General features: G+C 33.4%; 3 protein-coding genes across 4 annotated transcripts; 2 read left to right on the forward strand and 1 right to left on the reverse strand.

The window, feature by feature from the left end:
• Positions 1–23,017: 23,017 nt before the first annotated feature.
• Positions 23,018–24,472, forward strand: LOC111984129 (protein EXORDIUM-like 3). The gene is made up of 2 exons (XM_065772057.1): positions 23,018–23,700; positions 23,817–24,472. The coding sequence occupies exons 1-2, from the start codon at positions 23,042–23,044 to the stop codon at positions 24,250–24,252; spliced, it is 1,095 nt and encodes a 364-aa protein (XP_065628129.1). The 5' UTR covers positions 23,018–23,041; the 3' UTR covers positions 24,253–24,472.
• Positions 24,473–35,114: 10,642 nt separating this feature from the next.
• LOC111984134 (uncharacterized) lies at positions 35,115–41,603 on the forward strand. Its single transcript, XM_024015760.2, has 14 exons — positions 35,115–35,740; positions 36,692–36,825; positions 36,936–37,085; positions 37,202–37,313; positions 37,468–37,768; positions 38,457–38,670; positions 38,855–38,944; positions 39,082–39,337; positions 39,501–39,613; positions 40,347–40,445; positions 40,534–40,581; positions 40,720–40,830; positions 40,953–41,043; positions 41,171–41,603. Exons 1-14 carry the CDS (start codon positions 35,455–35,457, stop codon positions 41,275–41,277), a joined length of 2,112 nt encoding a protein of 703 aa, XP_023871528.2. The 5' UTR covers positions 35,115–35,454; the 3' UTR covers positions 41,278–41,603.
• Positions 41,604–41,974: 371 nt separating this feature from the next.
• On the reverse strand, positions 41,975–54,980 carry LOC111984144 (mitochondrial intermediate peptidase, mitochondrial). Of its 2 annotated transcripts, none has more exons than XM_024015774.2 (17): positions 54,680–54,980; positions 54,496–54,577; positions 53,765–53,817; positions 53,613–53,667; positions 51,510–51,648; positions 51,361–51,406; positions 50,987–51,209; positions 50,657–50,752; positions 48,087–48,206; positions 47,851–47,976; positions 47,512–47,667; positions 46,589–46,705; positions 44,914–45,039; positions 44,734–44,801; positions 43,650–43,785; positions 43,376–43,541; positions 41,975–42,765 (listed from the first exon to the last, which is right to left on the reverse strand). In XM_024015774.2, exons 1-17 carry the CDS (start codon positions 54,883–54,885, stop codon positions 42,515–42,517), a joined length of 2,166 nt encoding a protein of 721 aa, XP_023871542.1. In that variant the 5' UTR covers positions 54,886–54,980; the 3' UTR covers positions 41,975–42,514. The 2 variants fall into 2 exon arrangements, with proteins under 2 accessions (XP_023871542.1, XP_023871541.1); XM_024015773.2 differs by having other exon boundaries at positions 51,361–51,415; positions 54,680–54,979.
• Between the last annotated feature and the right edge of the window lie 17,109 nt (positions 54,981–72,089).

Raw genomic sequence — 72,089 nt, forward strand, 5'->3', positions numbered from 1 at the left:
AAACAGTGAGTTAATCCCACATTGAAAAATGAGTGTGAGTTAAAGAGTTTAAAGTCCGTGTTGTGTATCCAAAAGTTAAGTCATTTTAAATATACACCACTGTTAGTTTCTTTAAGACATTCTCCTCTCACTCTGTGTGTGTGTTAAAATACTCAGTATTTAAAAAAAAAAAAAAAAAGTGTTTCACGGATTTTGATCCACAATTATTCTTCTCTCATCAAAATTGTCAAATCCATTCTTAATTGTTAAAATAAATGTGAATATCAACATTCATGAAAATGGAATGGGCAAAAGGTTAGAGCAAGTTTGGTTTATGAAACAAGAAAGAGATGTATATGATTTTTTAAAGCTAAAGCATTCTCAAAAAGTCTTCCTAGATGATGGTGGTATCTTATGCATTCATTATATGTACTTTATGTAGTAGCGAGTGTTCCACGGAAACTCACATGCAATGAGACACCCGTTGTATATATATATATATATATATATAATAGATGCAAATAATTTTCATCCTGTATGAGACATAATTTTAGTCCTTGGATTTATACCTCACACTTTCTCATATGCATTTTTCGAATATAACAAAATTCTCCTTATATTATTGGAGGTGTCATCTCATGGAGCGGCTATAATAGCTGCTCCTTCACAGTATGTTGGCTTGAGATAAATAATTTTCCATCCTCTTTTTTTTTCTTTCCACATACTCTATCACATGAATCAACCTTGAACTTTTAATGTTTGATAGTTACCCTTTATTATGCGATCAACCTATTCATTGAATTTACCAAAACTGGGGCGGTTGTTTAGTAATAGAAAATCCTTGTAACTCATCACACTTATAAGTCTAAGAATTGTGAATTTGAGTAGTGATAAGGTACATCAGTAATTTTTTGATACAAGATAGAAATTCTACTCTTGCCTAATCTAAGTGTATATATGTGTGAAAACTCCCTCCTGAAAACTTGAACCCCCACCCTTGCCTTCCACACTCCACAAGCACTTATACTTGTGGAATGACCATCGTACCAAGAGTGTGTGGTGATAGGTATATCACTAATTAGGTGGTCTCACATCATAACGCAATGTGAAAGTTTAAGTGACGTGGGAGGCAGTGATCACACTTGTGATTTCAACTATATTTTATTTTAGTTTTTAAGTGAAATAGCAATAATTGGTCATAGGTCAAATAAAACGGTGCCCATCATGCCATCACTTCTCTGAAAATCCTCTCTGATAATATTATTATCTCAAGACATCCCCATTTTCAAAGAGAGAAGCAATGAAAATAGTATACTCTGAAAATATTTATGTAAAAAAAAAAAGGCACTACCATAAGTTGATGAAAAAATTAACATGGTTGTACACTTGTACTACACATGTCTGAACTCCTAGTAAAATTTGGCTAGTAATTTCAAATACTCAATTAAAGTTACACCATTTTATGTACCAACAATTAATGAATTAGGATTAAGGGTGTCTATGGGTCGGGTCGAGTCAGGTTTGTGCCCGACCTAAATTTTTCGGGTGGGTGAATATCAAAACTGAAACCGACCTGTATTAATGGTCGGATCAGTCGGTTCGAGTCCGTCAATTTCGGGTAGGTTGTCAGTCGGTTTCGTGTTTTGAAGCCAGTGCCGATATTTCGCTGCCGGTGCCGATATTTCGCCAGATCGGTCAAGATCTGGCCGATATTTGTCCGGATTCGTTGAATCTAGACTAGATCTCACCAGATCTGGTGGATTTCATGTTGCTCTTCGTCAGAAAATCCAAAATATCGCCGGATCTGGTGGATTGCAGTGGATTTCAAGAAGCTCTTTGTCGAAAAACCTTTGGATCTCGTCGAATTTTGTAGATTTTATGGTCGGGTTAGGTGGCTTGGGTTTTTGGGGAGGAAACCCGCCAGCCGAACCAAAGGGATTAGGTTCTGTGGGTGGCGACTTGCCGGCGATTGTCGAATTGATCGGTTAGGGTGGTGGCCAGTTGGTTTTGGGCAGGCCCGGCAGTTTGAGCTAGTCACCGAGTTGTCTGGACACCCCTAATCAGGATCAACAATTGAAGATATTTGCTGATGCATAATTGTACAAGACGGCAATGAAAACCTCATGTTGTAGTTGTAGCAAATTTTGGAGTGATTGAGAATGTCAGTTGTATTTTAACATACACACGGGAAGAGAGAAGAAAATACTTAGTATTAAAATACTAAATATTAAAAAAAAATACGTAGAATTCTAAAATACTAAATATTAAAAAAAAATACTTAGAATTCTAAAATACTTAGTATTCTCCCCGTGTGTATTAAAATACTTAGTATTCTAAAAAAAAATGTTTCACGGATTTTGATCCACAATTATTCTTCTCCCTTCAAAATTGTAGATCCATTCTTAATTGTTAAAATAAATGTGAATATCAACATTCATGAAAATAGAATTGGCAAAAGGTTAAATCAATTTTGGTTAATGAAACAAGAAATAGATGCATATGATTTTTTAAAGCTTATGTAGTAGCTAGTGAGTGTTCCACGGAAACTCACACGCAATGAGACACCTGCTGTACATATATATATATATATATAATAGATGCAAATAATTTTCATCCTATATGAGACATAATTTTAGTCCTTGGATTTATACCTCACACTTTTTCATATGCATTTTCTCGAATGTAACAAAATTCTCCTTATATTATTGGAGGTGTCATCTCATGGAGCAGCTATAATAGCGGCCCCTTCACAGTATGTTGGCCTGAGATAAATAATTTTTCATCCTCTTTATTTTTCTTTCCAAGTACTTTATCATATGAATCCACCTTGATCTTTTAATGTTTGCTAGTGTTCTAGTTACCCTTTATTATGTGATCAACCTATTCATTGAATTTACCAAAACATGGGAGGTTGTTTAATAATAGAAAGCCCTTATAACCTATCACACTTAGAGCATCCACATCGGTTGATGCAAAATTTTTTGCATTTTGTATATCTAAAACCTACTTTCTCTATTTTATACATTCATTTTGACAAAACACCCACATCAGTTTATCTATTCTACACATTTATTCAATAAAATATTCTTTCTTTTACATTTTTTATTATTTTCTCACTCATGGACTCTCTCTCTCTCTCTCTCTCTCTCTCTCTCTCTCTCTCTCTCAGACCCAACCACCGTCATCATCACCCAGCCACCATCAAGCCGAAACCTAGATCTGTTTACTTGCTTTATGCTTTTTTTGTTTCTCATTCTCATGGTTGATCAGAGCCGAAACCCAGATCAAGCTGAAACCCAGACCCATTCAAGCCGAAACCCAAGGTTGATCAGACCCATTCCTCTGTTGCGACTGCGAAGGTTGATCAGAGCCTCCTCTGGCTCTCGTCGAAGTCGACGCAGACAAAGAGGACGCCATGTTCTCCGTTTACCAGATAGTTGAGAGCTTACAGATATAGAAAAAATGCTTGAAGCAGAGAGTGAATGAGGAGTGAGAGAGAGAAGGAAAAAAGAAGTAGAGACAAGAGAGAGAAAAAATGAGAAAAACAAATACCAACCTAAGAGAAGAGAGAGAAAAAAAAATAATAATAAATGAACGAGCTACAGTAACTGTGTAAATATACACGATTACTATAGCAAGTGTATAAATTTACAAATCTTTGCACACTTTTAGAAGCATTGCTGTGAAGCATTTTGAGGCAAAATGTGTAAAAGTAGTGTCTTTTTCTATTATAAAAAATTTTGCATCCACTAGTGTGGATGCTCTAAGTCTAAAAATTGCGAGTTTGAGTAGTGATAAGGCACATTAGTAATTAGATGGTCTCACATCATAACGCAATGCAAAAGTTTAAGTAATGTGGGAGCAGTGATTACGCCTATAATTTTAGCTATATTTTATTTTAGTTTTTAAGTGAAATGACAATAATTGGTCATAGGTCAAATAAAACGGTACCCATCAGGCCATCACTTCTCTGAAAATCCTCTTTGATAATATTATTATCTCTAGACATCTCCATTTTCAAAGAGAGAGAAGCAATGAAAATAGTATACTCTGAAAATATTTATGTAAAGAAAAAGGCACTACCATAAGTTGATGAGAAAATTAACATAGTTGTACTACTCATGTCTGAACTCCTAGTAAAATTGGCTAGCAGTTTCAGACACCCAATTAAAGTTACACCATTTTATGTACCAACAATTAATGAATCAGGATCTACAATGGAAGATATTTGCTGATGTATAACTGTACAAGACGGCAATGAAAACCTCGTGTTGGAGTTGTAGCAAAATTTTGGAGTGACTGAGAATTTCAAGGTCTAATCAAATGACAAAATCCAAAGCAGATTCCTGATAAACATCATTTATCCAATCACATACATACCAATGAACACAGATCCCTTGTAATAATTCATGAAAAACAACATCATTTGATTGATAAGCTTTTGTTTACTTTAAAAATCATGACTTGTAAGGATTCTTTCGGTTCTTTCTTTCTTAACAGGATTACTGCTGTCTCTTTAGTCATTCATGTCAATAATCACCATTGGTGGATTTGCTTTTGGTTTGATCGTTACATCACAATATAAGCTTTTCCATATCATGTTTTCCTATAAAGAAATTATGTCGTTGAATTTGAGCTAAATAAAATGTTAGCTTTAGTTTTTTAGCAAAATTCTGAAAATACAATACACTGAAGCATTCAATTTTGTCCTCTAACATGGTTATCATTGTACGAGATAGGGTGCGCCATAAATTAGTTATTGATTTCAAGCAACATTTTGGAGAAACAAGAATGCACTAATTCTTTAGTAAAAATTTGACAAGAAGTGGCCTCCATAGACAAAAAGTACCTTGCAATAAAAGTGTACTACAACAAAATTGCCTAATGAGTATTGACTTAACAATCTCCTCCCCTCCCCCCCCCCCCCCCGCCCCCCCCACCCCAACCCAAAAAAAAAAAAAAAAAAAAAAAAAACCTAAACTAAACTAAGAGCTTTATAGTTTAATTAGTTTACATCTTTTTGGGGTTTTAAATTCTAACAAAAGTATTCATGGTTCAAATCTCTCCTCCCTAACTTGCCATTGTGTGTGTGTGTGTGTTTTTTTTTTTTTTTTTCACATAATTTCCTAACTCTTATTACCAGAATTTAGTTATTTATCTAAAATAATGATAGATAAAAATCCATGATCATCAGTGATTTGTGCACTACTTACACACAAAAAAACTAGGTTTTTTTTTTTTTTTTTTTTTGGGGGTAAAACAATTTGGATGGCTCCATTGCTTGGCCATAATTGTCATCTTGAATTTTCACCTACAACTTCTTCAATCCATTCAATTTCTTGTCTCCCCCAGGAAAAAATAAATAAAATCTCTGTTCAATATGGGATGTAAAAAACATGGCCGTTTGTGAAAATTGACTACATACATTCAATGTTCACCTACGATTTTACAAACATTATAACAGATTTCAACTACCATAGTAAATATTATCTATATCTACAGATTGATTCATTTCTTCCCTCTTACATTTCTGCATTATTAGTATTATTCCTTTGCCTACAATAGCACAAGTTTTTTCCTACTTTTTTTTTAATGTACACAAGATTTTTAGTCAGCGACAAGGATTAGGAGTTAAAAGACTTTATTGGATAGTTCCTTCTCGGTAAAATTAAGCATGATATCGCAATCAATCATCTAACAAAATGATCTGCTGAAGATTTTCTGTAACCTAAGCTTGGACAAAATTGAGTAAGAACAAGACCTATATGATAATGATGATTTCTGTGGAGACTAAATGGCACAAATTTCAAGCACCAAAGCCAAGTGTTTTTTTTCTGCATAATATGGTAGTACCAACAAAAACGCCGCTCTGGGTCTAGGAAAAAACATTCATTGACGTTATAATTGTACAAAATTTCAGGCTCAAATAACTCATTCACAAAAGGGTCTTTGTCTATGGACCTATGGTCATGGTGGTGACTAAAATTTCACAACACAAAGCTTATAGTGGTGGGGGCCTTGACCTTGATGCAGCGGTGAGTGATTCCTTTCAAATTTCATTTTCTTCAATCTCTATTTACAAACTTTTGTTGGTCTCTGACACAATGCTGATCGACATATAACCTGTTTTGAACATTGTACTCGTACCATTCTTTCGCATAAAGGTACAATAATGTCTACTACGATCTATGTAAAGGATTCTAAAAATAAAGGTGAAAACTACATAACATATCTCCAATACAAAGCTGAAACCACCTTTACACACCAGTTCTAGCTTCTAAGAACCATAGCTAGAAAATATCTCAAATGCCCTTTATTCAATCCAACACATAGCCCCAAATATAAGGGCGACAGCTTTAGGTGTGTATGGTTTTGTATCTTGAAGCATTTCTTTTGGTGATTTGAATATTTTATTGTCTCAAATAGGGTCAACCACTGTGTCATATAATTTAAACCAAAATACTATTTGGGTCTCAATTTCCATTAGCGAGTTGATGTATGGATCAAATTAACTATTACCAAAATATAAAAACTAAATTAATAGTGATCCAAAAATGTAAGAATCAAAATGGTATATTTGTCTTCTCATTTATGTTTTTGGAAGCGGATTGGTGGAGATGAATCGATGGGCGCACATAATCATGAATTCTATACTGGACAAAGTGTTGTGTCGTGCAATGAAACGTATTAGTTGTGTCACTTTGACAAAGCCACATACATACAAAGTACATATATGTTTATTACAGCTTTATATGCATGCATGAGACATGACCATGTTACACCTTATGTTTTGCACATGGAAATGCAAGCTCATGAGTTAAAAAATTTTCTATAAATTTGAAGAGGGAGACGTATTACTATGATTTAATCATACGTACGATGAAATCATCAGCAATTTGAGAAATTTACTCATTCCTCCCCTGAAACATATACATGATCCCCCTAACTAATATCGGTAAATTATTGTGGGTTTTAGCAACTACATGAGTCACTTGAAATTAGAAATTGATTAAAAATTATTTATTTTTACTATTTTGGAGGACAGCTTGACTGTCCTCCAATTATAGTGCACAATTTTTATTTTTTTTTTTGTAGTATAAATTTATTTAAGGTACAGATATTCAATACTTCAATAATAGGGTCTTTTAAGAAAATAAAATAAAATAAATATAATACTAATAACAGGGTCTTACTCAACCCAATATATGAGATCTAATTTTATGTATGAGAAAATAAATATTTTTGTTTATATACCAAAATAATTTTCAGTTGAAGCATAAACAGATTCACATAATGATTTAATTTAATTTTTTTAACATAAAATATTATCTCTCTCAAATCTCAATAACAAAGAAAGAAAATAATCTATTTTTTTCTGCATTTTTTTTTAATGAGTGAGCTTAGTCCTAAGGAAAGAGTTCTTTTATGCCGCAATAAAATCTCACCACATTTTCTAATAAGCTGAGATGTTAGCTCACCATGAATCAAAATAAAATAAAATATTACACCTAAATTCATGATAACTCAAAACAATATTATTGTGAGAAATTGTGAGATTTTGTTGTGCCCATACTTCCTCTTATAGTTTTCCACCCTACACATTTGATTCCAATCAAATCAATGACATTTACACTTTTCCATCCTACATACAATCTATTCCAATTGAATCAATGACATTTATTTTCATGAGACATAATCTTTAACTAATTGCGTTACCTTTTTAGGTTTAAAATTAAAAGCCAAAAAAGTTCAATACAAGAAAAGAAAATAGCTCTTGATGGGGAAACATCTACTTTTGGTTATGGAATCTATTGTCATTTACGATTGGTTTAGTATAAAGGAAAACAAAGTCCAACATTTAGGATAGGGAACTTTCACAAAAGTCATGCTTCTAAAGTTTCATCTTCAATTCCATCAAAAAAAAAGAAAAAGAAAAAGAAAAAAAGTTTCGTCTTTAAATTCAAATACCCTATGGCAAGGGCATGAAGAAAGAAGTATCACGGACTAAAATTTAGACAAAATCTTCCATTCCAATTAATGTTCAATACAGTATCGTACTTACTCCAATAAAAAAATAAATATACCATTTCAATTACTTTGATTGAGGCATAAGAGCCGGTAATAATACATTTTCGGCCTAAATGTTTGGATCTTTCACACTAAGCAAGAAGAATAGGAAGGAGCTTATAGGCTATAAATATAGGTGTACTCCCAAGTCAAGGACGACAAAATAAATAATATAACCTTCAAGGTAGCAATAGGTACATATAAGTTTAGATAGAAAGACTTTATGGATGTGAAAATCCACCAAAGCAATTGTCAAAGGCAACAATGGAAGAAGTCCCCTTAATTTTTATCCTATATATAATATATCTATACTAATAATGACAAGATTCTCTTGTAACATTATATTTATGTAGTAATCTAAACAAACTGTATATCATATCCATTTTTCCTAAGAGAATGAGCATGTTTAACTAGAAAATAAAGAAACTCAATACTTTTATTTCCTATAAATTAAAAGAAATAATATTTCCTTTAAACCTCTCTCTCTCTCCTGTCGACTGGTTCTATCATTCTCTTGTTAAAAGCTCATTAGCTTCTACTGTATTACAACTTAAAATTTATTTTGTTTTAGACTTTTTTTTTTTTTATATCGTAGATAATATTTCTTTTATTTGTAAATATTTTTTAATATAAGTATCTACATGAACATATGATTCTAGTTATTAAAATCTTTAAAGCAAGAAAAAGTAGAGACAAGAGAGTGAGAGTAATAGAAAAATTAAGTGAATCTCATAAAGATTGGATAAATAAATGAATTTTTCAAGTATTAAAAAAATATTACGTAATTTTATTTAAATATTAAAATAAATGTTTCGCTTAAAGTTGTTGTTTTAGATTTTAAAATGAATCAAGCTGACCCTAAATTTCACAGCCAACAAATTTAATCCTTTGAGAATTAGGACTGGAAATCAATATTTATTTATCTTGATTTCTGCTTTGGCTACTTTCTTGCCTGAGCTTTCTTGAATGTTATCTTGATAATAGCTTTTCTATATGGTACATAAAATTAGAGCTTGATAATGACTTTTCTATGGTACATAAAAATTAGAGAATGTTTAACAATTTTCCTAGAGCAAAAGTCATTGATGATTTAGGTAAGCTTTTGGTTAAGAAGAGGATTTTTGGATTTTTTTATAAAATTGTTCAGTCTTTTCTGTTTGGAAGTCATTATTTGTTTTGTTTTGTTTTAGGTCCCCTGTGGTACGTTTGGCCGTGGTTTTCTTATTGGGGGTAATTCATTGCTTGAAATCCCTGCATGACTGATTTGGTTTTTGGTGAAAAAAAAGTGTTCACTGGTTTTAGTGGGAAAAAAAACAAGTGTTTAAATAAGGTAAAGACTAAAGACCAAAAACTTGATGGAGACATGACAGACAAGGGTGCTTGATTTATGTAATTATTTATTTATTTTGTACTCTCTTTCTCTTCTTGGTGAAAATGTATTATCGATCCAGCCATTTAGTTTAGGTTTAAACAATAAGGCTGTTCTCTATATACAAAAATGAAAATTTTACTATAGCCATTTAGCCTGCTATTGTAGGCAATCAGAAGGGATGATCTTTGTGTTTATTGCTATCTACTAATAGTATTCACCATTCCAAATTTAAGTTTGGCTATTTTAAGGTTCTGTTATTGAATATTATAGAGCAGATTTTGTTAAATTGGTAAAGAATTTGATATGTTTGATGCTTTGTTTTTTATTTTTTTTAATATTTAAATGGGAATTTGTGGGCGCTATGGTATATGAATTATAGATTTTAACCAAGTTTCTCAAATCAAATGATGGTGTGGGATTAAGGCGTTTGTGGTTTTATCGATGAGTAGGTTGCTACAATAGACATCCGTTAAACAACAAGTTTAGGAATATAAAACTTTTTTAATGTATTAAATTCCTATTTTATAGATTTTATTTTTAAGTTAGATCAAAAGTTGCATATTGGAGAACATTTTCAATTCCAAATGCAAAAACAAATTCTTTTAATTTATAATGAATTTTTTTATGCATTGTAAATAGTAATAATTTTACAAGACATTATTTTCCTCGTTTTATAGAATATAACTATTAATATATGTTTTAGCTATATAGTGTTATTTAAAAATTAAATTTTCGTAAAATATCTATTTATATATATATATATATATAAAAGCCAAGACCTCATGTGAGAGAGCATAAGGTACTTCTATCATGTGACGCATTCCTTAAAATTCATTTTATTTAGGCCTTCTCAAAACCTCAACAAAGTTTGCATTTATATCAAATTATTAATTCATTATATGCATATATTAGTTATCTATAATTGTTCATTAATTATTTATGTTAAAGGAATTCATATGATTATTATTTATAAATTCTGTATAAGAATTTTTTTATTTGGAATAATAATAATAATAATAATAGAATATGATATTCTTCCTCATATTTATTTTTTTATTTTTTTATATATTTGTTTTTACAACAATTGACATACAAGCTGTGGAGGAGGATTTGTTCCAAGCCTGCAAGCAGTTTGTCCGCTCTGGGGCCGAAGGACCTGCACGACTTTGATCCATCAAGTGACATGGGCAGTTTTTGAGACTTGTTCCCACATCGAAGAAAGATGCGCCCCACTCATGCCTTATAAGCCTTAGCTGAAGGCAAGAATGTACCACTATTACACATGAGTGAGGCGCATCTAAGGCTTATAAGGCATGAGTGGGCGCATCTTTCTTCGATGTGAGAGCAAGTCTCAAAAACTACTTGTGTCGCTTGAAGAAACAAAGCCGTGCGAGTCCTTTAACCCCAAAGCGAACAAACTGCTTGCGAGCTTGGAACAAATCGTCCCCCACACAAGCCATCTAAAATTAAATATTTGTGAATTCACTAAAATTAATCTTAACCATTTAGATGAAACCAACATTGTTGTCTTTATTCTATGTAATTAAAAATATTACTGATATGATAAATACATTTGTTTTATTATATTAATTATTTTAAGTAATGCATTAATTATTAAGTATATTGAACTCTTGATGTCAATTTTTTATGATTTATATGAGAAACAATTTATTTGAAATATAGCGTTCTTGCTCAAATTTAGTTGCTTTTGCAACAATTGAAATGACATTAAACAATTTTTTTTTAATAAAACACAATCAAGAATGTAAAAAAATAATTGAAATTTTTTTGCATTTTTTTTTTTATTTTATAAAAATGATATTTGCATTCTTGAATAGACATGAAACACGTGTAGCTATATCAATCACTATATTATGCAATTTCAAGTTTGCAAACACATATAGTATGATCAAATCACTACACTACTTTGGTTTTTTTTTTTTTTTTTGGTTATAAAATAGAATACTAAAGATTATAATTTTTTATGAGAATTATTGAATTTTTTATTTTTATTTTTATACATCGATAGTTGGGGGTGGGGCAATTTGAATCTTAGATGTCAAAACACTAAGAGGTGCCAACCAATTGAGTTACAAGGCTCTTAATAACAAATATTGAAGTATTGGAAGAAACTAATAACAAGTGGCACTGCACATTATGTAGTAACTCAGCTAGTTGTTCCAACTATAATTGCTTTTGAAGCATGGCCTTGATTTACACAAAATATGTCCAATGAATCTAGTGAAAAATTCACCTTAACACCTATATTTCTATGTCTATTTGCAATTTGATCTACACAATCATTAAATATTGCATCTATACATAGTATCCCTCAATCTTGGGGTAATACTGCTGAAAAATGAAGAAATAGCATCTTTAAATTTATGTGTTCTACGAATGTGGTAAAAGCTACCATGCAATGAGGTTTCGAGGCTAACAACATTTGAAGATTATCAAGTAAACTATATTAAGAAATTCCTTGATTCTTTTGTGGTAAAACTCTAGAGATAAAATTGTAGCCAATGACAATTGTTTGTTGTTTAACGGAACTTGTTATTTGGAGAAAAAAAAAATGTTAATATAATACATGTTTATCAACGTCAATCCAAAGGATGTTAAAAATGCGGAAATTTCATCTTAAATAATAATAAAAAATGATAAGACTTTGACATGAGTGTTAATTTTTTTAAGAGCGCGAGTGTCAATCTAATTCTTGGAGTTTTAGTTTGAACAATTAACATCCCAAACATTTTTATTGAAGTGTAACAAATTTAATCATGTACTATGTGTATGTGTATATTGTGATAATGAATAATGATATTTTAAAAATTATTAGAGATATGACAAAATTAAGTGTGCATCATGCAAACCATGGGCCAAAGATTTGATTAAAAAGACTGGGTTAAATGCTCAATGCATATCATGAAATTAGATATCTTAGACTTGTACAAAAAGTTTTTTACTAACTTTTACAAAAAGAGAAAATTCTTAAATACACTGAAAGTACGAAAAAATAGTATTTTTTTTTTCATATTTATGGTAGACCCACCGTGAATGTGAGAAAAGGGTGTATCATTCTCCTTACTCTGAGAGAATCTAAAAATTACTTAAAAGAAAGTATCAACATGATGATTAATTTGACACATATATGATTCGCTTATTTGAATGGAAAACATTTTTTTTCCCTGTTTGGTATGGAGGAAAACATATTCTATGGTTAACAAAATAAAATGAGTCCAATGGTAACTTGTCAATTCTCTTTTTCTCTCTACACACCACTGATTGTCAATGAACAACTTCGCCAATCATTGACTTTTTCTTTTCCCATTCTCTTTTGCTCAAGCCAATTACTTCTTCACATAATTTTTTCGGTGTAGATTCCAAACATGGGGCTTGTTTTCCTATTTGATGCTCCCAAAAAGTTATATATATATATATATATATATTAAAATGTTTTCTCAACATGTTTCATTATTAAAAGTTTTATTCATGTAATTGTTTAAAATTATAAAAAATAGTAATGAATTTCATGTTAGTCAAACAATAAACAATGTTTTCTGATTCATTTTTAAGGCAGAAACAAAACACATGAAAACATGTCAGTTTTACGTTTTAAAAAAAAATCAAAAAACATTTCTTAAGAAGAAAAGCAAGAAATAGAACCTTCAAACTAGGTTGAATGAATATTTTCCAATTTATTAAGTGGTGGTTCATAAAACCATTAACATATATAAAATCATATAGTTTATTAAATTATTTAAACAAGTTACATGGTTACAAAGTAAATTATGTGACTAAAAATACACATAAATACTTATTTAACTTGTCACATTTCTAACCAATTTGGAGAGAAATGAGAAATAATATTTATAGATTAATGATTTATATTGAAAATACAAAAAAACTATATTAATATCTAGGCAAAAATGCAAAACTGACCCTCTAACTTTCAACGTTTTTCATTTCAGTCCTCTAACTTTCAATTTTGTCATTTTAGTCCTTTAACTTTTAATTTTTGTCAATTCAGGCTTCCGTTAGAACTCAGTTAAGGCTGCTGTTAAACTCATTGGGAAATGACCGTTTTGCCCTTTTTCTTATTTCGAAAAAAAAAAAAAATAAGATTCTATCTTCTTGTCCAACAAATCAAACACAACAGCCAGTACTTCTTGTACTTCAGACAGACAGAGATAGAGCCGCGATGCACCTGATCAATGCCGTGATCGCGACTCGGATGCTGACTCGGAACCTGGAGTCGGACTTGGCGGGGCTTGGCGGCATACCGTTCGGAATGGCGTGGTGGTTCATCTACGCGGGGATCTCTTGCTTCCTTGTCCTCTTCGCCGGAATCTTTTTTTTTTTTTTTTTAAAACCCCCTTCCCCTGAAATCAAAACTAACATTGAGAGAGGAAGAATCGGTTTCAACAACCCCAGAAGTTTTTGTCGGATCCGATTATTCTGTTCTTCAATTCGTTTTTAATTTTTAAAAAAAAAAAAAAGAAAAACAACCAGAGAGCTCTAACCAAGCTCGAATCTCTCTGTTATCTTCGTGAGACGAAAGCAGTTAATCTGAGGAAGAAGAAACCAAACGCAAAAAAGTGAAGATGAATATATTCAGATTATTTGGTGATATTTGGCCAGCGTCCTCATCTTGCTCCTCAAGATCCACACCATCAAATCTTGTGCTGGTACCACTATTTTTTTAAAATCTATATTATACAGTATCATCTATAAATTGTCTCTGTATTTTTGGATTGCTTGTCTCTCAGTTCTCATTTCTGGGTAATGTTGCAAATGTGTTCTTTGTGCTCTAATGTAATTGAACTTGCAGCACTGAGAGCTAAATTTTTGTTCAAATCTGACCCATTTTGGACCGGATCCGACACAAACTTCTGGGGTTGTTGAAACCGATTCTTCCTCTCTCATTGTTAGGGATTTGAGTCTCAATTTGTCTGTGTTTTGATTTCAGGGGAAGGGGGTTTTCAAAAAAAAAAAGGTTTCAGGTTCTTCCTCTCTCATTGTTTTCTTTTTTTACAGGTTTTTTTTTTTCTTTTTCTTTTAATTCCGAAATTAAAAAAAAAAGGGCAAAACGGTCATTTCTCAATGAGTTTAACAGCAGCCTTAACTGAGTTCTAACGGAAGCCTGGATTGACAAAAATTGAAAGTTAGAGGACTAAAATGACAAAACTGAAAGTTAGAGGACTGAAATGAAAAACGTTGAAAGTTAGAGGGTCAGTTTTGCATTTTTGCCTAATATCTACATTAAATTTTCTTTAAATGTGTAAAAAAAAAAAAAAAATCCCATAAAAATCAAAAGGGAAAGGATGAGCAACCTCATTACAATCCAAAAGAAAACAAAAATAATAATAACAGTGAATAACAAAAGCTTCACCATCCATCAGACAGAAGGACGAAAGCAAAGTCATTTGGACTTGACCAAATCGAGTGGCTGGAGAGTACTGAATACAGGCCCCACCTTTTTACCTAAAATACTACATTTTTTTCTTTCATTATATTCGTGTAATCCACGCTCCTATTACTGAGAGTACAGTAACACTGAAGTCACTCACTCTGAGCATGGAAAACATTGCTGCCTATGATCCCACAAACTCCCCAAAGTTTCCGCAGCTTTGTCTCACCCATCATCAGACACACACATTTACCGAGCGCGTGACGCGCAGACACTCTTACACGCATGTCAGCACACGCACGCGTGTGTTGTCCTCACTCGTGCGCGGTCGTATTCAAAGCCAGTGGGACCCAAACTGAGTTCTCTTTGCTTTGCTTTGCTTTGCTTTGCTTATCTTTTCTTTTTCTTTCTTTCTCACAGTTTTTGTTCGTGCAGAGCTGTGATTGCATGTGGGTCCCACATAATTGTCGTCGTTTTTTAATCTCAGATGTACTATTTTGCTAGTTGCTACTTTGCCACAATGCCACTCTCTCACAGTCTCACTCGTCATAGGGAAGAGAGGCCCGCAATTCACTCCGTGATTAGGAACATCTCTAATCTCTATACCCTAATCCGTAAGCCACTCTTCCCCTTTGTGTCTCCTCTCAAAGAGCTAACTTGGGTCCTCTACTCCTTTTACCTTTGTTTTGAGAAGACAATTCCAATGCATGTGTAGTCTATATTCTCGATGATAATTAATTCAAGTACAATAGTGGTTTAAAGAATCATTTGTTTGTACGGTTGATTTTGAAGATGTGTATTTGGAGAGAGAGAGAGAGAGAAATAATCAGAAGATAGCTCATAGCAGTGTGGTGTCAACCAGTAAGATTATGATGATTTAGTGAGAAATCAAGTTTACTTTATCAAAAGCAAGAAAATGATTTTTTGGCAATTTTTCAACCCATGTCTTGTCTTCTTATTAATTTCCCTTCTTTTTTTTTCTTTTTTTTTTTTTATGGTTGTTTTAGGCGGTTATTGATAGAGAGCCGTTTTTTTGAATTTTTTTATTTTGTTAAATCTTTACTTTGTCAAAAACAAGAAAATTATATTGACAATTCTTCAATGCATGCCTTGTCTTCTTATTAATTTTCCTTTTTATGGTTGTTTTAGGCGGTTATCGATAGAGAATTGGTTCCTTGAATTTCGTTATTTTTTTAAATGATGAGTAATGATTTGTAACTGCTTGTAAATGTTAGAGTTGATTTCAAAGCATAATGGTCGTTTCTTTATTGGCTTCTCTTGCTGAGAGTTGATGCCAATTATTAGGTACAATATTTGATGAGCTAATCTTGTAGAGTCGATGATCTAGAGTAAGCGAAAGAGCTCTACATTAACAGAGTTGATTGAGTAAATGAAATCTAACCAAGTTAAGTGGATGACGTCTTCTCTTTTAAGCTTACCCATGTCAAGAGTCTTGTGACCTAATGATATCATCTAATTTTTCTTATTATAAGAACTTGGATTTGAGTCTAATTAAATAATAATAATAATAATTAGTGGTTTGAAGAGACTAAGCTTTTAGGTTTTTAATGGAAAATAAACTATTATTCATACAAATTTTGTACATAAAATACCCGTTTAGAAATGGTAAGAAATATAAAATTGGAGGGAAAACAACGAGATAATACAAGAAGAGTGATTCAACATGATTTTAAGAGTTAGATATTTTAATGTCATCTAAGAAAGAAAACATTATATGTACAGAATTTAAGTTGAAGGTATGTTTAGAATAAATAAATAAATAAAAATATAGGCAAATCTCTCCCCATCATTTTTGTGAGATCACAATCATTATATTGTACAATCTTTTGCTTTCAATATTGTTTTTTACTTTTTGTAAGTTAATATAATGACTTACCTCTACATCTTCTGTGTTCTTTTCTTCTTGTTTTTCTTTTCTTGCGTGGGGAACCTTATGTATTGTTTTTTATTTTATTTTAAAGCTATCTTCTTTTCTCTCTCAAATAAAAGGTGAAGCCTGTGAAGGGTGCTCCCTGCACCTTGCTTGTGTAAAGTATGACATTATAATGATTGTCTACAAAAAATTAAAACCAAAAGAATACTGGGATTGATTCAAATCATATAGAAGCCCCTCCCCTTGATTATCATTGAATTCAACTTGCTAAACAGTGCTCCCAAAATCTTAAAATCCGCTATATTCACGCACTGCATTGAACTAAACCAAACAACTTCCAATTTAAAAGGATCAGAGTTATCTCTAAAAAAAGATCATAGTTATACTCTAAACCAATAAATGATAAATTGTGGAGTATTGTACCTTTTATTGGGTAAAGTTACCATATGATCCAAAACAAGAAATGGTTTAAAGCTTTTTTTTTTTTTTTTTTTTTTATTGGAAGAGTCCTTTACATCTAACACTAGAGTTGGCCAAATCCTAAATCTTTTTCCTAAAATGAGATTAAATACGATTAGGTTACAATCCATTGATTAATACCTTCTTGAGTTCTAGATAATTTTTACTTTCTTTCCGGGGGAATAAAAGTATAGAACTATTGAAATGCCATGTTGCTTAGTGCTCACGTTTGCTTTCTCATAATTAGCTATGATACAAACAGGATTTAAATCACAAATTTGATAACTCTTCCATCATGATAAACCAGATGCATGCATAAAGCTAAATCTATATTGATTTTAGTTTTGAGTAATGCTATAAACACAAACTATTTTACAAACTGATGATGTGATGAGTGATTACTAGTAAGTAAAAAGATAATGTTAGTAATGGACCCAGATGAGAACCAGTATAAATTTTCATCATCAATAATTTGTAAAAATTTTGTAAATTAATTAATTTGTGACTATAACAGTAATTATTTTATAAATATTTTGTAGTTCAACTAATATCTTCTTATGTTCCAAACAAAAATATTCATAATTCAAACTATTTTTTTCTTACTGTATTTATCAAATTATTATTAAAAAATTTGTCACATAAAGAGACAATGGAATTCCTTTTCTTTCTTTACCCGAAAAAGAAATCATAATTTCAAGAATGCCCTTGTTGTTGTAACTTGTAAGAACTAAGAACTGTCCTACCATTGAGAGAGGTCCCGTTCCTTTCGTTATTTGTAGTTTTGTACCGTACAATAATAATAATAAAGCAAAAGGCGGTAATCCTAAATTGGGGGAAAGACCAATATTGGGATCATGGCCAAATTGTTTGATGTTTCTCATTTTGTTCGTTTTTAATCATTATAAATAAGTACCTTTCCTTTCTTCTGTCACAAAACAGCCTCAAATCTTTAAAAAAGTTAAACTTTGATGGACACTTTTTACCTATGAAACAGTGATACGTACATAAACATGAGAATGAGTATGGGTACAAATATAACATAATAATAAGAATAATTTTTGAAAAATTATAATATGATAATGTTAGTATGACACCGATATCACACGAGTATAATATTTTAAATATAATATCAGTATTATTATTATTATTTTTTTTTACCGATTCATCGATATCTAGGCTGTCAAGGAATGGGGCTCTTCATTCTCAAAAAAATAAGAAGGGATGGGGCTCTGTTTTTGGGTAACATTTTTTCTCATACATTCCCGCTCCAAATTCCAATCCTTACAGTTTTGTCACATGAAATGATGTTAAATAAAAAAACGTTTTTAAGTACTAGGGCACTGTTATTTACTCAATGAAACCAGAAATCTGCACTGGCTGTCATTCTGTTTGAATGGAGTCAGTGTGAGCAGGAAATATTGGGTACTATGTTGGATTGGGCAGGAGAAGAATACAGAAATAATTGAATATTGATTTCACCCAATTTAATGGTATTAACATTTCTACCGACTTCTCATCAAAAAAAAAAAAAAAAAATTCTATCGACTTCTCTGTATCTACCGGTAACTCGGTAAGTCCTGTCATATCGTACAGAGATGAAATCCTTTGGAAGAAAATAATATTTCAAACAAAATATCACACAATTTTTTTTTTCATAACTAATTGCATGATTATTGAGTAGTATGTTACTATTATTGTTTTATTATAATTATAGAAGTAGTATGTTATTATTGGTACATAATAAATATAGAACTGTTTGTCTTAACTTATATTACATTATTTATAATAAGAATATTTGCGCTCTATCATTGTGCACTTTGGGTACGGTGATTATCTCACAAATATAAGTACTAATAAGAGGTGTGGGTGTAAAAGACTTCAAGTTTCAGGAGAAAGTTTCACACACGTATATACAAAATTTAAATCAGAGTAGAATTTTTATCTTATAGAAAAAAATAAAGAATATTTGCACTCTTTTATCTCATTTGGGCTAATCATAACATAAACAATAACTCTATTAATTCACCTAGTTTTACATACTTTTATAATATATTAATGTGTTAAATTGTGATTGGTATGTGACAAAAGTAATTCCCTTGTCAGTAATTAACAGTGTATTATAGTCAAAGACGAGTAAGTAGGGAAAAAAAAAAGAGCTGAGAGAATTTCAAAAACAACAAACAATACTATAGAATTTTTATCTTGTAAATAAATAAATATATATACATATATATTTGTGCTCATTTACATGTACTTCATTTGAGCTCATCATAACATAAACTATAACTCCATTAATGTGTTAAAGTAATTCCCTTGTCTGCAAAGAGAATTTCAAAAACAACTAACAATACTATCTAAATTCTTCAATTTTGCTATAGGCACTCACATTCACACTCTTTTGCATGGCATTGGCACCTCATTTGGGCTCACCATAACACAAACAACAACTCTGTTGATTCATCTAGTTTTATAAACAATTTTATAATATATTTAGGTGTCAAGATATTTACGACCGTTTACCTTAATTCTCGATTGAAATTCCTTCTTTTCGGTTCATAGGCATTGACTGGGGGCCCTCTGAATATTCTTAGGTTTACTTTCATTTATATACGATAAATAATCACATCATCGTAACAATTATAGTTTAGCGGTAGAAGCGAGATTCATCATAAATTCTTCCAAAATTAACTATTTGATCCTCTGATTATTGTAACACAAAAGCCAGAAAAGAAAAGGAATGTGAATTTTAGGATGAAAAAAAATACGTCCCGATGGCTTCGGTTAATATATATTCTTAGGGTATTTATTTATTATTTATTTTGAAAAAGTTTTTGAGAGTGACTGAAAAAATTGTCAAAATAATTAATTACTTTTTAATTTTTTTTAAAAAATTTTAAAATAATTTATTAATATATTACAAAGTACACACGTTAATAAAATCCTATTATAAGTTCTTACCCTACTTTTCTTTTTAGCCTAGTCAAAGTGGGATCTACTTTCATCTACCCCCATTCTTATTTCTGTCCTCCTGTCACTGCAAAGGCGGTGAATCGTGCTCTGATTGTCCTTGTTTTATTAAATTATTGAGGACAAGACGTAGAACAACCATTCATGAGGTCATATTGTATTGTATAGATGAATTTGAACACCAAAATAAATAAATAAACAGAGACTGAAATTCATCAGTGTCGATTATTTGCAATGATTTTTGAAAAGGTAGTTTATACTTTTAAAATTCCATTCTAAAATTTTATCTCATTTTCACAAGATTGACACCCCAATTTAAGAGAATTTCATCATGTACTCTCTATTATCTAAATCAAATGTTAAATGAAATGAATATGGTGATTTTTCATTTCATTTAGTGTGGGTAATTTTGTCATTACACCCTATTCATTTTATCTTTAATTTAAATAATGGGGAACATTGATATAATTCTCTCATTTTATCTTAGCATTAGTGGTAGTAAAAAGTCATATTGCTATTTTTAGCACCACCAATCTTAAAAAGCTAAATAATTTGGTTGTTGAGCTATAATGCACAGCTAAAGATGACTGTGCATTGTAGTTAAAATGGTAATATATATATATATATATTTTATATTAAAATTTATATTATTCTATTGTGTTAATGGTTGTAGTTGTTATTTATTGTAGTAGATATATTATTTTATTATGTTGAATGTTAAAATAAAACCATTAATGTTGAGTGTTTTGTAAAGCGAAATAGTATAATAGATAAAATAGTTTTTTGTGGTGTCTAATTACTAAATTTTTGGCATCACCAATACTAATACTCTAAATGAGGTGCAAATTTAGTGGGGAAAAAGTATAATTTTTCCAATTTCGAAACACAAGCAAATTTTATATACACCAAATGTGTGTTGTTCCCTAAGTATTGCTAATAGCATCTTTCCCAAAATGATGCCCTAATCCAGAACTCCTTAATTAACGCAATGAACATTCTCATAGATTTTTGAAGCCCCCATTCCATTTAACAAAAGCCTCTCAAAAGCTATTCACATGCTTATTGAATTGACCTATAAAAATCATTATTCAATCTCACTGTTTTTTTAATCAATCACCTAAATCAATGTCCTAAGGGCTAAAGCAATTATACAAAGCTCATCTATAGAAGTTAAACAATGTACGATTCTCTTCTCTATGACTCTAAGATAGTGCTCTTATATGTGTGGAAAGGAAGATTTTACGGGTCAAGTTCAATTTCTTAATTCTAAAGAGTTGAGGGGTCAAATGTATTTTATTATCCAAAATAACAAAACAAGGGAAATGTGCCTTTCGTACAGAGCTTGCAAACAAAGTGGTTATTAAATTTTCAATTGGTGCCAAGAAACAACCAACAGCTTATCTTAGCACCAACAGATCTTGACAGATAATGGCTAGCCAGGTGTCAATACTTGGACCCTTGTTTAATCCAGGGTCGGTACACACCACCTCTCTAGCTCAGCGGCTCAGCCTCAGTCTCGGACCACACACTCTACCTCATGGTCCCCTATAGGGAAAATTTTCCTCTTTGGGTTAATTGTATTTTGTCTTTAACTTGTAGTATGGTACAATTATAATGTGCCTTGAACTTCAAAATTACTTTGAGCAATTTTTTTTTTTGTAGCAAAATAAGTTTAGGTGATGGGAGGCTACCCTATACCATCCAAGTAAGCCGTATGCCTCATAAATGATTTACATTGGACTTATAAATCGTCCATCAAAAAGGATTGCTAGAAGCAAAACTCGAACTTAAATTTTTTGAAAGAAGTACTTGAGCCTTACCAACTGAACCAACTCCTATTGGCTATTTTAGTAAGGTTTTCTCTTTTGAATATTGGTATTAAGCATTTTGTATCTACTTTTGGAATTGCCTCAAATTCAACTAAAATTAAATTTTAAAAAAAAAGTGATGAAAATTTATTTTTGGAGTTACATTTAACAAAAATCTGAGCAATATGGGGGGAAACTGTTTATTGCCCATTGTAAGGGGATACATTGATTGGTGTTGAAGATTGACATTCTATGTAAAAATTCAACATTCAGTACGTGGTTCAACTATATACTTACATCCGTGAGCAATTAGGAAATTGACTATATGAAAATTTTAAGTTTACAACATATTTACACTATCAAAAAAGACTCTAGTTTGAGTATAAATTTGCACAAGCCTCTAAACTAGAGATTAATATGAGCTATATCTTTAACAAGTAGTTGAGTAGTTAAGGTGATATTACAATGACAAAATATTTTTTATAACCATTGGGTTTATAAAATTATTATTTATTATCATATGAATCCAACACTAACACAATTTTTTATTTAAAAGTTAAAACCACTAAAACGTTAGTTATTAATACCACTTTTTTTTTTTTTTTTTTGGAAATTGAGTGCCTTTAATTAATGTGAAAAATATTGTAATTCTAAACTTATTAAAATATTACAAAAAAGGTGTGCAATTTATTGATTTTCTAAAATACGTAAGGCATAAAACTAAATCCCCAAATTACCCTTCCCGCCCATTTCCCGCGCTAAGCATGCGAGATAGAAAAACAGAATAATACTACACAGTTAAGATCACATCAGATCGAATGACGACACCCACTATGATGATCATGATAATCCTAACGACGCTCCTTTCTCCTGACCCCACCTCTCTGACTAGTAGGCCCCACTTCCTTCCCCACTTTTAAGAATCCACCTGTCCTCCATTACCCGCAAATCAATGCCCCCAACTTTTTTTAAAATTTCAAAAAACACTAACAAATAAATAAAAAATTATTTTTTGAAAACAAAACCATAAATTCAAATCCCCCACTATATATAAACCTCAGTTCCATTTGCTTCACATTTTGTAGTCTATGTTATATAAAAACTCAAAAACACAAAAAACGCTCACTCTCTCTCTCTCTCTCTCTCTCACTCTTACTAAAATGCGCAAGGGCTGTGTTCCCCTGTATCCGGCGCTCCTCGCCGTCACAGTGCTACTCTTTCTCAACCCTACGATTGCGTGGCGCCCATGGCCCCACAACAAAACCAACGCTCAAGATTCAATCTTCGGAGACTCGAAGAAATTCGAGGGCTCATCGGAGTTTGTCCACTTGAAATACCACATGGGACCTGTCTTAACCGCCAACATAACAGTCCACACAATCTGGTACGGCACGTGGCAGCGAAGCCAGAAGAAGATCATCCGCGAGTTCATCAACTCGATCTCAGCCGTCGATTCTCGACACCCTTCGGTCTCTGGGTGGTGGAGGACCGTACAGATGTACACGGACCAAACCGGCTCGAACATTTCCAAAACGGTGCGTTTGGGGCAGGAGAAGAACGACAGGTTTTACTCGCACGGAAAGTCGCTCACGCGCTTATCCATTCAGAGCGTGATTAAGAGCGCCGTAACGGCCAGGACGAAACCGTTACCGGTTAACGCGAAAAGCGGTTTGTATCTTTTGCTCACATCTGATGATGTGGTGGTTCAGGATTTTTGCGGACAAGTTTGTGGGTTCCACTATTTTACATTCCCGTCAATCGTGGGGTACACGCTCCCGTACGCGTGGGTGGGAAACTCTCAGAAGTTTTGCCCGGGCGTGTGTGCGTACCCGTTCGCCGTACCTGATTATATCCATATTTTACATTCCCGTCAATCGTGGGGTACACGCTCCCGTACGCGTGGGTGGGAAACTCTCAGAAGTTTTGCCCGGGCGTGTGTGCGTACCCGTTCGCCGTACCTGATTATATCCCGGGGCTGAAGCCACTAAAGTCACCGAACGGTGACGTGGGTGTGGATGGCATGGTGAGCGTGATTGGGCATGAGATTGCTGAGCTGGCAACGAACCCTTTGGTGAATGCTTGGTACGCTGGGCAAGACCCGAGCTTCCCAGTAGAGATAGCTGATTTGTGTGAAGGAATATATGGTACCGGTGGTGGTGGGTCTTACACCGGACAACTATTCAACGGTGAGGATGGTGCCACGTTTAACATGAATGGGATCAGACGGCGGTTCTTGGTTCAGTGGGTTTGGAACCACGTGGTTAATTATTGCTCTGGACCAAATGCACTTGATCAGTAATAGTAATAGTAATAGTAATACCACTGGTCCATCACCACTCTCTCTATTTTTCTTGTATTTGGGTTTTTTTTTTTTTGTGTTTTTATTAAATGGGGGTTTGGGTTTTGGCGAGGTTTGTTACTTTTGTTAATGTTTTTGATTTAGTTAAGTTTGTTAATTCTGTAATAAGCATATTGTTATTACTATAAAAATTATTGTATACGATCTTTGTATACAGATAGATGGTGTTCCCGCCTCATTTTTAAGTGAGTTAGGTGATGATGGTGCTGAGCTTAAAAGATATTTTTATCGTTTAGAATTAAATTTTACATTGCATTGTGGGTGGCCCACTTTAGTATAGAAGTTGTGGGGCCCTTGGTTTTTGGTGCTGGAATCGACAAAGACAAAGACGAGAAAGAGGATTTTGTATCCTCTCTCGTGTGGTGATTCATTCTTTTGATTCTTTACTGTTTGGAGTTACATTATGTTCCCTATATGTACTGTGCTGCTCATGATTTTTAGGTTTATAGTACGTTTTTTCTCTTGGTTTGGCTGGCTTATAATGCACGTCACAGAGATACGACACATGATTTTGGTACAATCGACTTGAGCATTAGACGGAAGTTCTGTCCTCTATATATATATATATTGTTTATATTTGTTTTGTTTCTTTCATGATTTAATGTCAATTATTTGCCATCATTTCAATATATGTAACTTGTAGTGAAATTTCATATTTCTCGATTTTGATTTGGATTTGGATTTGACTCCATTTTTCTGTTTTCATTTCAATTAGGGTGCATCCAAATCATTTTGGTGATATATGATTATTTTATACATTTATCTATCGTCTTTTTTAGAATATGCGGATGTCTATGAAATGCATATTTTGCGATAAATGATAAATATCTCAGTTGTATAAGATACTCTCAGTAATGGAGAAAGTAGGTTATGCTAAAACTTTGTATCAATGATATACTCTTTTAAGTACGTGTAAGTTCATGTGTTACTAGCTACGTGTTTATTTGAGACTTGAGAGCATATTTTAATTGATTCATTGGGTAACAAAAATATGTAAAGATTCATAAAATTCTACTAAATGAACCGAGAAAGCTAAATATACAGCTTGAAAAAACAAGTCCCATACATGTTTTGGTGGGAGAGTACTTCCTCTATTTTGTTGTACAATAACCTCAGAAGATCTCTTCATTAAAAAAAAATATCTTCTTGTAAAAAAACTTGTGCCATTTTCACCTAAACCTATGCTGGTTAATATATCTAACAACTCCGGGCAAAACCTTTCCTTTATTGCATATCTAAAATGGGACCCATTTACTCTTCTTTTTGCCATTTTCTAAGCTAGCTTTATTGGGATTTGAGCTGCCAAGGCTTGTGATGCAATCCTTTTCTTTTCTTTTAATTTTGAGGGACAAGTTTGAACACTCATTTTTCAGTTTCCTTTCTTTAAAGGGCACTGGGCACGTTTTGTTACGTAGTAATCACCAAATGCTTAACCCATCAGAGAAGAGTGTAGAGGGCAGCAAGTGGCAGCATTTGATTTCACACATATAAATCAACGAAAGCAAATCAAAGTTAGTATATGCCTGCGTTTGGATAGCACTCAAAGTTGCTGTGCGTTTCCAATTCTGCGTTTCGGAGCTTTTTTTTTTTTTTTTTTTTTTAAATATTAAAAATGGGTCCCACAACACTATTCACACATTTAAAAATTATTTTGCTACAGTGTTTTCAGCAACAATCAGTTTTTAGCAACTTTCAGCAACAATAAGTGCTATCCAAACGGACCCATATGGTTTCACTTTCACACTACTACTGTGACTTAAAGTGCGGTGCTATTATTAGGAGGGTCTCCAGGTAAGGAAAAGACGAAAAGTTGAACTCCATAGATGAAATTTTAGTTTAGAGTATATATTATTGCTACAGTTACTGTTGTTGCCATTGATATGGACAAGCAAGTTGCAGCTACTAGCTAGTATTCTCTTTCATTTTCAGTGCATGCTTATTCATACACATCGTTATCTGAATGAGTAAGCAAAGTAATTTCTAGAAGATTGTATGTTGATATTATTGCATGTGTTGTCATTGAATTTGCTATATAATCCAGAAAAAACGTTTGTCTTAGGGTTAGGGGTTCAAAGAGAGGATTGTGATTTGTGACAGTAACAATTTAATAATTAAGGGAGCTGAATCTTACGCAATCAATTCATCGAAATGAATATTTAATTATTTATGTAGGTAATAAAACAGCCTGATTCATATCAATTCAACCAAAACTAGGGTAAAACACCTAGAGGAGGAGTAGAAGCGTTTTTACTTTATGATTTTTTAAGTATAATTCTTGCAAATCTAACGTCACCTCATACTATATGATTCTTCTAGACTTTTTAGACCCAATCTATCCCGCCATGCCCTGCCCCATTCCCGCCCCGTATTAATAAGAGTTAAATTGTAAATTTTTCATATTCTAAAACCCTACTATTTAAACAAACATATCATCAGCTTATTTTATTCTACCTAATATGATTTTTTGCCTTTTTTATTTTTTTAGCAAGGTTAAAAATAAGGTACCAATTTAAAATTTTCTTTTATCTTTATTATAAATAAATTTATATACAATTATTGATTTTGTATTATGAGATTTTTGTTTTTGTTGTGATATTGTCTTGTTAAATACTTTAATAATAATATTCAATTTTTGCTAAAAATTAGTTTGATTTGATGGGATAAATTTATTTGTAATTTCAAGTATATTTTTATTAACAAAACGAGGTTTTATTAAAAACAATTGTAATAGTTGTGGGCAAATTAACAAGAAGTAGAGTTTTATGAGGTGGGGTAGGGCTTTGCGGGGTCCTAAGGGGTGGGGTTAGGGCAAGAAAAATTTCCCTGTCATGCGGGGTAGGGCGGGAATGAAGTAAGACAAAATTATACAGGGCAGAGGCGAAGACCCCATCCTTCGTACCCACCCCGCCCCGCCCCATTGCCATCCTTAGTTCTTATATTGTCTATTTATAGGCTCATTTTTCATATGCGTGCGTTAGACCCATTTTCTCATATATTACACATACGAATAATTCACCATACTTAACAAATAAATAAACCTATTATCTCATTATCATTGTGAGTGTTAACGTGCAATAGGTTTGTGAGTTTTAGGCTCGTTTTACTTGTTTTGCTTAACACACAGACTTGAATAACATATTTGCTAGTTGCCTCCTGTATAAAAGTACTCTTGTAGATACTCTTATTTGAGAAATATAATACACTTATTCGGTATTTCTAACCATGGGATTCAATTATTATTTTTTTTTAATAAAGAGACTAACTCTTCACTTATGATTCATTAAACTCACTTTGCTTCTCACTTAATCTACCAAATTAATTTATTAAAATTATATTTTAATATTAAAATGTTACAACAAATAGTTATAGGTTTTCATTTTTATTCCTCTTTATTGATAAAAATATAGTTTTAGAAAACAATAATAAAATAGTACAATAACTTTCAATTTATAATCCACACATTTCTAGATTCTAGTACATTCCCAATTTTAATAAGATAAAATTGTCACCCTATTACATCACAAAAACATCAGCAACTCTACTCTATTATTAGATTCCGAGGACTTAACACTTCACCTAACGTTCAAGACTTGATTATCAAAAAACCTAATGTTCAAGACATAAAGTTGCATTTGTCTATTATAATTGTTCTTTGGTAGCATTCTTGTCGACCCAATTTGGGCAACCCCACCAATAAAAGAAAAAAAAAAAAAAAAGACAAATTTTGGATTGAAGACACAAAAATAATCTGAGTTCATCAAAGTCATCGGTAAACGTAGTTTGGGAAAACCAGCTGGCTCTCACTTCTTCAACTAGTGGTATCAAAATCAATCAAATTGCAAAACTGAAAGAAATATATTTGACCTCGAGTGAAACCAATAATCCTAGTCTCCTAGAGTAGGTTGAATTATAAGCTGTAAAGGCAAGTGCACTACGAAAAAAATATGCATTTCATTAATTATAGTATATGTATATAGTAGGACTCATCAATCATCAATGGTTGGCACCGGCGCAAAAAGCATTAGCGGCGCTGGGCTTGGTCTTTGACCTTAAGCTCTGGCGTGCTTAGAAAAAATGTTCACTTTTTTCTATTATTTTAATTATCATTACATTGTTTGTTATTTTATTTTGATTTTTTTTTATAGCATTGAACATACTTGAATTTTTCAGCCAAAAAAAAAACACTTGAATCTTAATAATTAGCTTATTGCATGCGCGTTTCTCAAAAAAAAAAAAAAAAAAAAGCTTATTGCATGCGTACGTATAAATATGTACGTACCTATGCTGTATGTTGTATTAGGAATGAGTTGGTTGGCTGTTTGAATTGACAAATAGACACCTATAAAAGAAGTAACAAAGTGTCAACTGACATTGTGATCGATCCTGCAATGCTGAAGTCATTATTTTTGGACGATTTTAGTGTCGGCTCATTGTTGAAGACTTTACATCTAGTTAAAAGTTTTTTATTTTTTTTATTTTTATTTTTATTTATTTCAAGAGTCCTGTAACTCAATTTAGTAACACCAAATCTTAGTATTTTTTTTTTATTATAAGATAAAAATAAAAAATAAAAAATCTTTTTAGTGGGTAATTATGGAAATTTACTTAAAAAAATTTATTGTTGTGATTAATAGCAAATAACGGAATGTAACTTTAGAACAAAATTAATTCATGGGTTTACTAGTCTTTGAGCTGAGATTTGTATTCTCCCTCTTAGATTGTACTGATCAAGTAGGTAATTTGCTGAACTTATCTTGATTTAACTAAATTGAGTAGATGATTGTGAACTAGGTACCAATCATACCTATATCAAAACTTATCATACAAAACAAATTGAGAAAAGTTAACAGATGACCTAAAAGTATTAGTTTAAAAACTATTTTTAGAAAGTTTTTATGTGGGGAAAAATAAATTTATCAACTCTTTTAACAGTTTTTTTATATTTTCAATGAAAGTTGTGGTATTAATTTTTTTTTTTGTAAATAGTTCATTAACAAAACATCCGTTAATAGAATCTAAAACAAATTAAACACCAAAAAAGAAAGGACTTGGTTTAGGCTCAGTGCATTCAGTGCACTGAATTTCGTCAGATGGTGACATGTGTCCAAACATATATCATTATCTCAATAAGTCCAGTACTTTTAGACTTAAGCCTGACCCAAAAAAAAAAAGGGAATAAGGCATATACGTAATGATTGGTGGAGACTGATTAGCATTAAATGGGGATAAGGACAAGGTGGTAGGAACCATAATTAGAAGAGGGACCTTACTCTAAATTTTATTTAAAGTCTCACACGATTATGGTGAATTGACACTAGCAACATTGAATGGGTTGAGTTTTGAGAAATAGAAGCCAACTGGAATGCAGCGAGCGATGGTGATCCATGGTTGGGTGGTCCTCTACAAAATGACTTTAGAGTGCACCAAAAAAAATATGATGATCTCTAACAAATTCAATCAAATCAAAAAATATCAAGTTCGGGTCAACTTGCTATTTTGATATATATATATATATATATATATGTGTGTGTGTGTGTGTGTGTGTATCAAGATCTTCTTTCTTTGAGTAATTCCGTGACAATGAAGAATTTACATCAATAGATTAAAAAGAACATCATGGCCATCATATTCTTAAACTGAAAGGCTATAATATTCTCACTTCAAGCTAACAATATCCTCTCTATTTCACTTCAAATGAGAATAGTCTACTTTTTGGTGATGATTTTATTTTCTAGATCTAACTGTCTATAAAGTGACATCATTTATAATATTTAATCTGAAGATTCTGAACTATGAAATAGATCTATTTTAATAACGCAATTTGAGTGTCCTAACATTTTTTTAAATAATTATGAGAGTGGATATAACTAACTAAATAAGAATAAGTACAACTATTCTTGGACTTTATTCTGAGTAATTATACTATCAACATTATAGAAATTAATTAGCAACTAGCAACCACTATGAATAAATTCATTCAGTACGTATTGTAGTCATTTTCATATAATATGCAACCTTTTCATCCATGAACTAATAACTTAAATTGTTCAGCTGACTGTCTCCAAATGAAAGAGAACCATTTTGCTCATAAAGGCCAAACTAATCAATTTATGACACATAGAATTGCCTAAGGTGAACCATTCCCTAGAAAAAGACTTTGAGAGAGAGAGAGGGAGAGAGAGGGTGTCATTGACATGTTTGCAAAAGACTCTAATTTTCTTTTGGTATTCCTCTTTGTATCAAGCATGAAAGGCACTCACACAATCTAAAGAAACTAAAGATATAGTTACTTAGAAACTGTGACAAATTTCTACTCCTTATAGAACCTGAAATTATTATTTTAAATTAACAAAATATATCATTTCTGATCTCCAAGATTCTCATTCTGCAGGTACTTGAGCACTCCATAAGCTACTGTTCCAGCAACAAATAAGAAGACTGTTGGAGTGAAGGATGGATACAAATACTTCACAAAGAATTTATCCCACTCTTCTGGCAGGAACCCTGTAAATTCAAATTAGCTAATCAGTTACACAATACAAGAAAAATAAATGATAATATCTAAGATAACCCAAAAAAAGATCAATCACAACTTGGCACACATTTTTTTCCCTTATAAAGTAACCAAAGTTTAAAATGAAAAACAATTTGACACATGACATATTGCAGTTGGTGGAGCATGAAGTGGATATTAAAAATAAGATGAGGATTTATGTTTAGACAAATTGGAATGGAAGGAGTATATTATTAACTTTAATCATATAATTATAAGTCTATAAAAGCGCCTATGTTTCCCTATACAAGAGGTTTGAAGCAACTTAAAAGAATAGTGAGAAGCATTTATAGGTATATGCTTTAAAGAAAGTTAAAATATGTTGTTGGCTGAGTCAATGCTCTCCAGCCTGTGTGACCAGTCCCAACAAACTTGGGTATGCACAAATAAAAATCACCGAAATCTAACAGGCAGTAAAATGCAAAATGGGCACTACGAATTAATTTGAAATCTAACATGAATGTAGAAATTTAACAACAGTAATTGTATGAAACATTTAGAAACAATGAATTCAGCCATTAACCCCAAAAAAATGTCTCATAGACTCCAGAATGGTAGGAGAACTGTAAAAAGCTTATGTAAACTCAGTGACTTTAATGGAAGTATGGCTCAAACTCATTAGTGCAATAGCTAAAAATCAGCTTCCAAACAGGTTAACAGAACTGCTGCACCATTTGCCTCTAATTAAATAAGGAATGGCCTCAGCATATTCAATGTTGAAGTTACTTTGCAAGCCATATTCATTGCTGAAAATTTATTTTGCATCCATGAGACCATAATAAATGCCTTTGTATTGTGGGCTAAATTGAAGTAGTTGATAGTCTTTTCCTGAGTAATTTAATCATTGTAGGCATAGCCACAAGCCCACAAGGATGTTGTGGCAAATTTGAGAGGTGGTAGGAAGGTATTTTACAATTCATCTTCAGAGAGTTTGAGGGTTACAAAACTGTTGGTTTTTGAACTAGACAAATTTAGAGACGAGAAACTTATACTATCTTCAGATAAGATATACATAGCTAGCAATCCTTAAAAACACAATTTTAGATGCTAAGACCATCCAGGTCAAAATTGGGTCCAAAAACTAAAGCAGTACAAGTCCTCTATGGAAAACAAAAAGTTACAGAATATGCAAAAATCAATTAGGTGAAAAACTTAACTGAAAAACCAAAAGATACCTAGGTGAAAATATTTATTAGCAACAACCCTATACATAAATGAAATGCCTTATCCAGATCCACAACAGGTGTGGTAAGGGATCAAACAGCTCAGCAAAAAATTGGAATTTGGAAAAGAAAAGTATTCACCAACCAGATAGCCAGTATCAGTATAACAATAGGATTATAAATGAAACTTGCATTAGATGTTTCAAAGAGGTTTCAGTAAAGTCATAGCTAGACTACACAACTATGGTAGGTAAAACGAATTAGGTAGTGATAGTATATAATTGAATGAAACCAGTCTACATAAAGAAATAAGAAGAGGAACTATTTATGATTGAAAAAAGACCCAAATTGGCTAAGGAAAATGCTAAAACTATTACCAATTTTATTGCAAAACACTTACAAATTGACGTGATAATGAATTTAAGTGTCACTTTAACAACTTAGGGTCCGTTTGGATACCACTTATTTTGCTGAAAACTAAAAATTGAAAATACTATAGTAAAATAATTTTTAAATGTGTGAATGGTACCGTGAGACCTATTTTTAATGAAAGTTTTTGTGAAAAAAGAGGATTGTGGATCTTGCAAACAGTGCACAGGACCCACTGACAGACAACATCCAACGTGAAAATACTATTCTCAATAAATAAAAAAAAGAAAAAAAAGAAGGGAAAACGCAAATGTTGAAACGCTACCTAAAAACGTAATCCAAGCGCTACCTTAATAACTAAATGTATGAATTATTTTTTTATTTTTTCTGATTAACGCCACACCAATTTATAAAGCTTATGCAGTAAAATTTGTAATATTCCTAACGTTACCCATAGGCTAAGCTAGCAAACCCTCAATAATGAACCAATTCAAAATCTCAATCCCCAATCCCAATTTGTTTCATTTTTCCTTTTTTGGCCCAAGTTGGATGATCTGAACTCTTAACTCTTTATAAGTTATAACTAAGTTGAATTCCACCAAATCCTAACTTAATTTCCAGAAATCCCAGCTGAACTACCGCAAGGCATAACAATCAAAAATGCTGCTCATCTTCAAAATAAGTAACCAAAAAAAATGTACAATCCTTGAAAGTCTATGCCACAAGGCCCAAAACCATACAAACAACAAGATACCTATATGGCTATAACACAATTTCAAAGCCTAATTTATAGTACACTACCACTACTAAAAAAATTTCACATTCAACATTAGTGTCAACAATTTTCAATCCTATAACAAATAAAATACATCAAGACCCACAACCATGCAAAAAAAAAAAAAAAAAAAAAAACCCAAAAACCAACACCAACCTCAATGAGACAACCTCTGAACCAACCCCACCAAAGAAAACCAGCTCACCTGGCCTGGGTTTGGTTCTTCTTCATCATCATCATCACCTTCTAGTAAACCAAATTTGAGTGCTAGTGTCACTAGCAACAAGAAGCAGAAGAGTAAAAAAGAGAGATCATCGATAATTAGGCGGTCACCGGTTGAGAAACCAGCTGCTTTTGTTGACCGAGAAGATAAGGCTAAGGCTAAGGAGAACAGTAGGAATGAGAGTGCTTTTCTTCTTACTTGGTTGGGTCTTGGTGGGATCATTCTTGTCGAGGGCATTGCTCTCGCTGCTTCAGGTATGAATTGAATTGTTGAATGCATTAAATTCTTTAGTGGTGGAAGTGTATTCTGAATTGGCCTTTTCAAATTGTGTTATTGGTATCTTTTTTTTTTTTTTTTTTTTTNGTTACCCTCAAAAACAAAATCCTCAATATTAGAGGAAACCCCCAAAAACCCTCCTAAGCGAGCAAAAAGGAATGAAATTGAGGGGCAAGCTACCCTAACCTCAGAGCTACTAAGCATGAAAACCAAAAGACACAACGGCGAACTAAACCCCCATGGAATTTAGAACAAACGAAAGAAAAAAGAAAAAAGAAAAAGATCAGATGCAAAGCCATAACAAGGCGAAGAAGAGTAACACAGGAGAATGGGCGTACCTTAAGGAAGCGATCAGAAGAGGGAGCACCACCACGGCGATTGCTAGTTCGCAGAAAGGTTGCAGAGAGAGGTCACCGGAGAGGATGATCAAAGCAAATGATTGAAGGATTTTTGAAAAATGTGAACAAGAAGAGGTTTTAAACTAAGGCTTTGGAAAACTGAAAAAACCAGCGGGAAGCCCAATAGTCCCACCAAATCAAAGCATTAACTCCACCCACCAGCACGCGCCACGTGTGCCACGATTTGCGAAACGCCGCCGCTTTGCATTTAATGCGTATTGAAATCCCAAACGACACTCGTAAACTGTAAAACTCTTCACATTCTATGATCGTCATTTAAATAACGAACACAGAATCGGGGGGCAACTGACGATGATGACGAGTTCATGTACACACGGACGATCCCATCGATATGGACGAATCCAAACTCTGGCTAGGTGAGTCAATTATATGCTTTACTGACGAAGATATCCAGACCATTCAATGCAGGCAATCAAATCCAAAATGGTTACAAGAACAACTGTACAATCCGTTGAAGGACAGTGATGGCACATTAAACGGCCCCAGACGTTACCAAAAGGAGCATTAAGACCTCCATAACTACCCCAACGGCTAGAGGCCATAAGAATCTATATAAGTCTCCCACATTGCTAAAGACCAGGTACATACACACTCAAATACTAAGAGATCTCTTTCATTCTTTCCAATTACATTGTTCATTTCCTAGAGAGCTTCTTATACTGACTTTGGCATCGGAGGTCTTGTGGCAGGCACCACACCGGTGATCACCTTTGAGAGTACGATCATACAGGCTGAGGATTGCCTTCATCTGACCAACTCTACTGACGAATTCATTCTACTGACGAACTTACACTTCATCAAGCAAAAACCCCCTTATGAGTTTGAATCTTAGATTGGTTAAATTTATCATACAAATTATCTTCAACATTGACCAAAAAAACACTTATATTATGTATTAAGAAATTGATCAGACATTCTTTCAGGGGCTTGGGTTTATTGAATAAATTGAAATGGATAGCCCAAAAAAATGAATGAAATATAAATGATAATTGGCAGCATTTCTGGGCCAGGTGCAAATCAGACATTGAGAGTGATAGAAGAATGAAGAATCGCTCACCGTTGTCGTGGTTCATTTCTTTACTCACACTCACACACACACGCGCACACAAAGTTTCCAAAACAAACACTCTCAGACTCACAGTTCGTCACTCTCTCACATACACACAAATACAAAATCTATTTAAAATCAATTCTCCACCATACACACGAAAACAATTTCATCTCCTTCCTCAAATCTTAAATCCCTCTTTTTTTTTTTATTAGTATTTTTATTTATTTATTTAAATCTCTCTTCTCTCTCCTTTTTCAAATGGACATTCAATTCCACGCTTCCTTTCACTTCTATTTCTTTCCTTTCTCTCTCGATGCCAACACTTCTCAGTCTCACCTCCACTCTCCCGCACTTTCCCTCACTTTCCTTCCTCCCAAACACTCGCCTCATTTCCTCTCCGGCTCCACGACTCGCTCGTCTTTCGCTCCGAGCCAAAATCGCAGAGAGCGACAAGGGAGAACCAAGTAATGGAGTTGCTTCGTCGATCCTGTGGTTCAAGCACGACCTCCGCGTCGACGATCACCCTGGCCTCATCGCCGCCGCCTCCAATTCTCAATCTCTCCTCCCTCTCTACGTCTTCGATCACCGCATTCTCTCCCGTGAGTTTCACTTCACATCCATACATACATACTTACATGTGTGCGTATATATGTGCATATATAAGGAATTGTAATGGAATAGTTAAATTGAACTTAGCTATGGTAGCGATTTGCAATTTTGGAATTTAGATTTGGATAGGAACTAACTGCGTTTGGTTATAGAAACTCATTGATTTTGTATAATATGATTGCAATGTTGTCCAAATTATGTCTAGGAATTGAACTAATGTACAGAAGTGAATGTAGCATGTCAAGGTGAAATTGATTGAAGCATATACCAATGCTTGGCTTTGTATTTATTTCATACTTTTTGCTCAAAAACTTAGATGTGGTTGATTCTGATTAGTTTGTTGAGGATTCATTGCGAGTCACAAAGTTTTGGGACTAAGGCTTTGTTGTTGTTGTTGCTCGGAAACTATACACCAAGATCTATTATATATTGGTTCTTAATATTTAGATCACTTCTCTTAAACATGTAACAAAACTTAATGGCTAATTAGGCCAGAGGAAGTTAATCAATTTACTTGATTAGTAAGTAATAAAAAAGGTCATACCTAATGCACATGGCTCCCACTTTATTGGGACAAGTTCACGGATTCAAACTCATGACCTGCACTTAAAGATATATTGGTCTCGCCGTATCATATATATTTTTCATGCAACAGTCCTTGCTCTCTCTACACTTGGTTTGTATATGAGAGAGAGAGAGAGAGTCAGTTAGTGACTTAGTGAATATAATATGAATGAGAGAAATGGGAAATTAAGCATTCTAGGAGGAGTGAAGAAAAGATAGATATAAGAAAATCCAAAAGAATTTGGGATGCAGGTGCTATGTTAGAATAACAGCTTAATAACTTTTGCAAAGCCTCTGTTCTTCATCATACTATTTGCTTTATTCGAGTGTGGATATGAGTGAAACTTGGCGTGTTGATTATTGCAATTAATGTGCAGGTTTTTCTGATGAAATGCAAGAAATGGTTCTCTTTGCGGTGGAGGGTCTTAGAAAGTCACTGAAGGAACTGGGTTTGGATCTGATGATCAGGTTTGGCAGTGCAGAAAATGTCATTCAAGAACTTGTGAAAGAGGTTGTTACATGTTAGGTTTGCTTATTGTGATATTTAATGATCCCGGCATGAGGAGTACTTCAACCACTCATCGATTGTTTTGTTAAATTCATCGCCGAGGATTCAAACAGGTGAAAGCTACGAATGTATATGCTGAAGAAGAAGTAGAGTATGATGTTCGCGTGATTATGGATGTAGTGAGGGAGACCTTGGAAACGGTGTATTCTGAGGAGAGGAGCGCAAGACTTGTGCTATGGCAGACTCCATTCTATGATATAAAGGTAATTATTATGTTTGACTTCCTCTAATTTTGGCTGGTTATCTGAAATTTCAATATTGTTTTATTAAGTGCTGAATATGTATAGTAATTTGTTCATTCACGATTTGTTTATTATAGACCTTGAAGGATCTTCCTGCATCACATGATGACTTTCAGAAACTTCAATTCTCTATAACTTCACCAGCTCCACCCCCAACATTACCTAGTGCAAAATTGGAACTGGATTGGGGTAAGCTCCTAAGTTGTTAGCATTTATGCATGAACTCATCTTCTCTCACTTTTCCTTCCTCTAAAACCTCAAACTTTAGATGTTGATTTCCCAAGAGTTGCTAAAATGCAATATGACTAATGCTAGGGAATATGATAATTGTGCTATGAATTAGGTCCTCTACCCACTTTTGATGTTTTGAAGGAATTTATGAATCAAAATGGACGCAATCCACAAAAAGGGTGGAATTTAATCAAGGAGATGTCAGCTGAAAGTATATTGCAGAAGAAATTACGGAAGCCTGATAAAAGCAACCGAAATGATTTAAGTGTAAGGCGCACCCCAAGAAAACTAGATAAATCTGCTTTTGTCACACAAAAAGGAAATATTGTAGGAGGTGGGACAGACACCGTTTTAAATGCATTGGCTGCTTACTTGAGATATTTGGAGGGAACAGCTCGAGATGACTGGCAGGAGTAAGTGGTGATTTATTTTGTCTTAGGACTATACAGATGATTGAATATAAATTTGACTGTGTCATTATATATATATATATATATATGGTTAGTATTTGCATGTGAGGTGTTTCTTCGTTAACCTAGGTCTTATTAATTTTGTTGAGTGTTTATACGAGTGAAGGTTCTTCTCTTTGTACTCTTTGAATTACTTTTTTGCTGGAAAAGTGTTTCCAACCAAAAATAAGCATTAGATTTTTCCTTTTCTTTTTTTACCTAGATGTTGGGGGATGCACAACTGTATTAGAGACACTTAGTTTGATGCTTGGGCTTTGAAGGGTTCAGGCATTGTTTTTTGTAATTGAAGTTTGATGCGTAATCAATTTTGACTACTTCCTTGACTATTGAGACCTCCTATTGATTAATTAGTTTCAGCTGGGTAACAAAGGATGTCATGTTTCTATTTTTCCTGGTATGCCTTAGTGAATGATTGGATTTTATTTCATATTCTATGATTTTGAAAGGAAAAAATTTCTTTGATGGATAGAATTAGCAATTTAAAATATCACATGCTATTAAGACTTTGGATGTACATGATAACCACTTTTCCCAAAATTTTAAGCTGATAGTAAAGGGTGATTTCATTACTTAATAATTATTTGAACAGTACATTAAGGGACATGTTCTTTTTGCTTGATTTCTTTTGCAGGGTACATGAACAGGTCCGCAATGCTGAAACTCGGGATGGGGCATCATTTACAGCACTCTTTGGCCCTGCCCTTTGTCTTGGCATCATATCCAGAAGAAGAGTGCATTATGAAGCTATCATGTATGAGAAAGATCGAAATGCTGGATTTCTATCTCCTTTTGGATATTCGGCAGTCACTATTGGTGCAGCAGCTGATGCTGTCTGCTCAATGGAGGTGTTAGTCTTTACAGTATTCTGTATTGGTGATATTTATATTGTAATTTATTTGGTGTAGCTCTATGATATGTACCTTTCAAGAATGTTAGTTATGTGATGAGCTATGGTTTTTCATAGAAAGAACCATCTCAATTTTGTGTTTGTGTGTGGGGGTATTAATTTCATTTATCTATTTGTTGCAGTGGTATTGGCTCATGTGTCTAAAAAGTCTTGCAAGTTATGATGGAAGATATTCAATTCAAATTTGGAGATGGAAGGGCCATCTAATTCAGGTATGCTATTGGAATATGATTTGCACATTTTGGTAATTGGTTTCCTGTGTTATTTTGTTAAAGTGATTTTATGCCTATCAAGATAGGCTGTATATTTATGCAATTTAACCCTCCATTGAAGAATTATTCTTTTCCAGTATACTGTTTTCGGTCATGAAGGTCCTGCCATTCTTCTTGTGCATGGTTTTGGTGCATTTTTGGAACATTACCGTGATAATTTATATGGTATCGCTGAAGGTGGAAACAGAGTTTGGGCCCTTACAATTCTGGGATTTGGCAAATCAGAAAAGCCAAATACTGTGTACACTGAAGTCATGTGGGCTGAATTGCTCAGAGATTTTATTGTTGAAGTTGTTGGTGAACCAGTGCATCTTGTTGGTAACTCAATTGGTGGTATGTCCTAAAGTACATCTGTAACTTGCATAAAACATCTGCTCTAACTCCTCTCTTTCTTTCAAATGCACGGCACACATGCATATACACTGTTATCATGTCTCTTATATGTTTATAATTGCTATCTGTTGGTAATTTAATTGTTACCATCGTCTTTGTCCAGGTTATATCGTTGCTATTGCTGCTTGTCTTTGGCATGCTTTGGTAAAATCCATTGTCCTTATCAATAGTGCTGGCAATGTTATTCCAGGATACACTTTTGTGCCATTCACCAAAGTAAGTCTACATGAAAACTATTTAAGCTCTATACCAAAAAGATTTATATCACAACCTTGTGAGTTATTTCTTTGTTATGCATGATAACAGATAACTGCCAATTTTGCTCCATCTCGCTGTTTGATCAGTATTTTTATGAGTAATATACCGCTCATTCTCTAACAGTAACAGTTCCTATCTGAACTTGCCATGATTTTTTCCTGTGGCAATAAAATATTTAAATGTTGACTAGATGTTTATTGAAACAATTACAAACTAAGAATTCCACTCAATTCAGTTCTTCCGTATGGCTTTCCAAACGTGAAGCATCCCAAACAATGTTGAGACTGGTACTACTTAAAATGAAATATCCTTTCCATCATATTCATGTTTAGGTCCTATTTTTATATATACATGTATGTATTTATAACTGCATGAATATTACTGGATGGATTATGTATGAGTATGCATTATAATGTAAAGGAATATGCAAGATGAGATGGATGGGGGAAATCAGCCTATCATTGAGATACAAATCAAAGGATCATGTATGTCAGTTATAATTATTATTTTGCTAGCCTAAAACTTAGACCAGGTGGAATTCTGCTAAATACTGTATTCTAGGGCTATTTTATTATTTCCAATGTACTTTAAGCCAGCACTTTAACTTCGCTTCACAGAATATTTTCATATTACATTAGTCTGGTTGTAATATTTAAATATTTCATGTATTAGTCATTCAAAATTGTTTCAGGAGAGACAAACTTCAGGGGCTTCATGGTTGGGTGCTCGACTACTTTTGTTCTTCTTGAGGTTGAGACTCAAGGACATAATGAAGAGTTACTATCCAACTGTACGTATGGCTTCTTTTCTGTGCAAACTTTCAAATGTTGCTTCTGTAAGTTCTGTGCCGATTGATTTTACTATGTCTTGCTTTGCAGAAACCAGAACGAGTTGATGATTGGCTAGTTAATGAAATGCTAAGAGCGGTATCCTCTTTAATTAATGGAAAGTTCATATATTTTTATCAATATGTATAACAATCAGTTATAACTTCCTAGTTCCTATAGACTCTGAAGAAAGAAACATGTCTGCTTTAATGAAAGCGTAACCTTAACATAAATTAGTCGTATGATCCTGGTGTGCCAGTGGTTTTGGAAAGTATATTCAGCTTTAATCTCTCAATTCCTTTAAATTTCCTCTTGGAAGGAATTGAGGAGAAGGTTTTAATTATACAGGTAACTCTTGACATGCAGAAAAGAGTAAACAACCTCTCTCTGGGCAGTGTCCGTGAAAATGACTTCTTACTTGTTTATCTAACTTTTTTTCCTCCTTTTTACGTCAATTTTTTTACTACCAGGGGATGAAAGATCCAATCTCTGACTCAAAGTCTAAACTAGCTATGCTTAAAGAGCATTGTGCAGGAGTTGCAATCAAGGAATTGGATGCGGGTAACTAAAAAATTTATCCTGAAAATTTCCCATTTCATTTTTTTCCCGGTCCTCCATGGGCACTGGTAAAATAGTATTGTACATTCCAATTTGATCAAATTTCTTGTTTTTGATGTTGATATCCCAGGCCATTGCCCTCATGATGAGCTGCCAGATGATGTGAATTCTATGATCTGTGAATGGGTAGCATCAGTCCAAAGTAAACTTCCTGCTGAGAGCCTTTCACAGATATAATTAGTGCTTGGCCACTGTCCAAAGGGAAAAAATTTCAGCTTTTGGCCTCATTTCCTATTTGCTCCTTATGTCCTTTGCCATCCATTTTTTTTTTTTTTTTTTTACCTTTCAATTTCATTGAAATTAATCAATCATCCATATTCAGATCATATGAGCCTGGTCAAAGTAAAATAGAAAAGAGAAATTGGTTATTTATAACATAGGTCCAAACATCAGATGACCACCTTTAAGGTAAATGTCCAATTGTATTTGTTCGCAATAACTGCCTATAATGAGTCTCCATAACTCTTAATTTTTAGATTCTCATTGCAAATGATTTTCAACAATCTGCGGTAAGCGGGAAGACCTCTCCCCTTTAGGTGAGCCCTTTCAGAAATGACTTGAGTAAATGCATCGTGTTATGGTATGAGACCAATGAGACCACCAGGACACAATGGAGCTTGCCACGGGATTCATACCATTATGCCATAAACATGATCTATATAAACATGGCATGTTAGCAACTATGTCAGTAAATTAAATATTCCGTAGGAAATACCGAAATAGGAGTAACCGAGTACGGAATAGCAAATTTATTTGCCATCAACAAATATATGATCTTTCTTCTTCTTTTTTTCTTCTTTTTTTTTTTATTTTATATAACTGAAGGTAAAAAGTGGATAATTTTATTTTTACTTTAATTTTAAAATGCTCAAAGTTGATATAAATGCTTGATTTGCTCATAGCTTGTATTTAAATAGAAAAAAGTGTACGCTCAAGTAGTTAGGGTTTGGTTGTTACTGTTGTTTAAATATCACAACACGTATTTTTACAACACTTAAGCAACGTTATTAGAAATTTCTTACCAAAGGAGCCTTTAATTACCCAAAAAAATAAAATATTGTACATACAATCACTAACACAGCGGCCCTTCCGCTTCTAGCCTCAAAAGAATTAAACTTAGACACATTCCTTTTAGACAGAATTAGTCCAAGTCTCCGCACATAGTCAAGCATTTTGCTAGAAAATTGTTTCCCTTGCTCAATTTGATTAGGGATGTCACCATGAAGCAACTCCTGGCGACATCTTTACAGAAATCACCATCACTCCACATCTGAGGAGCGGCTGTTTTGTACCTCCAACCTCTCCCCCTCACAACCCCTTCTTTCCACCTTTTCTTCCTTTTTCATCTGTTTAGTTCATCATCACTGGTTGATTTTTCAATTTTGAAATCCATGCAGTGACAGGGGAGCTGCTCTTAAATATTTTCACCCAGTTTCATCTCCTCACAAAGACTTGTTATGTCAGGAACAATTCCTCCATTGCAATGCCTTAAAATACCTTCTCCTACTAGACCATTCAACAAACTAGCTGGTTCTCTGGCTCCCCCATGCTGTAATAGAATTGTTCTTAGTGCAGTCCCTGTGGTTAAAGATAATGGATCCTCCTGGCACAGCTTCTGCCATATGGTGGCAGCAAAACATTTGGCATACAAGTAGCTATAATAACCTAAAGCACAGTGAAAATTAATCTTATAAGAGGATGAAAGGATTAAAAAAATATATCAAAATGAAATGCAGCAGGATAAGAAGATAGTGGTCTACAGTTTCCATTCCAGAATCTAAAACATGTGCTAGCCTCAAAAGCAGTCCTTTTTTTCCACCAGTCATGATCATTTTACTGGGGAATCCATTTTGAGAGAGAGATATACATATCTTCCATATATTTTTATATGATATAAAAGGATTACTTGCAACAGCAAATTGGAGACTTCTTTATGCAAGTTAACTTTTTATCATTTCCCTAGGAGTAATTGGAAATGGGGTATTATCTGATCCATATTTCCCATAGTTTCATTAGAACTTTCACAGCTCTAGCCAGGTCCAAGCACTCAGATAAGATAGTGCTAACATTTAGCATACAAGAAGCAAGAATCAATTGGAAACAAAAATATGGCTAGTACTTTTCCAGACAATATATATCTCCACTCCACAAATGAAGATAAGTACTACTAGCCAAGAAAACCATTAGTGTGTTCAAGATTATTAAGTGACAACCATATATATCAGATTTTCAATCTCCAATGCAATTCTAGAAGTTTGAACAGTTTCAGACATACCTGCACCATAATTCAGGAGGTGATTGAATCGAGTCTGCCAATGTGTGCCCTCCACATGGTTCCAACTAGTATATTTTCTTTTCAGATCTGCAACAATAGAACTCGTATCTCTTGGAGTAGCTGGCTGTTCCCCAAAAAGTGTCTGGTCAATTAGGGCATAGAAAATCTGACAAAATGCATACAAACAAGCAACAATTTGTCACTGTTTCATTTTTTACAAAGATACATTTGCTTAAAGGAATTGTAGATTTATTTTGGCCTTAGAAATGTAAACCTGACGTTGCAATTCAGTTGCAGCAAACATCTTTCTGGCACCCTGCATTGACTTGACCAATTTCTCAGGAATTATTTCACCAGTTGAATAATGTCTAGCAAATGTCTTCAAGACTCGATAATCCCATGCAAAGTACCTAGACAAATCACCAGAATATGAGGGGCTCACTACTATGAAGGCAATAATACACCTACAGCTTCACTATACTTGATACATGAAAAATTCATAATAGCATTAGGATACAAACATACATATGAATGTATGATGATGGCAACAAGGGTTTGAAGAGGATAAGCAGATGAGGTGTTTAGGTGTTCCTCCAATAGTAAGATTCAAATCAAATATGCCACAGTTTGAATGCAAAAGGCTTAGATTTGTTATATGATGTCAGATGCAAACTGGAGGAAAAAAGGTTATATATATATATATATAATGGGGTGTGCATAAACTTTATTCTCTCCCTTTTCCAATAAGACACTATCTGATACATCCCACCATCAAACTTACAGCATTGATTGTATTATTAATTTGGCATGTAGCTAGGTCACCCTCAAACAGCAACTTCTCTCCCCCCATAAGAAAGGGTGGACGGTAAGGTCATGGGTTCAAAACCCATTGGATGAGTATGTAAACCTAAAAATATAAAATAAAAAAAAAAAATCTTATCCCCCACAAATTATATAAAATTTATGTTCATATATTTCTCACGGACTGGTTAATCCCTTGTCAAGAAAGTAAGTTCTGCAACAATTCAGAAAAAACACACTATTGCATGGTAGCATAACAAGTAGCACCAACTCAAACTATTCAAATACATTGTATTTCATATTGTTAAATTACCGATCATCCCAAAAGCTTAAACTACTTGGATATGATAAATTTAATCATTTAACCACACAATTCTAACACTCACGTGCAAGCCGAAACTACCTTTAATAGGTAAGACCCAACACATGGGATTTTAAATGGGAGGTAGAGTGGAGGGCATAAGGATTGAACTCATGATCTTATGCTCTGATACCATGTTAATTTAAGTAATTTAACATATATATTTATATTTGGGTAATTTCAGCATTCTACTCACTCAAAGAGATTTGAAGGTGTTTCAGCTAAATCAAGAACCACCCTGGTACCAGAAAAATGCTGGTAATCCTACAAGATCAATTGAAAGATGTGTTATAAGGTAAACAATGCTGATATGGTTTGCTTGTAGTAAGGTAATAATAGAATAACACTTATCAAGAAGATAATAATGGTGTAATACCGTTCGTGAGAGCAATGAATGAAGAGCATGTCCAAACTCATGAAAAAGAGTTTCTAGTTCCCAATGGTTAAGCCTCGCAGTTGATGAATTGCGTGAACCAGAAAAATTGCAAACAAGTGCTACAACCTGCAGAATCATCAAAAACCAAAGCTAATCAAGATGTAATAGTATAACTTAAAAGATCACCCAACGAGTTTATATATAAAATTGAAATCATGTATCCCAATCACACACATTACCCTGATAAATAAAAAACCACTGGATGTCAAATAACAAATGCTTTCCAGTTCAAAGGTAACGGATGGAAAGAGGTAATACTTTTTTGATAAGACACTACATCTACCCCCTTACTTTGTACATCACATCAAGTCTAGATCTCATGTACAAGCCACTACATCTATCCCCTAGACTCTGTCCATCTTCCAGAAAATGAATTCCCATATTGTTCACATTAAAGAAACCATTGCCTCATAGATGTTAAGAAATCAAAGGAGACATCATCAATACTGTAACCTACAGTTCCTGTGTTGATAGTAAAACAAACTATATATATAAAATACATATAAAGCATAATTACATTCTTTCATTCTTTTTATAAGTAAATAAAATGCATTTAAAGTGCAAAAAAAGTGGGGTGCAACTCTAGTACATGGGAAGTATGCAAAAAAAGTGCTGTATGAGAAAAAAGCAAATGAAGTAAAAGAAAGACATCTAAAATTCAGCTTATCTATGAATGCGAAAAATCAGCTGAAGAAGGGCAGCCAGCCAGCTTCCATTCATTTAAGAACCATAGGAATAAGATGGTTCAACAAAGAGCACATAAAAATGCAAAAGATTGAACGTATAGTGAATTGAGGGACACGCTCTTCTTTTTCTTTGTTAAACCTCTTACATACATGTACAGCAATTGGTTTGTCAAACATATCTGCAGTACCCACATTCATCAATGATTATTTGATGTGTATCTCAAACATTTCTTGCATCCATGAACATAAACAGAAAATCATCAAACATCATTTTCAAACTCAATTTCGACACACAGGTGCAACATTGAAACCATGATGATCATGATATGTGCCAATAATTAAGGTCTAATTGGTAGGAGGGAGAAACAGAAGGACAAAAAAGAAGGGAAGGAAAATGAAGAGTAGGTAGTCATTTAATTTTGTTTAGTGGAGGGGAACACAAGAGTGAGTGGTAAATTTGGTGGGTGGATTTTGAAATCTCCTTTTATTCTGTTTTAACCCAAAGATAGGTTTAGGCAATAAAAACGTGGAAGTGATGAGGGCATTGTGTTCTAATCAGCTTCACCCTTATTCCCTAAAGTTGCAAGGGTATAACAGCAAAAGACTAGATTTAATTATCTTTGCTTCAATCAAATATCAACCCCTTAAAAAAAACCACCTTGCCTTCTACTGCTCCCTCCTAATTTTTCCCTTCTTCCAAATGGAGACTGACAGACCTCATAATTCATAAACCTCAAATAATTAGGACAGCACCCACATCCATCAAAATTTGCTAAATGTTATATACATATTCATGTAACTTTAATTATTGACAATAGCATATGGGGCAAATACTAGTGAACTGATAATTAAGGATTGATTGTATGTAGACAAAAAACATAACGTGTAATAAACCTTGACTAGAAGAATCATTATCTATTTTCACATACAGGAAGTTGGTACTCTGTTTCAGAAATCCTGCGGCCCCCTTTGATTGCGAAATGAGCAAAACCTGGATATTTCCCCTTCCTTGAATACAAATCAAGGTACAGATACCCCAAGTCACCCTGAAGCATAAGTACAATAACATGATTCCAGAATGAAATACGTGGAAGAATAGGCAAACATATTCAGAAATGCAAGAGTGAAACAGAAAATAATATATATGAAATCATTTTAAGAGAGAGAGAGAGAGAGAGAGAGAGAAGAAGAAGAAGAAGAAGAAGAAGAAGAAGAGGAAGAAGAAGAAATAGCAGTCACATGTGAAGTTTGCATTATGGCCAAGCATTAGTTGGTCTGCCAAATATGCACACCTCTAGTTTTAAGATTAAATTCCTTGACCTCATCAAGGGCCAAGACAATTGAGGACCTTGAGGTCATTATCTCTCTCAATTATGATAGCTGCAGAAACCCAGCTGTGACAGCAATAGTTCCTCTTCTTAAACCTCCCTCCCAAATCTATAATGATTGGCTACATGCCTACACCCTTTCTTCAACCGCTTCCTTGCACATCTTTGCAAAGCCTAAACTTAGCTCATGTAATCAAAGTTATTACAGCTATTTTACTCATAAAATTACATAAAACCATTTTCTCTTTTCTTCCGTTATCATTTCCTTTATTTATTTGCTTACATTCTTTTCTTTTACCATCTTAAAAGTTATAAAAACAAGCAGATGTTGCCTTAAAAGTTAATGAGAAGTGATTTGGGAATTATTTGAAACTTCAACAATTCTCATAAAATATATTGTATTCTACGCAACAGACTCAAGATGCATAGAAATTGTTGTGTACATTTGAAATTGCTCACAAATTACTTAAAAGTTTTTCAAGACAGCAAGAAGAATTTACACTTCCTATCATTCATGTAGATACCTCTTCAGGATGATGAAGAGACAGTTTAAGCACATCTTCATGCCATGATTCACCTGGTGCCAGGGGAATGCTATGAAATGTTGCACCAAACAATGACTCCACCATCACTTTCAAACCCTCTATACATTGTGGCAAAGGAAAATATGAAGCTACAACCTGCAAATTTGAAAGAATCAAGAATAGAATGTTTCAATAAAAAAAGAATAGTGATTCTCTGGTCAAGATCAAGGATACGAAAAAACAAACTTAACATTGAAAGTTTCCAATTACCATAGAAGCAGCAAAAAGGAACCCTGCCCATTATATGATATGAAAAACAAACAGGAGTGCAAGACTTACAGAAGAATCCAAGTTATAGGTGGAAGACTTCATCAATGCTGTGTAGTATGCTTCATCCCATGGCTCCAAATCTCCAGATTCTCTACCTCTTTTTTCTCTTTTAAAATCCCTAATTTTCCTAAACTCCTAAAGTGAAAATAAATGTTTCGTTAGATTACAAACACTGCAACATATTTGACAGCCATTATGAGTAGAAACAGTTCCACACCTCAGAATGTCTAAAAGGAACATCATACCTCATCAGCTCTCGGCCGGACCATCTTGCCAATCTCATGCAAAAAGGACATCACAACCGCTGGTGATGAAGCCATGTTAGGCTTCATGGTAAACTCAGCATAAGATTTATACCCCATTATCTGCTTTCACCAATAGTAAGAAAAGTTAATGGCTTACTAACATAACAAAACTCACAGTTTTTTTATTGGTACATAATGTAAAACTTACAATCAGGTCATATTTACCATGCAATGAATAAAAATATGTTTTCATTCAACTATTAATATAGCTCTATAAGAATTTAAATGAAGTATTACCTAAGCTCCACTTTTTCAATGCATCAATTTTTTTCACTCAGGATATGTACAATTCCAGACAGCTAATTGTCCATGAACATTGCAATAATGGTAAGTTTAAAAACAATATTGATATCATTTTGATCAAGTTCGTAAACCACATAAGCTTCAAACATAATAATGACATCAAAGTTGATAAGTGATTTATATCCCTTACTGACCGACAAAATCTGTCCATATTCACCATATAGAATATCTCACACTTAGCAGTTATCATCCATGCATGCCAACAAGGATATCTAAGTAAACAACCACAAAAATCAGAAATCTGTGCCCTCCACCTTGGTTAGGTATCCACTTCATTCCCATGATTAATTCTGTATTATTTAAATTAATCTACAAGCTTTTATTAACATATTATCAACAACAACTTTAAAATTTAAGAATTCTGATACATCATCTAAAACATCAGAAAGACAACATGAAGTAAATAGTACATAATACATGTATAATGACTATTATCAAGCACAACCCAGCATAATCATGTACAATATTAGGTTACTATGTTAAGATCGTCAAACATCACCCAACAATTCAGTAATGAAGCACAACAGAAAACTCAACATAGAAAAGGTTAAATTTTTAACCAACTGCAGCAGATATTTTTCTCTTTCTTTTTTTTTTGATAAGAAAAAGAAAGGGGTGCAATATGAGAACTTCCCAGAAGAACTGCAGAAGAATGATTAAATCTTACAAACAGTACCTATTATGGTAGATATTTTACACATTTTAGTATGTATCCTATTACCTTAACATGATTGCATGGATCTTGTGATACACTTCCTATCCCTTAAAAAGTTTATGTGCTGATTTATTCTACAATAAAATTCAAAACACAGGCTTATATAATCTAGTATGACTAGGTTTACATGAAAGATGATTTGAGAGCTCTAAAATGCTCTCTTCTTCGATTCTATAAAGAGACATGAGAGGCATAAATTTAAGGCCAAAACTACTTAGTTAACAGTTCTTTCTGCTTTATTTCTAAACTTTTATGATCCTTGAAATTTCTTCTCATTAAAAAATTTTTTTTATGAACTTCTCATTCATAGAATTTAAAATTTCTTTCCTCATGATGTTTCACCAATTTCATTATTCCATATATATTTCAGCACAACAAAAAAAAAAAACTTAGAGTATAAGCTTGAGAAACTTGCATGACTTTCAGTGGATTAGCCATCAACAACATAAAGTTTTGTTCTTTCTTTTCTTCCTTCATTTTTTATTCGAAAAATTCTACAATGCCTATATGTTTTTTGAGGATATGTTACCCACTATAATCATAACCATATAGTTTCAAGTGTTTTGCTCTCCACCATTCCTTCATGAATATAAATAAAAGGCTAAGATTCAAACACTTAAAAATGAACTTCTTTTATAATCAAAATGGGTACATACCCAAAGGTACAATAGAAGAATCATTTTCTATTCAGAACAGATCATAAATCATTTATTTTATTTTTGATTGATAAGTTATACATGCACCCAAAGGGTCTTGAACCCATGACCTAACCCTTCCCCTAGAGCACAAGGGGAGGAGATGCCAGTTGAGTTAGAGCTCATTGGCGTTATGTGTTAAACCATTTTTAAGGATGGATAAAGTTTTAATTAATATAATAACTTAAAAAATAGTTTAAATATCTGCAGATTATTTGACAAAGTAATGCAGTGCCAATGACATATTTTATTGTTTCTTTATTTTTTTTAATTTTTTTTTTTTTTTGGGTGATAAGTACATATCTTGTTGAATTTGTATCAATGGCATAAGTTACAGGCTATTACATATTTCATTTGTCATATGATGCTTTTTGAATACACAAATGCACGCACACAACTTCACAATGCTATACATAAGTTGACCACCTTTTTTAAATAGGCAATAAACTTTTAATTATATATACATATGTATGTATCAGTACACTCTACATAAGTTGGACACTAAACATTGAGAACAGAAACCTCAGCATGCTGAAGTAAGGCAACAAAATTTACCCAGGTTTTAGATACCACCTTCCACAGTCATAATGTATAACTTGTCAGCAGCTAATGTGTAATTCAACCGGGCAAAAAATGAGCAAATAAAGAAAATTTATCCAATGTGGCAAATTTGAAGTCTTAATTTAAAGGTCACAATAAATTCAAATACAGTAAGTTCACAAGCATATTCACTAAAAAGTGATACCACATAAAGCCAATAACTGTCAGTGTCAGATGCTGCAAATAAGGTAAAGAACCTGAGCTAGCTCATGGCGGGTAGCTATAAGCTTATCAAGAATGCCAAGGTTTGCAACCGGGACAGAGTTTCCTTGAACATATGCCATTTTTCTTACCTGGAAACAAATACATGGGAAAAAAGAAAATAAATATTATTAACTACAGCTAGAAAGTGGCAGCTGATGCAAAAAATGCTCAATTATCTCAAAGGGGTCCTAAGTTCTTTTACTAAGTAAAACCATACAAGAAACTAATAATACAAGAAGAGTATTAAGCAATCTGCCAAATTCTAGCAACCATAAACCAGTATCAAAAGTACCATATGTTTTTTAAAAATACAATGAAGCTACCTCATCATCTGATACATGTTGCAGAACAGAAGATAAATTCTGTGGGTCTGTTGTTATTCGAAATCCCTTCTCTTTCATGGTGTCCCTTGGCAACACTGTTTCCCTTAATATACCAGGTGTGGAACGGTAGATGGGCTTGAGGAGATGGTGCACACTTTTAGGCATGCGCGAGGAAGGAAATATATCCACAGAACCTGGGTCAATGATAATATTTTCATTGAACCTGACCAAAACCAAATACATACAAGATGGAATGTGGTCAATTTGGCAATAATTTGGATGGTTAATGACCACTCTTGTGTCTCTCATAAGAGCACTAGAATCAAAGAGCGTCAACAAAACAATGTGAAGATTGATTAAAACATCATACTTACTCCCTGCACAACTGAGATATTTCTATATTTAGCTGATTCACCCGATCTAATTTATCTGCAAAGCAAACGAAAGAATAACTTTCAAAAAGAGAAAATACTGGCTGTGATAGCAATGGAAGTCAACAATTAAAAAAAAAAAAAAAAAATACCAGCAGAAAGATGGATTCCACCCCTCTCAAAGTCAACACGTAGGTAATGGGCTGCCCTTTGAGCTTCTTCCGTAAGCAGATGATTCTCTTGCTCAGCTTTTCTGACTGCATCATACAGAGTATGATTTGTATTTAGATACTGCATGCAGCAGAAAATCACCAAAGCGTCAATGCAATAGCTCATGACCAACAAGCATAAAATTATGACATTGACAACATGTCCAAACCATAGCTGCACCAAGGTTACATGAGTCTTCATCGACTTTTAAACTTTTCTTCTTGTATTTGCTAGAAATGGTTTCCTCTTTTGTAATTAAAATGTTTATCACACATTTAGGATATTTTGGCAATTAATTTAAAATTTTCAATATTTACAAGAAATCTGAACTTAGGATATCTAGTATAAAAGAAAAACATAGTTTGATAACTGCGAGCTGAGATACCTAAGTGACACAAGACATTCAATTAAATTTTTTGTGTTTTATTGGTAATACATGCGCCTGTAGGGTCTTGAACTTACAACCTCACTGATGTGATTTGAGCTTGAGCTCATCCACTAAAATCAGACAGACAAGGCAGTCTAGAAGCCAAGTCAGGGCAGGCTAGACATAAACTTGAGCTTGGAAATGGGAATTATGAATTTTGCTTGATAAGAATATAGGTGGGCTTTTGATAACAAACAAAGGTCAGAATAGAGATAAAATACTAAAAGATAAGTTTTGAGGTATCTCATATCACTAGAACACAAAAAGAGTTTCACTTCTTGATATGAGATCAAATGGAATTTTGCCACAATGGGGTATGGCATCTGACCACATGCAAAATGAGGCAGGTGCAACAGTTGTGCACAGAACTCACTGCTTAAGTGACAAGCTACTGCCCTACATTTACTGTCAGTAAGACACTCACAAGCTATACTTAAAGCTTGCTCTGATTCAAGTGTGCGCTCAATTACAGTTTGAAGGGTAAAGACTCTACTACTGATCAATCTGGCGGCTATTTTCTTTTAATTGGATCCACCTCTCACCACCCCACCCAAAATAATAATAACAATAACAACAGGTGCTACGTTGGTGCGAAAGGCTTTGAGAATCCAGTCCCCTTTATGATTGCAGTCCAAAGTGCATCCCAGTTGATCCCATATGAGGGAATAAAGAAGAGGGCTAAAATAAGCAATATTAGAAAGTGGCTGATAAACTTGGTTCCACCAAAGGCTTCCATCTTTAAGTATGAACTCTAAGGTTACAGCAGTGACAGTGGCTCTCTCTCTCTCTCTCTCTCTCTCTCTCTCTCTCTCTCTCTCTCTCTCTCTCTCTCCATAAAAGCCTAGCTTCCTCTACTCTCTCTCTCTCTCTCTCTCTCTCTCTCTCTCTCTCTCTCTCTCTCTCTCTCTCTCCATAAAAGCCTAGCTTCCTCTAAAACCTTATCAATGAGGACAATTTGCTTCCCCTAACGCTTTTGATATTCCACCAAACATGGCATATCATTTCACTAAAGTGCAACTCGAGTTCAGTACTAAAGATGGTAACAACTATTCTAAAAAAATGTTCACACAATCAATCAGTAGTTCAGTACTTCAAGTTGTCTCAAAGCCAACTACAAGAACCATCAAGAATTTCCAATACAAAATCCCTAAAAGTGGGCACCCAACTTTCCATTTAACGTATAGTCTAAAGCTTTGATATACTTGTATGACAATATCAACACAACATATGAGACTCCAACTTAATAGTTGTGCAGCCAATCAAATCGTATTTAATTCTACTTCAAAAAAAAATTCTTCTGCAAAGCAAACCCATTACCCATTAACCAGCAAGCCAAAGTATCTTGTCATTATCAATAATATCCTCTGCTGTAACACATTATCGCCCAAGCTACCACTCTTCACCATAGTTAACATCACATCTTAGGCTCATCTTCTTAATCCTCTTAGATGGGCCATATTCAACATTTTGTCATTAAAAAATTTAGTATTTGTTCGTGCACACACAAACAAACGATGATAATGCAAAAGTTTACAAGCATGAGAACAGTGACAGAGAAGAAGCTGCAAAATACTAATTATGATTTATCTGGAAACAAATAGATCGCCAGTCACCTCACATGTAGATACTCATTGATTCTCATTGATGCCTTGTTAGCCTCCTCGACGAACTCCCTGATAATTACCATAACAACAAAGCACATACAAATTAGAATAATTTCTTTTTTCTTTTTTTATAAATCTTTATTATAACATTTGACAAATGATCAACCTGTCTGGATGAGTATTTCTACAAAGCTCCGCCGAGTCAACCACCGAACAAACCTATCAAATCCGACACCAAACACAAATTATAGCTCCTTAATTATCAAATAACAATACAACATTAATATGAATACAAATATACACATTCTTAATTAAAATATAAATTGTGTCCGTGAAATTAGGTCTAAATTCAATGATCATTTTACAATTTAGTCCCTAAAAGAATAAAAGATATCAATTTAGTCTGTTGGAAAAATTTGATATATATATATATATATATCAGGCAGAGTAATGACATGACCTATAATAAATTTAAAATAAAATAAACGAAATGGACATATTATTTATTTTTAAATATTTCAAAGAGAAAAGTTGAACTCTCTAAATTTCAACCGCAAAAAATCGAAATCAAACTTTGAACAAATTTTAGGAACAAAACTTGGCTTGATTTAGCTTATTTATGTTTTCGTTGATTTATTTTACTCAAAAAATTTTGTGAATAATCAAATAAGCTAATTAAGTATTTTTTTTTTAAAACACACACACACAGTGTGTACAGTATATGTATACACTGAATTTTCATTGGCTTATTTCACTTTAAACAAGCGTAAAGCATAGTCAAACAAGAACAATGAAGTTGATTAAGAATAAGCTATTACTATATTCAAAGTGAAACAATATCAATATCAAACACACACACACACACACACACACACACATATATAATGATGAACGTACCGTATCGGAAATTTCATCCATAGCTCGGATGATTTCGGAGGACTCAGGCATGGCTGAGATGTATGAAACAAGCTCCGTAGACCTAACAATAATACAAACAAAAATTTATTCAAAAATAAATAAAAATTTTCACAATGATTTAGAAATGCATTTTTGAAAATCAACGTTTATAGAGAGAGTGTACCTTTCGATGGCTTCGTCGACGAAGCGTTGAAAGCCATTGGGAGATTTCAGATGATCGAAGCCGTAGAGGCCGGTGGAGGCTCCGCTTTGACGTGGAGCGACGACGGAGGTGTAATAATGTCGGGTCCGAGTAGGATCCGAATTACTGGATCCGATAAATGGTTTGCGACGGAGATTTGGTGCGATTCTACGGATTAGGTACCACATGATGGTTCTGTTAGTGGTTGAGAGGCCGCGTTTTGGTGGTTGTGCCACAGTGTGTGTGCTCGGCTATAAAGCGTTTAAACTTATTTTTCTTTTTCTTTTTTGGGTAAGATGAGAGTGTTTAAGTTAAACTTTAAAAAAAAAAAAAAAAAAAGTTAAACTTTGAAGTTTATACATTACTAAATTATACTTTTTTAAGTTAAAAAAAATACATATTCATAATATTTTTATAACATTGTCATAACATTTTCAAAATAGATTTTAAGTAGTAAGTTATTATTTGTTATTATTGTTAGTGCAAATAATAATCTCATTGCCTTATTGGTGCTGGTTTTATTCTGGTCTCTTATGGCATGTTTGGATGTTTAAAAAATGAGGGAGAGTATAGTAGAGGGAGGGAGAGTAATGCAATTACCTTATTTGGAAGTTTTTTAAAGAATGAGGAGGAGGGGTTTGGAGGAATTTGGAGGGGTTTGGACTCCCTCTAACCCCCCAATTTTAATTCCCCCAAATTGGAGAGATTTGGAAGGGGAGTAGAGTACATAAACTATTGACCAAGTAAATTACCTAATTTACCCTTATTATATTAACAAAATTACACAAGGGGAATGACTAATTACTCCCTTCCCCCTTACTAATTTTAAAAACATCCAAATAAAGTGGAGGTGAATCATTCTCCTCTACTCTCCTCCTTACTACTCCCCTTCCCTCTACTCCCCTCTACTCTCCTCCCTCTCTAAACTTCCAAACAAGCCATTAATTTGGAGAGTTTTTGTTTTCAAATTGGTATTTTTTGTTTATCCTCATGATTGATATGACCGATAGGCATCATTAGTAAAATATAGTACGTGCGTATAATACAATAAGTACATGGATGGGTATTATGCAGTAATTTTATGAAAATTACTTTTTAAAAAATTTAGTATAAAAAAACAGAAACGAGGAAAGAACAATACGCATATAATAAGGGAATAATATGTTTATTTTTAAAAATTTGCAGTAAAAAATATATAGTTCTTTTAGAAATAAATACAATAATCTATGTACAAATTGTAAATATTCTTAACAATTTAATTTGAAATAATCATCTTGATCAAATCAACAAAGAGAAAAAGGCTCGTGAAAATGCATGGACGAAAATACCCTTGTGTACTTTCCAGATGCTCACATACCCATGTGTATGAAAGCATGGTGAATTTAATGGGAGAGTTTCCTTCTCTTGTTGGCTGCAAATTGTTTGGAAAAAGGGGGAAATTTGGTTGTGCCTTGAGAAACCAAATTGGTTGTAACCTTAACAAAATTTGTTAGAGCAATTTAGGAAAGTGCTCCAACTAGATGCCGCCACTTGGCATGGTTAGGGTCTATACTAAATTAAAATGTTGAATAAAATTGTAATGACCTCGGTTTAATTGAATTTGGACGTGCTCAATAAAATGGAAAATTAAATGAATTTTTAAGGAACATGCACTCCAAAAAAATTGTGGAACTAATTCAGTTCAAATGTGACAGTTTCTTTACACAACTATAAATGTAATTACACGCATTCCATGGAAAATAAATTAATTTTGAGAATTAAAATGTGACTTTAGAGCATATATCCAAATCAACTAAAAGTGCAAACTAAGACCATTCAAGAGAAAACAATATCATTTTTAAGCAATAATACGTCTTCCATGAAAGAAATGTCCATGGAACAATTCTCATATTACCACCATACCTTGTCCAATTTAAGCATGGTTTTTGTTCAATGATAGTCATATAAAGAGAATTTTATAATCTTTGATTTAAAACTTGGTTAATCCCGTAAAACATGTCTCTTCAAGATGGAGAAAAAACATGATAGAAAACTACATGTGTTTAAACATATGTTTTCAGTTTTTAAACAATATTACACGTTTTTCGTCATATTTTTTCATCCACACGCATTTCTAAAAAAATTGAAAACTATTGTTCAAACATACGTGACAAACGGTTGATTGTTGGTTCAGCCAACTTTCATCAATTTTTTTCTTTTTCTTGGTTAATTTGTTTTTGTCTTTAGCTTCTATGATTCTATCTTTTTGTTACAAGCTTCCTCTTACTTTCATCCATTTTTGTCTTCTTTTTTCATTAATTTGTTTTTGTCTTTAGTTTCCATGATTCAATCACTGTGCAGTAAAGTACTCTCTTTTTTTCCCCCCGCTAAATGGGCGTGTTTATGGTTTTACTATGAAAAATTCTAAACACATTGAGTCCATTTGAGAACATACTAAGTCTATTTGCTAAAAATACTGTAAATAACTAAAAAACTAGTTGAAAATGAAATAGTACAGTACGACTCATGAATAGTACCTATGAGGCCAAGGATCCCCAATCCCACTTAAATGGACTGCCAAGATTATTTCCGAGGATACACCTCGAACCTCGGGGACGAGCATTGGTTAACCATGGGGACAAGCACCAGCTAACCTTGGGGACAAGCATCAACCATGAGAGGCGCATGAAGTTAAAATATCACAAAGGGAATTAAGCAAACTTGGCACAGATTATGAGGAGGATGAAGGGAGAAGGGTGTAAAAGCCATCCCCTTCATATTAAATGCAAGACAACTACTCCTCTGGCCACATTAAGAAGAAATGACCATAAACAGTGATGACACATCTCAAATTGCAAAGCAAAAGCTTACTAGTAGATGACACATCTCAAATTGCAAAGCAAAAGCTTACTAGTATGGTCCTGATGAGACAGAAGTACTAGAAATGCAATCTCAACCCTTCAAGGGTAGGACTTAGATAATTTATGTGTAAATATAAAAGTAAAATGGAGATCCTTATGGAGGGGATCCAAAAAAGGGAAAAAGAAAGAAACTTTGTAACCCAGGGCTGACATATTTGTTCAAAGTAGAGAGAAATACATATATATAAGGATAGACCTTCCTCGGACTTGACCGAGGAGAAATTTTCTTGTTCAAAACTGTTTGTTTCACTCTTTCCATTAATAACTAACCTACTGTGATCCTTATCCACCTAACTCATTGAAAGTTCAAGTTCAAGCCCACTCTAACAAATTTATTGTTTTGAACTCATTGGGCCATTGACCATCTACTTGGACTTTGGAGCAAATCATGTCCTTACAATATCAAAAAGTACAATGAGACCTATAAACAGTAATAAAAATAAGCTGAATAATATAAAAATAAGCTAAATATTAAAAAAAAAATCTACATTTTTCAGCCAATGTCAAACACAACCTAACATGTCTTATAATTACAAGCTTAACAATATATATATATGGTTTAGCTATAAACATGCTTGGTATATCTCAACAATGTAATAAATAAATATTTAATTTTTCTTTTGGTAAACGGTAACATAAATGTTTGTAAAATGTTATATGATAAAATTTGTAATATTTATAACGTCACTTTTGTATTGTTCCTTTTTGTCACTTTTGTATTGTTCCTTTTTGTAGCAATTGGTGATACATTAGATTGATAAATTTTGCAATATTTCTAGAATCACTCATTATGTTATTGAGTGATTAATAATATCCAAATTTCTTTATTTTTATTTCTCTAAAGAACAATACACTCAATTGCCTATAAGAATTCTCTTCCAAAAAAAATGCCTATAAGAGAGTCAAAAGATTTTTTTTTGTTGGTTTGATGAAAAAGGTATAGGCTTCTCGGCTAGAAAGACTGGAACCTCCATTCAAGATGTTCATTGACAAGTCCTGCTTCATAACAACTGGACTACATGCTTCTGTTGATCATTGATGGAAAATTATTGTATTGAAATTCATTTTAAGAATATCTATTAATATTGAATAACACCTTATCCCATAAAATAACAATGTTCATATTACTTTATATTAATAATAATATATTAACATTTATCATTATATTTTATTCTTGAAAGATATTTAGCATTTCTCATTATAACTAATACACTTGAAATATAATTGTAATTTACTGTCTTTTTTATGTTTTATTAATTTCAATTCTCTTATATAAAATTTATGAAAAATTTGATTTAAAAAAAAAAAAAATCAAGATTGCTCATTTTTATAAATTTGTTCTATTTTGCATTTTATTTTATTATTAAATTATTGTTACATTCTCATGGTTCGACCTAGGTCAAACACTAATCCAACTTCAAAAAACTTAAACATCTTCTTTTAATGGTTATTCTTTAAATGGTTTGACCTAGATTAAATTAGTGAAGAAACATTTTAAATTCTTCTAATATTCACATTGTGGGGGGTGGAAACCCAAACTTATGTATTGGGCCCAAGGCCCTATTTGAAGGTTACTGTATGTCCGAAGAGGCGAAAGTTGTTGAGAAGGAGTCCGCATGAAAGAAAGATACCTGGAAGTGAAGGGGATCAGTCCGAAGAGAGCACTAGTGGTCCGAAGAGATCATTCTCCTCGGATGTAAAGATTCTTGGTCAAGCAAATATCTGGAGGGTTCGAATGATCTTACTAATGACTTCAGCGATCTGGATAAGCTTTGGACATGCCTGGAGATAAGAAGAATGGAGAAATATCTAAAAGGAAAAGCTACCACCACCACATTAAATGCACTGCATCTGCTTTTCTGGCCGCATTAATGTGGAGAAGACCCCTGAACTGTGTCATCCCAGCTACTACCACTCACAGAAAGTCAAAGAAGAGATCTGACGTGACACATACTCAAGTGGACAATTAGATGAAGAACAAGTGGACGATGAAAATGATGAGGGAGGACGCTATATAAAGAAAAAGCCTCTAGAGGAGGAAGGGGGCTTTTGGGACGAGGGTTCTAAGAATTGTATTGACCTTTCATTTAGTAATATTCCTCTTCGGACATCAAATTGAAAAGTCTTGAAGTGTGTTTTTTATATCCGTTCCTACTTTAACACCATAATTAACTATTGTTTAGTTTGCAATCAGCCTAGCTCTTTCATCAATTTTCTAAAAATTCATTGTTCTGGGTTCATTGGGCTTATAACCCAAACCTTTTGGGTTTGGGTTACAAAAATAGACCCTACACACATTATATTCCAAAAGGAAAACAAAGGTATGTGAAGAATATTGTAAATATTCCTATATTATTCAAGTGATTTTTCAAATGATATGTAAAATAATGTACTTTATATGTAAAATCCTCTTATATTAAATACTTCATTTGAGAAATCATTATGTTATGCTAACAATATAAATTTTTTATTTAGTTGATCATTTAAAAGATTATCACAGTAACAAGTGATGGTGACAAATATGACATTTGGATCATTATAAGTTAGAAAAGTGCTATGTCTATAATATTTTAACAACAAATCATAGGTGGTAAGTTGTTATTAGTTCTAATTTGAATCCACGACTTAAATTATTTTTTTGCCCACTGATAATAACTAATAACAATCTATCATCTATGATTTATTGTGAAAGTGTTGTGAAAATGTTATAGACATAGCATTTCTCTTATAAGGATTTGTACAGAATATGTTATGATATAATTAAATGATATTTTTGAGTAATAATTAATTTTTATTTGGATGATTATACGTATAGTTAATTAAACAACACATATTACCAAAAGTCTTGTAACTCAATTGTATAATGATATAATTTGTTCTCCTTTATTATGAGAACTAGGGTTCAAATCCCCTCTCCTCCATTGTATTGTCAAATTTAAAGAATAATAAATAATATTAGGATCTGGGAGAGAAGTTGCAATTCGTGAGGTAGGCAATATCGTATGAATGTCGTTTTCTATTTGGTTAGAGGACAAAATATTTTGATATTGGATAATATCAACGCTTCGTTTCTTGATTATTTCTATAATACATGTTGTGGGTTCGATGCGTCTCCCCTCTCTTCTCCGAAGAAAATCAAAATAAAAATAAGACACAAATATCTGTGATAGAGATTAAAAAAAAAAAAAATCTCTTTTTTAGAAATTAAGAACTCAAGCATGAAATAAAAATAAAAAGACTAAAAAGGAACAAAAACATCAAATTCAGCCACTTCACTTTCCACATGAATATAAATTATAACTAGGTTCATAAAGAAAAAAAAGAACAATTAATGATGTAATTAAGCTGTAATTTCACGATAAACCTTATGAAAAAATAAATATCATAAAGATAATTTATCTTTATGAGCACCTAATTAACCAAATTGAGAGAGTTTATATGCTCATTTCTTATTTGATCCTCTGGCCATTCCATCGTACCTTTTATTTGTCTAAACTCCAAAACAAACTACTCTTTTTTGTCCTTCGGAAGAAACTTATCCAAGGCCATTTTCAAGGTTTCCACAAACACCTTCGCGCCATCAATGACCAACCCTGCGTCTAGGCCCTTTAGACTCATCCCGCGGGCATTTGTGGGAACAAAGAAAAGGGCCAAAACTAGAAATATTAGAAAATAGCTGATAAATATAAATTTTTTGCTTAGGCTAGAGGCTGCCATTTTTTATTTGATTTTTTAAATTCTTTCGAGTATGAATGAACTCAAGGCTGTGGCAGTGACAGTGACAATGATTCAAGTGAAAATATATAGCACAAATAAATAAGTCAGTCATAAATGAAATTAAATTGAGGAGGTTAATTTAAGTTATGTGGACTGGTGGTAAACACTCAATTAAGTACCGAGTACATTGAAAAAAATTAAATCTAACATAAACTGACATATCTAATTAAATCTAACATAAACTGAATTTAAGTTTTTTTTTTTATTATTTTTTATTATTATTATTATTATTTTTTTTTAACTATTGTCTATTGGAGAACTGGATAGATCTATACGTTCATTTTTGTTTACTATGTAATTTTACAGCTTCCTATATAGGGTTGATGGTGCTGCTCTCTCGTGCAAGGCGAAGTTTCCCATGGATAAAATTTAACAAAATAGTGGGATAGTTAAATAGTAATATACATATAAATATGTACGAGCTACTTTAATAAGTGTTATAGTCTATATAAATTTATTGAGATATTGAAATTGATTTTTTGACAAATTAATATATTCCTACAAATTCACTACAGATATTTCACCAATTGTGAATTAATTATTAAAATACAAAATAATAAGATAATTTTGTTAGAAAAATATTTATATTATATTATTGTTGTGACACCGATCATATTTATTATCACATTAAATTATATGCATTTATGTAATAAAATTTATACCAATTTTAGTATTTTTATTATGTTGATTAAGATGGAATGATGGCCTAGGACAACTAAGCCAAGCTTTATTATGGTCTGTTTAGATTAAGAGGAGAGAGAGAAACTAGAGTAAATTTGGCCCAAAATTAGCATATTTTCAACCAACTTTACTCTACTCCTCTTTACTTTCCCTTTTTCCCTCCTCCATCCAAACGGGCCCTTAATGATTTACAATGTTTCAAGGATAGGATTGAGGAATTGTAGAGGTGGCAGTTTTTTATCCCCACCAATTTATGTTAAGGATGTTGTTCATGGGACTAATTTCCTATGCTAGCCTCCATGTGAAGAGCTGGGTCCGTTTGGTACCACAACTTAAACAACAGTTTTCAATTTTTAAACAATATTACACGTATTTTTACACACATTTTCACCCATACATATTTTCAAATAAAAACTAAAAACTGTTCTTTAAGTGCATGTATCAAACACCTCAATCTTTCATGAATATGTCTTCCAAAGCTTTAGTCAAAGAGCTTGATTCTTTCATGAATAAGTCTTCCAAAGCTTAAGGCGATTCAACATTTAGGGTGGTGAATAAACTAGGTTGTTTATCGAAAATTTGAGCTTAGTTCAAGAAAACCCTTGTTTATATTAGTTATTTAACAAATAATTCAAGCTTCAGCTAAAATTTAGGTTTAACTATTTAACAAACCGAGTTGAAACATAATAATATATTTGTGAATAAACTCATCAAAACATAATAATATATTTGTAAATAAACTAATCAGTACGAGAGTACGAGAATCAATTTACCATGAAATAGATAAGATAAATTTTGACCTTTGCTCGGGAAGGTTTGCTATTTTCATTGTGAATTTGTGATAGGCCCCAAGTACTAGGAGACCAGCTAACACTGTCCACCATTGGCTGATTGAGAAGGTTGCTTTATTTGTACTTTTTTTTCCCTCTAGAGTCGAGTGTTGCTTTATTTGTACTTAACTGTGCTAAGAAAATGTTCACACAAGCCAATCAATAGTTCGGTAAAAGTTTTCTCAAGGAGAATTTCTTGTACAAAACCTTTAGGAAAAAGAAAGAAAGAAAGAAGGATTTAGATTTAAAGCTTTAGTTTAAATGACTTGAGTGGATAATAAAATGAAATTATATATATAAAAGTTGCCAACTTGATCACTTGTATGTACATCTTTAGGCCCGCCTGATCATTTTACTTTATTAATTTCTCTTGTTTTTTGGGAGGCGAAGGTTCTAACCTAAGTTTATATGCCAAAAAATAATAATAATAAAGGTGTATCATCATTTAAAATTTTAATAACAAGACTCTCTGTAGATTGTTACTAAATATGTTAGATCCGTAAGAGGTTGAAGTAGTTGTCGCGGAAATTCAAATTAGTTTGGATCATGCCGCCAACATGCTGGGCTCTAAATGGATAGATTTCCATTGCATTCTATTCCCAATTATCTTCTTTGTGAGACCGAGAAAGAAGCATAGGAACATGTATTTTTGAAGTACTCTGTAAGGAAGAAACCCTCATCGGCCCCGTATTGCTAGGCCTAGCCCAAGTAGGCCTAGTTACTTGGGCCTAACTTGACACCACGACTCTAGGATAAACATGAGGTGCTGCATCTAGTTGATTCCTTGTTAACCAAATAATTTAGGAAAGCACAGTTGGCAAGCTATTTGCTTGGGAACAAAGTATCCTAAGTCTTTGAAATGTGAACTCATTGATCTTATGTCACATGACCGTAAGAAGTAGTAGCTAGAGGTGTTCTCCAAACTGCACAAACAGCAAAAATCGCTTGCAAAATGGCATAACCGCAAGTAACAGTGCATTGTACCACATGGTACCGCGCAATTTGTGGTTTTATAATAAGAAAATTACACAAACCACACGACACTCTCTCTATATATTAATATATTTATTTTTTAATATTAAATCTATTATTAATAGTTTAATAACCCTGGTTTTCCCAAAAAAAAAAAGTTTAATAAACTTAGCAAGTGTTGATTAGGAAAGTCAATCCAAAATAAAGAAAAAACTAGCTTAATAGTTTAAAACTTGGCCCAAAACAGAGGAAAAAATTAGTTTTGGATTGAGCAGGAAAAGCGCAAATTTTGAAAAATATACTGGCTTCAAACTATATTTTATACATCGCACCACATATGTCATCGCAAAAATGAGGTATTGTGTAGTTATGATTTTGGCTAAACTCTAAACCGCATAGCACAGCAGTACACATGTGACCACAAAAATGAAGTGCAGTGTGGTTATGATTTTAGCTAAACTACACCGCAAAGTGCGGTGCTAAAATGGCCAAAAACCGCACCGCACCGTGAACAACCCTAGTGGCAGCTCCAAGAATTTTTCTAGAAAAGTAATTAAGAAATTTAAATTATACAAAATCTAATAAAAAGATAACTTCATATATTGACAAACACACACACACACACACACACAAATACAAAAAGTCTTATAATTTCCTTATAAGATTTTTTTTTTTAATTTAAAATTTTTCATGATAGTCTCATTATTGATGCTGCATGCTACATCTATTTCAAAATTTTAGTTAAATTAAAATTTTCTTGGGCCTTTTCTTTTGTTTGTAAAGACCTAATATATTGTTAAGGGGACAAAAATTTAAAGACAATGTTTGGCTATGTGGTGGGCCTTTTTGTGTCTTGAGTTGGATTGCTTCTGCTGTACCACGGCCTTGTGATTCTAGGGTAAAAGAGTCGGGACTGGCCTAATTGAAACACACCTTAGGCTAGCTTGTGCACAAGTTGGGCCTTTCTTGTGCTAACTCGTCCTAGTAAGAGTCTTAAGCGTATCATGTACTCACAGTAGGAAAGACTGTTACAAATGTTATAGTAAAAAAAACAATGCAATAGGATAACTAAAACATTTTTAATTAAAACATCTTCTACTATGATCAATAATACATGAACAGCTTCACGAAGGAAGATATCACAATGTGATTACGGCAAAGAAAGATTAATAGCAAGATGTCAAGTTAGTCATTAATCAACTAAGACAAGAGAAAAGAATATTAGTTTGCTAAAAGATTAGGCTTGGCTCTTTAGTAGATTCAAGTCCAAAAAGGGAACTAATCTCCAATGTGGGTAACCTCAGAGGGGCTCCTGCTATAGAAGCTACGGACTTCAAAAAAGAGGACCTAGATGGCTTAATCTTAGATTCCTGATTCATTAGAGAGTGGGCTATTGAGAGGGAGAGAAATTGATAGCCTATTGGTGCATGCTTTTACTCCTATCACTCATATTTTTCATTACTTTTAGTTTTCTGTATTCTTTCTTTCTTTCTTCGTTTGCTCTGTTTTCTTTTCTTTCTCTCTGTTTTTCTATATCTCTTGTTTGTCATTTTTTTCTCTTCCTCCTTCCCCCCTAGAGATTGTGCATGTCTATGGCTTTTTATACTGTCTGCCATAACAAGATTTGTCATTTTTACCGTTCAACTGTTTTTGACCTGTTGTGGGTATCCTTCCAGGATTGCCCACTGGTCTGCCAGTTGCCCAGCCACCGCTACTACACTATGTTAGCTACGCCACGCCTCATCTAGGACAAAAGTGTTTTTTGTTTTTGTCTCTTACTCCCCTTGACACTTCCATCCAGATAGCGTTAAACCTCTCCCTTACCAACCTTTATAGCATACATCTAGTGATTCCAGCTCATGTTTACCGCTTTTGGATGAGATGTCATCCCAACATGACATTTCTCCCAAAAGAGCTTGAGCAGGAACCCCAAAATAGGCTCCCTCTTCTCCCCACTGCCAAAGCACACCTTCTCATACCTCTGACCCATGGCCCACCTTCCCTATATTGGCTGGGTACAGGTAGGTGGTGCCTAAGCCTTGTGTGCATGCTCCACTTCCATATAAGTCCATTGCTTTTCTAGCTCTCACGCGTTTGCCATTGCCTCCAGGTTTATCTGATTCTACTACTCGCTCTGGTGCTCATTTAACTCTTACAGTGTGAATGAGTCTTTGGGCTTTCATCTTTGCATCCCATCTCTTCTTCGGGCAGGGCATTGCTTAGGTATAGACTTTCTCTTCTTTAACTTGGCCCATGTTCCTTTTTATCCTGCATCCGTGGGCTGATTGGTGTTCCTGTCATATCACTACACTACTTCTACCATGATATCACTTATCCTTTTGCCTTATTGTTACCTCTGGGTTTACAGGCTGAAGCACGTGCCATGTCAATTTCTTACATTGTTCTTCCTTTCGGTCTTTATCGCCTAGCATTCCTGTTGGGTGATAAGAGTTGTATTGACTTGATTCACTAGATAGAAGTATGTAATGGGTGTGTGTGTGTTGTATTTCTGTGTGTCGGTATGTTAGTGCTGAGCTAGTAGTTGGTTACTATGCTAGCTGTATATGCCAGCTAATGCCAGCTAAGGGTAATTGGTGCTATAACTAATTGTAACTATGGGGTTGAGTCGACTAAATTGTATATAAGGTAGAGAGGGATGTATGAGAGGGGTAAGCAGAAACTATACCAATTTTATTGAATTCATTCTTTCCTAAACTCCCAATTTCCCTCTGTTCTTCCTATTCTTCACTGTTCTTCCTTTTCTTGGAGGTTGGTTGCCTCGAAACAACGCTTGAACACAATTATATTTTAATTGATCTTATCAATTTGGTATCAGAGCCTACTCTATTTTCATGGCAGAAACACGATCCTTGGCTACTCTCAATGAGAAATACAATAATCTTTCATTCACTTCTGATCAACATGAATAAGAAATACTAGGCATTCACCAGAAAATTGATGCTATGACTTCAGTGTTACAAACATTAACAGAAATTACGCAAGGACTCACTGAAGCTGGAAATCAATGGCAACAGAGGACTGCACCTTCATCTCCAACTACTACATCAATACAATTGGAGCCACTCACGGCAGTTCCAAAGTCAGTGAGATTGGAGTTTCCATGATTTAGGGGAGAGAATCCTTCAGGTTGGGTCTATAAGGCTCATTAGTTTTTTTCAATTGTACAACACACCCCCAAATCAGAGGATTCTTTTAGCTTCCTATCACATGGAGGATGAAGCTTTGGTCTAGTTTCAAGATGCTGAAGAGATAGGAGTTTACAATTTGGGAAGCTTTTGTGAGAGCTTTGCACACCAGATTTGGAGCTTTGGCCTGTGATGATCCTATGGAAGATTTAACAAACTTGAGGCAGGTAAGTTTTGTTTCTACTTACAAGGCTCAGTTTGAAGCTTTATCCAATAGAATCAAGGAATTGTCTGAAAAACACAAACTTATTTGCTTTTTGAGTGGATTAAAAGATGAAATCCGTTTGCCTGTAGTTTTTTGCCTTTGGACTTGCTAAAATACAAGAGGAATATATCCTTAGCAACAAGAGAATTACTAAACCATGGATAGATGTGCCTAAATCCTCTATTCTTGGACCACCACCAACAGCAATCAAGAATGATAAGATAGAAGTAAAAACTACCAAATTTCCTGTTCAAAAAATTCTTGCGGCACAGATTGAAGAAAGAAGGAAGAAAGGACTTTGTTTCCATTGTGAAGAAAAGTGGCATGTAGGTCACCATTGCAAAGATTCCAAGAATTTTCCTTATGGAAGGTTTGCAAGAATTACACTCTGATTATCAGTTGTAGGGGGTGATGACTGATGATCAAGGTGTGGAGGAAGGTATGGCTGGGTTAAGAGGCATTGGAATTAAGGGTACTGCAGAGTTGAAGGGTAGTGTTGTTGAGATTACTCTGTATGCACTACTTGGTAGTCTTTCTCTAGGTATAATGAGGGTTTTGGCAAGGATCAAGCAACAAGAGATGGTTATTTTGATTGATAGTGGCAGCATACATAATTTTTTGGATGAAGAGATATGGAAGACATTGAATTTACCTTTGTCATCTAAGAACACATTGAAGTCCAGATTGCTAATGGTGCTTTAATCAAGACTAAAGGGGAAAGTTATGGGGTTCCACTTAAAATTCAAGGGCATATCTTTAAGGTGGATTTGAACATATTGCCCATTGGTGATTGTGCAGTAGTCTTGGGTACCCAATGGTTGTATTCCTTGGGGTTGATTCAATGGGACTTCAAGCATCTCACTATACAATTTTGGTATGAAGGCATTTCTGTTTTGCTTAAGGGTTTACAACCCTCAAGGCCTTCCTTGTAAGAGGGTGAGAAGTTTTTGACACCTACTGTCAAAAAGGGGTTGTTGTTGCAGATTGTAGCTACTCCTCCAATAGCCTCAACAGTGCAGCCACATCCTGCTTTAGCCCAACTACTTCAAGACTTCAGCAAGGTCTTTGAGGTACCTACTGGCCTGCCACCACTCAGGAATCATGAGCATTCTATCATTTTGAAGGAGGGTAGTCAACCCATCTGTGAAAGACCATACATGTATCCTTTCTATCAAAAATCTGAGATTCAAAAGATTGTCAAAGACTTGCTTGAAGCAGGTTTTATTAGAGCTAGCCAAAGTCCATTTTCTTCACCTGTGTTGTTGGTGAGAAAGGCAGATTGCAGTTGGTGCATGTGCATTGACTATAGGTCACTTAATAAGGCCACTAACTTGATTCACTTAATAGAAATATGCAGTGGGTGTGTGTGTGTGTTGTATTTCTGTGTGTCGGTATGTTAGTGTTGAGCTATTAGTTGGTTACTATGCCAGTTGTATATGCCAGCTAATGCCAGCTAAGGGTAATTGGTGTTGTAACTAATTGTAACTATGGGGTTGAGTGGACTAAACTGTATATAAGGTAGAGAGGGATGTATGAGAGGGGTAAGCATAAATTATACCAATTTTACTGAATTCATTCTTTCCTAAACTCCCAATTTCCCTATGTTCTTCCTATTCTTCATTGTTTTTCCTTTTCTTGGAGGTTGGTTGTCTCGAAACAACCCTTGAATACAATTATCTTTTAATTGATTCTATCACTGGGCCAATCCATTCCGTACCTCAGGCTATCTTGGCCCTTTTCATTCTTTAGGTATCCTCGACCCATTTCATACCTCGGGCATCCTCAACCCATTTCATCATTTCATTCCCACGACTTTTTGCTAAATCTTTTGGGCTTCCTTGGCCCAATTACCACATCCTTAGCCAACCCCATTTACTAATTCCTTTATTTGGGCTTTCCCGACCCATTTTTACTTTCTTTCCATCTCTTACAATTCCCATGGACTTACTACTTCATTCTTTGGGGCCTCTGCAGCCCATTTGCTTTCTCCTTGGCTATTTATTATTTTTGTGGGCCTGTTGACCATTTTTCTTGTCATTATGGCCCAATGGTTTTTATTTTACTATTCTCTTTTTTCATCATTTTCATATTGTTGGGCTTCTTCTGCCATTGGGCCCTTTTGTCAGAAATAGGCATCAACAGGCTACAAACTCAGTTATAACTTAAGGTTACAATTCTCACTAAACAAATTAATATGGCTACATATTTTGAAAATCTAACTATTGAATTGCATGTTCTTAAAACACATGTCAAATTTCACATCCAAGAAAAAAATATTGAGTGAAGTTGTAACCTTAGTCTACAAGACTACACTCAAATTTGTTGCCAAATTTTGTTTGAAGTTTAATTATGTTGGAACTAAAAAAAGTTAGGGTGGTCACAATTTTTTTTAAAGGATAAAAAATCATAATTTTTTTAAAAAACTTATATATAATAATTATTTATTTATTTTTTCCCAAGTCAGGATGGTCGTGTGACCATCCTAGACATAATGTGGAGCCACCCTTTGACTGTAAGGGTAATACCATATGAAAAATGGGATAATTATTGGGTACTCCCGGAGTACCATAAATGCGTATTCCCCCTTCTCACATAACTGTGGGTTTTGCTAATTAAATTTATGAATTTATGTTACTATTAAAATATTCAATAATTTTCCTGAAGAATGATACAAACCCTACCTAAAAATTTGTTCTAATAGGATATCATTTATTTTGTCGTAGCCTCGTTTAATGCTCACATCAAGGTCGTGTGCATTTCTTGCTACAAGAGAGGATCCATCACTAGGTAAGCTTGGGTATGCCAACCTAGGTACGTGTCCCTTCAATTGACCAAAGTGAATAGTGTGATGCTTGTTTTGTAGGCTATTTGGGGCCAATACCCATATCCGATTTAGTTTTAGGAGTTCAGTGAAATTGGAACTTTTGAGGAATAAAAGTCATAATTTGTTGGAATACAAGTTACAACCCATGTTCAGTTTCCATTCTTTTTTCTTTTCTTTTTCTTTTTTTCTTTTTTTGGAAATTTAGGAGTGGAAAGAGTTAATACTTAATATTAACGTGTTGTATGTTAGTTAGCTTAATTGATAAAATTTCTTATTATAGAATAAAAGATCTAGGGTTTGATCTCCATCTTCACCAAAATTAACTAGTGTCTTAATATAATTAGTTTCTTCATATAATAATAAAAGTAATCATCATGAGTAAACGCCTTGATTTGAAACTATATTTGTAGAACAGGGGAGAGCGGGCCTTGCAGTCATTATCCGCAATTTAGATGGTGTAGTTATGGCCTCTTTGACTCAGTAAATCCCGAACCCAACAACTGTGGCACAGGTGGAAGCTCTAGCAGCAAGGAGGGCTGTGGAGTTTGCTTTGGAAATTGGGATTACTTTAGCTATCTTTGAAGGAGACTTGGACATTATCACAAAGGACTTCAACGGCTCAGAACCATCCCAAGCACTACACAGCCCCTGATTCAAGATGTCAAACTCTTAGAATCTTTTTTTAATTGTATTAGTTTTGTACATGTTTGCCGTCAAGGAAATAATGTAGCTCATGCTTTGGCTAGGCGAGCTCTAAACACGCCATTTTTAACAATCTAGATGGAAGATGTACCACTAGACATTTCTTACTTTGTTCAGGCTGATTTAGCCTCCTTGCTGAATAAAATGAGTAGTCTTGTTTCTCAAAAAAAAAAAAAAAAGTTGAAACTATCTCTAAAAAAAAAAAAAAATTAATGTGTTATATATATGTGCTATTATTTGTTAAGTTTACCTTAAATATAAAATGGAACAAGAATTATGAAAGAAGCATTAATTTAAATTATACTTTACTCGATTTCTTCGAATTTTTCCTTACACATACATAATACAATAGAGAAATTCTACATGGGTATATCCTCTTTTTTCTTTCTTTCTTCTTTTTTTTTTTTTTTTTTTTTTTTTTTTTTTTTTTACTTTGCTAAATAAAATGAGTAGTCTTGTTTCTCCAAAAAAAAAAAAAAAAAAAGTTGAAACTATCTCTAAAAAAAAAAAAACAAAAAAATTAATGTGTTATATATATGTGCTATTATTTGTAAAGTTTACCTTAAAGATAAAATGGAACAAGAATTATGAAAGAAGCATTAATTTAAATTATACTTTACTCAATTTCCTGGAATTTTTCCTTATACATACATAATACAATAGAGAAATTCTACATGGGTATATCTTTTTTTTTTTTTCTTTTTTCTTTTTGTATATAATCCCATCTTACTTCTCTAAAAATATCATTTAACCTTCAAGGTTTATGTCAATATTTATTTATTTATTATAAAAACAACCCTTCAAGCTTTAGGTATATCCATTCATGATGATGCTCTCATGCTCAGACCCAACAGTTATAATATGCGAAAGGGTTCAAATTTCCGGGCATAAGAGGGAACGAGGAAGACGAACAAAATGACTAGTAATAGAGAATGCCTTATAATTCTGTTGGTGCCACTATAGACTGCCATCTTTAACAATGCACTAAAGCTTCTTGTTGTGATCGATGCTGGTTCTTGGTGGATATATATATATATATATATTTGTAGCAAAGTTAGAATAAGTCGGCCAATATTGAAAGTTATTGAAGCATTTAATATTCTAGTTATGAAGCTTAAGAGTAACCACTCAATGTTCAGCCAAAAAAAAAAAAAAACCCCACTTAATGAAAGACGTTAAAGACAAGTAAAGTTGACATAAACTGACATGTTTGTTTTCTGATATAAGAATTTTACTTACATTACTGGATTGAAAATTTCATTGGGTAAAATGCTATTTTTGTTTTTGAATATTAT

This window comes from Quercus suber, unplaced genomic scaffold (genome assembly GCF_002906115.3).
Source record: "Quercus suber isolate HL8 unplaced genomic scaffold, Cork oak 2.0 scaffold_53, whole genome shotgun sequence".
Lineage (NCBI taxonomy): Eukaryota > Viridiplantae > Streptophyta > Magnoliopsida > Fagales > Fagaceae > Quercus > Quercus suber.

Bases quoted from the DNA above. Each gene is read 5' to 3' on its own strand.
- LOC111984129 (XM_065772057.1), top strand. From the start codon at position 23,042: ATGTTATATAAAAACTCAAAAACACAAAAAACGCTCACTCTCTCTCTC. The intron at 23,701-23,816 runs ATTCCCGTCAAT...TCCATATTTTAC, and splicing joins TGTGGGTTCCACTATTTTAC to ATTCCCGTCAATCGTGGGGT.
- LOC111984134 (XM_024015760.2), top strand. From the start codon at position 35,455: ATGCCAACACTTCTCAGTCTCACCTCCACTCTCCCGCACTTTCCCTCA. The intron at 35,741-36,691 runs GTGAGTTTCACT...ATTAATGTGCAG, and splicing joins CGATCACCGCATTCTCTCCC to GTTTTTCTGATGAAATGCAA. The intron at 38,671-38,854 runs GTGTTAGTCTTT...TATTTGTTGCAG, and splicing joins ATGCTGTCTGCTCAATGGAG to TGGTATTGGCTCATGTGTCT.
- LOC111984144 (XM_024015773.2), bottom strand. From the start codon at position 54,885: ATGTGGTACCTAATCCGTAGAATCGCACCAAATCTCCGTCGCAAACCA. The intron at 46,706-47,511 runs GTATCTACATGA...CTTATGCTTCAG, and splicing joins CTCTTCATCATCCTGAAGAG to GGTGACTTGGGGTATCTGTA. The intron at 44,802-44,913 runs GTATTACACCAT...TTGATCTTGTAG, and splicing joins ATTCATTGCTCTCACGAACG to GATTACCAGCATTTTTCTGG.